The sequence below is a fragment of the Columba livia genome, chromosome 1 (genome assembly GCF_036013475.1).
Source record: "Columba livia isolate bColLiv1 breed racing homer chromosome 1, bColLiv1.pat.W.v2, whole genome shotgun sequence".
In the NCBI taxonomy this organism is placed as follows: Eukaryota; Metazoa; Chordata; class Aves; order Columbiformes; family Columbidae; genus Columba; species Columba livia.
In genome coordinates, this window is record NC_088602.1 from 129,232,658 (window position 1) to 129,303,538 (window position 70,881).

General features: G+C 46.6%; 3 protein-coding genes across 3 annotated transcripts; all 3 read right to left on the reverse strand.

Moving 5' to 3' along the window:
- Window positions 1–203: 203 nt before the first annotated feature.
- LOC135575356 (trypsin I-P1-like) lies at window positions 204–4,012 on the reverse strand. Its single transcript, XM_065028932.1, has 5 exons — window positions 3,855–4,012; window positions 2,977–3,145; window positions 2,120–2,373; window positions 1,204–1,340; window positions 204–462 (listed from the first exon to the last, which is right to left on the reverse strand). Exons 1-5 carry the CDS (start codon window positions 3,892–3,894, stop codon window positions 313–315), a joined length of 750 nt encoding a protein of 249 aa, XP_064885004.1. The 5' UTR covers window positions 3,895–4,012; the 3' UTR covers window positions 204–312.
- A 12,636-nt stretch (window positions 4,013–16,648) lies between these two features.
- LOC102091780 (trypsin I-P1-like) lies at window positions 16,649–20,457 on the reverse strand. Its single transcript, XM_065028948.1, has 5 exons — window positions 20,300–20,457; window positions 19,422–19,590; window positions 18,565–18,818; window positions 17,649–17,785; window positions 16,649–16,907 (listed from the first exon to the last, which is right to left on the reverse strand). The coding sequence occupies exons 1-5, from the start codon at window positions 20,337–20,339 to the stop codon at window positions 16,758–16,760; spliced, it is 750 nt and encodes a 249-aa protein (XP_064885020.1). The 5' UTR covers window positions 20,340–20,457; the 3' UTR covers window positions 16,649–16,757.
- Window positions 20,458–34,265: 13,808 nt separating this feature from the next.
- LOC135575359 (trypsin I-P1-like) lies at window positions 34,266–38,073 on the reverse strand. Its single transcript, XM_065028939.1, has 5 exons — window positions 37,916–38,073; window positions 37,038–37,206; window positions 36,181–36,434; window positions 35,265–35,401; window positions 34,266–34,523 (listed from the first exon to the last, which is right to left on the reverse strand). The coding sequence occupies exons 1-5, from the start codon at window positions 37,953–37,955 to the stop codon at window positions 34,374–34,376; spliced, it is 750 nt and encodes a 249-aa protein (XP_064885011.1). The 5' UTR covers window positions 37,956–38,073; the 3' UTR covers window positions 34,266–34,373.
- Window positions 38,074–70,881: the final 32,808 nt, after the last annotated feature.

Here is a 70,881-nt window from a genome sequence, read left to right on the forward strand (position 1 = left end):
ATAAACAGAAAAGATGTTTTGCTCCAGAGATGGCTCCCTGTAACTGACTGAAAGACTCCTGAAGATGAATCTGCAAAATCTTCCAAGATGGTGCTAGTTGAGAGGCACTATAAATAGTAAATATTTTCCCCAGCATGATATTCTCTGCCTCTTTTCTCCATATCATAGCCCATGGAAGTACCCAGATAAACGCTGCACAGAGAAGAGGTGCCTGAAAGTCTTTATTTTTTTTTTTTTAATCATTTTTGTCTCTCCAGTCCCAAAACAGAAGAAAATGATGAGAAAAACCAGGATGCATAGAACAAGAGAGTCTCAGTTTGCAGCCACAGTTGCTTCGATCCAGGAGACATAATTGCAAACCTTAGTGTAAACCCCAGGATAGCCTCTCTGTGCACATCCAGTACCCCAAGAAACAATGCCCTGGAGCTGCCCGTTGCAGACTACTGGACCTCCGGAATCCCCCTGTGGAGATAAAAGGTACGGTTATTCAGCAAATGGTATCAGCATGAGTGATGAGCCAGAGATCCCAGAAATCATGGACATTCGAGGAGCTCCATTGGGCTTTTTCCACACAGAAGTTCTAGAAAGGTCATTTCTGATTACGGCTCTACCCCTGGTACTATTGTGCCTTACTTTAGCTCCAAGGGCACCACAGCTAAGGATGAGTAAGCTGCCTGATTTTGATGGATGCAGTCTTTGGCAGATGCTTAGGATATGTGTGCCTTAAACATTATTCTGCCAAATATGTCCTTGGAGCTAGGCACATGTAAAGGCAGAGCAATTGTGAAGTGTGTTCATTTTCCAGACTGCCTGGATCTTGGCATACTGGCCATTTCATTTTTGGTGAGTCCAAAACTAAGGTTTGCGACCCAGGCTCTAAAGTCACTGTGATTACTACTGCCTCTCTAGTGCGGCACTCCCCGATGTTCAACAGCCTGAGGTGCAGGAGGCGGCATAGTCTGCCTGTGGAGATTTAGGGCAGACTATTGTCTCAAAAAAGGGACAATCACTAATTGAGTGGGGAAAAAATCCAGCCTCACTCAATAAGCAACTTGCACGCTAAGTGTCTGCTGTTGTTCAGAAAATCACAACATTCAGACATGCCAGTGCAGTGAGGATAACATATTCCCCTAATATGATGGCCTCTTCTACTAGCAAAAGGCAGGACAGAAACACATGGGAAAGGAGAGGCTGGAGTTTCACCTGGCAGGAGTCTTTTCCTCCCTCCAGGAATCCTACACATATCATGTTGTTGGTAATTTTCCCGGGGTAGGCTTGGCTGCACTGGCTTGAGGTGAGTACAGGAGCATCCAAGCACTGCAAGTCATCTGGATACAGACCTATGAGAAAACAGAGAAAACAGAGAGAGGCGGTTGATGACATCTCTGAGCCCATTTCAGAGCCCAGAGAAGGTCTTTCTTAGCAGAAAAGTAACCACTGAACATCCTATTTTAGCACTTGTCATTTTTCCTCTGAACAGTAACTGCAGCATGGATTTATTTTGTTTAGATGGAACAGATTCTATTTGTGGGTCCACCATTTTACACTGCAGCCACATTTATTTTTCTGATACCCGGAAAATCATCAGCTGGCAAGTGTGGGGCTAAAAGCTGTTCTTGTAGCATGTATGTTGGAGGGAACCTGAGCCTCAGGAAAACCATCCGCTCCTCTGGTACAGGTTTAGTTGTCACCAGTCACTGTCCACAACTCTGACCATTGGTGTAGGAGGAGAAGGGAGCTCTCTTGTAGGCATTTGAGATCGACAGTCACGGATTTTGATCTTGTTCTCAGAGAACTGACAACTCTATGGACATCTGTTAAATTGCTAATGCTTGGCACTGCACAGCTGGTGGCACCAGGCCACAAAATTGATGGCAGTGTGAACATCCTGGTGACTGAAGTGATTCCATGTCTGTAACACAGAACAACAGGAAGTACCTTATAAAGGCTTGCCTTTAAAGCACTTCAATGGTTACCATCCTACAGACACTGATCACTCAAAAAGGCCTGTCCCACAGCACTTCTCTGTGCTTTACCCTATACTACTTGGACTTAATGGTAACATCTTAGAGCATATCCCAGGCCCTCATGATGCTGTACGTTCCCACAGAGTACTCACTGCCATAGCTGAGCAGGTTGCCCCAGCCGGAGATCAGGCATGTGGTGCCTGCGGCCACACAGCTGGTTGGCAGAGGAACTGTTTGGACAGCTCGGTTGAGCCGGGCTGGTTCGGCAAGCTTGATGAGCATAATGTCGTTGTCCAGTGTTTTGGAGCTGTAATTAGGGTGGCGGATGATTTTAGCTGCATTAATCAACTGCTGTGTCGATTCTGTGAGTGCCAGGTTCTGTTTCCCAAGCTGCACTTGGATGCGGCTGGAAAAGAGCAGGAATGGCATACACTTTACCGCTTCTGACAGGCAACGAGAAACCTCCCTGTCACCATACGCACTCACTTCAACCTCACTATTGGCGTAGCTGTTTTAATTCAGGTCATCCTTCTTGTCCTGCAATAAGTCCTGGTGGTCAACACTGAAATCTTACCCACTCCCAGTAGAGGTGGTGAATTTCTGCAGGTCTATTTTGTTGAGCTGGGACAAGTTAAATATATAACAGTACTTTGTACAAATATTCTGGAAAAAGGCAAAATGCTATCACCCTCGCCTCATTCCTCTTCCTGTTCTCCAGTGGCTAAGTCTTACCAAGACTGATGCAATTATAAGAAATCACAGCCCATAACCTGCTGCTAGGTTATCGCATTGTCATTTCAGAAAGTGCTCTGCATTCAGAGAAACATCTGCAGAAGTGAAAAACCCCTTATAATGCCTTCTCCCAGCTTCCTGAATGAGCCACACGTGCCTTGGTTGCCTTCTCTCAGAAGGGAGTCACATATTTGGCTCTCACAGATCAGAATTCCTGCTAGAAGTGAACTGGAAGAAAGAAGTAAGTTATGGAAGAAAGTATTCTTTTTCCACTCACGTCTTGTAGCAGTGAGCAGCTGAAAGGACCCACTGGCTGCTGATGAGGGAACCTCCACAGAAGTGATAACCAGAATTCAGGGACACCTGATAGGGGACAGAGTTCGCTGCACAGGTGTAGCCTCCCACGATCTTGTCATCATCATCGTCAGTGTTGACGGGAAAGGCAACTGAGAGATAAGGAGTGATGTATGTCAACATCTGGCATAAGGAATCTTGTGTGCCTGTGACTGCCTGAGGCATCTCACCTGCAGGCTCTACTTCTGTAAAAACTCATGGGAGCAGTGGTGGGCAAGTGCAATGGACATTCATTTGCTGCTCCCTAAAATAAGGTGATAAGGCTTAGGTTGGCATCTCACGTATCTGCATCTAAAGCACTGGCTGCTAGTCCCAGAGTGAACATAAGGACATAGAAGAGGTGGTCTTGTTGGAACAGGTCAAAGATATGTCTGTCCCACCATCCTGTTTGCAGAAGTGGTCAATGGTGGACAGAGTGTAAGTACAAAAACAAGTTTGCAGTGATATTTCCTTGGACCACTTGCCCATAGTCCAAAAATTCACAGCAGCTTTAGGACTTCCTGAGCCAGAGGAATTACCTTTGTAGTTCATAGTCCTCAAGAGAGAGACAGTCTTTTTCTGAAGCTATAGACATGTTTCACTACTCCTGGGTCAAGAACTCCTATGAAGGCATTCATTCCACATTTTGTGACAGAAGCAAGTATGAACAGACAGCAGCCGAAAGAAGTTACAGTGCTATGCCTTAAAACTTTTGCAAACTGAAAATAGACTTCACTTTCCCACAACAGACTGGCTTGCAAATATGCTCAGAAAATGAGTTTCCTTATAAATTACAAGGACAGAAGTAAAGAATGTACTCACCAGCCACACCAACAAAGGCAACAAACAGTATGTACTTCATGATCTTGACACAGCCTCAGACCCAGACTGGTGGACTGGAAGTGTGAGCTGCTAGAAATACATTTTTAGAAGTGGCCTTATCTCTAGCCCAAGGTTTTCTCCAGACAAGAAGTACAGAGTGGAAAATTTAAAGATGCAAATGTGGGCGCTATAGGCACTGGTAGAAATAAAAATAACATATCCGTTAATCATAAACTTTTCCTAAGATAGAGAGGTATTTTGAATTATTTCAGAGGGCAGCCTTCAATTTAAAAATACATTTTGGCTTTGGAAGGTGTGTAGTTGTTTCCTTGTCTTGTTCTTACACGCAGCACCTGTTGAGAGCAACAAAAAAAAACAAGAACAAAGACACAAAAAAAAAAAAAAAAACCAACCCCACACAAAAATATCTCTCAATGATGAGTTTGTTAAGTCTGTTTTAACAAATTCATTTTCTTTAGTTAATACACTTGTTTGTAGGAAAAATGTGCTCAGATTCAAAGCCCAAAACAAGTACTATAGCTCCTTGGAGGAGTCCCTGACCAGGGCTCGCAAATAATTGGTCAAGAAATGGAGTAGTAAGTTTATTTAGATTAGGTGAGAGAAAGTAGAATTAGAAATTAGAATCGATGATACACTGAAATTCTTCTGTGGCAAAAATGAGAATTTAATTTTCTTGAGTCCTGGAGGACTGGTACACACAGAGGTACTGTCCAGATAGAAATTTACCTTCATGCTTAAGGACAAGTCCAAGGCCAGGACTTCTAGCTGGCTCTCTGATAAAGAGATGGCACAACCTTTCTGTTCCCAGTAAAACAGTGCTAAAAATACGTTTTCTTATGGTCAGATGGAATTCCATTTTACGTATTTTAATTTGTGCCAATTGCCTCTTGTTCTGTCAGTAGGCACCACAGAAAAGAGTCTGACTCCCTCATCTTTATTCTTACTTCCCTTTAGGTGTTTATACACATTGAAAAGATCACACCCGAGCCTTGTCTTCTCCAGGCTAAGGGATACCAGCTCTCTTTGCCTGTTGTCATATGAAAGATGATCCAGTCCTTTAATCAACTTTGTGGTCCTGTGTGAGACCCACTCCAGTAAGTCCATCTCTTTCTTGTAGTGGGGAGCCCAGAGCTTGGACTCGGCGCTCCAGACACGGCTTCAGACGTGCTGAGCAGAGAGGGTGGATCACCTCCCTTGACCTGCTTGACAACACACTTGCTAATGCAGCCCAGGACATCATTGGTCTTTTGTTTTTTTTTTTCTGCAAGGGTGTATCGCTGGCTCACGGTCAGCTCGTTGTCCACCAGGACCCCCAGATGCTTCTCGGCAAAGCTGTTTTCCAGCCAGTCAGCCTGCACTGTGTACTGGTGCCTGGGTTATTCCTCCCCAGATGCAGGACCCTGCCTTTCCCCTCATGGAACACTGAGAGACCCCTCTCAGCCCAGTTCCCCAGCCTGGTTGAGGTCTCTCTGCATGCTGGCAAAACCATCTGGTGTATCAGCCACGCCCCTCAGTTCTGTATCATCTGTGAACTTGCTGAAGGCGTATTCCTTCAATCCTATAGGCCATTAGTGAAGATGTTGGACAGTACTGAACCCAGTATCAAACCCTGGTGTAAACCACCACAGACTGACTTCCAGCTGGACCACCTGCCACCGCTCGCGAGCCTCTGGCACTGGATGTGAAGCCAGTTTTTAATCCACTGCACTGTCACTTATGTAACCAATAATTTGCCTGCTTCTCTATGAGGATGTGAGATGGATGCACTTGACCCCTGTCCGCTGAACCAAATCAGTCACAGTTTGCTACACGCACTGAAGGAAGTAAGGGTCTGAGCTGTAGCCAGCCCAAGAACTCCTTTTAGGAAACACACAAGGAAGCAGAACGGCACACTGAACAACAATAAGTTGTGAGTGCAGATGAGTCTCGTGCATACCTTTCTCACTGTATGCAATTTGACTACTAGCCAACCACTTTATTCCATACCCGTGGCAGCCTGGGTGAGCCTACTTTGAGCTCTCTTTGCCAAACAAAGGTGTCTGTATGGCAATGATCTTCTACTTCTCACAGATCACTGGATGAGCCTCATGAACTGGATTGGACTAGGAGGATGGGTAAAAGGGCTTTTGCAGAGTGCTCTGGCTCTCTTAATCATAGTAGTAGTTGCATTAATATGCTTGAGTTGTGCTATATCATGTATTAAGAAGATTTTAGAGCAGACACTTGGGCAGGCTCTGCTCATTAAAAAAAAGAAAAGGGGGGAGATATCGGGGATTGGCTCAAGGAGCACAGACATGAGTCCACCAAGCAACTGTACGAGCAGAGCCCATTTTAGTTGACATAAGTAGGCCTTAGTTAGCTTGTCTATTAGGCCGTGGGAAAGGGGGGAACGGAAAAGTACTAACTAAGGCAGGGTCAGGATATTTTTGAAGAGATAAGAGTCAGAAGAATGTGGGATGCGCATAGCTAGCTAAACCCAAGTAGGTGGAGTAAGTAAATGTGCTTAGCCTATTAGATAGAGACAAGTATGCATAATTATGGTATTTGGTATAAATGCACGCTATCTCGGGCAATAAAGTTGAAGTATGCTTTATCACTCATATTGGGTCGGCCGCATTTCTTCCTCCGTCCGCTCGGGTCTGGAACTCTGATGGGACTTTTCTCTGCACCACTCTGCAGTTGGTTGTATACTCAGTGGAAGGTGGCATGGCAGAGATTGAGAACCAATACAGAAACCACTTCAAGAGTCATGGGACTAAGGGGAGCCACTTATCTGTGGAGATAGATCATGCCTTTCTCAATGACTCAGGCACCTATTTCTGTGCTGAGGAAGACCCACAGTGACTCCAAAGCTGAAGCAGCATAGCACAAACCCTCCAATGTAAAAAGAGATCTGCCACCAGCACACACACAGGCCTATATTGGACAGTACATGATTTTCTCCTCTTGCATCTCCACCAGCTCCCTCAGTACCCTTGGCTGGATCCCATCTGGCCCCATATACTTGTGCATGTCTAAGTGGTGTAGCATACCGCTAACCATTTCCCCTTGGATTGCTGGGGCTTCATTCTGCTCCCTGTCCCTCTCTTCTGACTCTGGGGGCTGTGTACCTGGAGAACCACTGGTATAACTATTAAAGACTGAGGCAAAGAAAGCACTTTAAACCTCAGCCTTTCCCTCATCCTCTGTTGCTGTGGGTGGAGATTCTCCTTTGCCCTCCTTTTTTTGTTCCCTTTTACAGCAGTGGCCAGGATCAGCTTTAGTTGGGCTTTGGCCCTTCTCATTTTCTCCCTGCATAACTTCACGGCATCCTTGTAGTCTTCCTGAGTTGCTTACCTCTTCTTCCAAAGGTTATAAATTCTCCTTTTATTCCTGAGTTCTAGCCGAAGCTCTCTGTTCAGCCAGGCTGCCTTCTTCCCCGCCAGCTTGTCTTTCAGCACGTGGGGACAGCCTGCTTCTATGCCTCTAAGATCTCCTTCTTGAAGAGCGATCAGTCTTCCTAGACTCCCTTGCCCTTCAGGACTGCTTCCCAAGGGACTCTGCCAACCAGCCTCCAAAACGGGTCAAAGTCTGCCCTTTGGAAGTTCAAGGCAGCAGTTCTGCTGACTGCCCTCCTTACTTCTCCAAGAACAGAAAACTTGATCATTTCATGATTGGTGTGCTCCAGCTGTCACATTGCCCACAAGTCCTTCTCTGTTCGCAAACAGGTCCAGTGGGGCACCTTCCCTAGTCAGCTTACTGACCAGCTGTGTCAGGAAATTGTCTTCCATACAGTCCAGAAGCCTCCTAGACTGTTTCCTCTCTGCTGTGTTGTCTTTCTAGCAGACATATGGTAGGTTGAAGTCTCCACAAGAACAAGGGTTAGTGCCTCGTTGTTCTTCCCCCTGATTCCTACCCATAAACACTCAACCTTATTGTCACCCTCATGAAGCTCTAGACAACCAAAACACTCCCTAACTATGGGCCAGTCACCCTTACCTCAGTCCCTGGCAAGGTGATGGAGTCTATCCTCCTGAAAAGCCTTTTCAAACACATGAGGCACAAGATGGTGTTTTGGAGTAGTCAGCAAGTAGCTATGAAGGAGAAATCACACTTAACCAACTTTGCCTCCTACAATGATGTCATCAGCTTTGTGGGCAAAGGGAGAGCAGGGGATCTCGTTTACCTCTACTTTTATAGAGCCATTGATGCCGTCTCCCGTAACATCCTGTTGAGGATGAGCGATTTAGGCTCCTGCTTGCTGCAGAGCAGTGTTTAGATCACTTAAAGAAAAGTGTGGCTTAACAGAGTTGGATGGCACAGCTCACTCTATTACTTACTGCAAGGAGGAAATAAGCCAAGCAGAAGTGGGCGAGAGTTGTTTTAGAGTGATAAACATATGGGGACAGGAAATGTAAAAGGGAAGAGGGAGGCCCTCCCGTTGAGTCACGAGGTTCAGAATAGACTCCCTTGCTTTCTGAACTCCTTCTTAGAGAGAAGCCTAGGTGTGGTTGGATCGAAACTTAGTCCCAGACTTGGTCAATGCTACATGTCTAAGGGGCATAGAGGGTGTCACAGAGGCACCCCAAAAGTCAATTTAGACAGCTGATAAGCTCATTATTCTAGACACAGAAAATGGCCAATGCAGTTGAGAACGTCAGCAGAATTCTAATTTGCTGGGGGGAAGCCGGGGGTGAGCAAGGGAAGAAGAAAGCCTTGGTAGTGAAGAAATCAGGGAGAAGATGAAGGTTCTGTAGAGTTGGAGGCTGATGTTTAAAGCAGAATGTAAGAACCAACATGTAAGATATTCACTGAAACCACTAGAATAGCAGTCTCCAAACATTTCTGATCAGTAAAATATTTCAAGTGTGTGCATATTTAAGAATTGATAACTATATAAATATAACACTGAAGTTCTAATGTTTTCTTCCCACAACCCGGTGTACGCTCTTGCACACTTTGGAGACCACTGCACTGGTACACTGTTAAAGCAGGAGCCTGTTGATTACAGATGCCAAAGAGCAAAAGATGCAAAACCCATCCTCAGACACTCTCCTGGCCTCCTGCAACAGGGGGTTTATCGTTCTTATGTCAGATGGGGCGTGTTTCAACAAGCTCTTCCCAGGCAGGATGGACTTGGGGAGAGAAAATCAACAGTCCCTCCACCGCACAGCTCTGTGAGATGTACAAGGACTAGCGTGAGAAATTCCTTCACTTCATGCTCCTGGAAAACCTTCTCTCTGCCAGCCCATGCTCACGCCAGGTTTCCGTTTCCCAGGATCTTGCATCAGCCTGGACAAATGTATTTACTTTATCTCAGTCCAGTGGCCATAGAATCATAGAATCATTTTGGTTGGAAGAGACCCTCAGAATCATCAAGTCCAACAGATAACCTATCTCTGGCACTAAACCATGTCCCTAAGAAACTCACCTACGCGTCTTTTACACACCTCCTGGGATGGTGACTCAACCACTTCCCTGGGCAGCCTGTTCCAAGGCCTGAAAACTCTTTCTGTGAATAAATTTTACCTAATATCCAGTTTAAGCCTCCCCTGGTGCAACTTGAGGCCGTTTCCTCTCATCCTATCAGTTGTTACGTGGGAGAAGAGACCAACACCCTCCATGCTACAACATCCTTTCAGGTAGTTGTAGAGACAGATAAGGTCACCCCTCAGCCTCCTTTTCTCCAGGCTAAACAGCCCCATTTCCCTTAGCTGCTTCTCATAAGACTTGTTCTCCAGACCCTTCACCAGCTTGATTGCCCTTCTCTGAACTCTCTCCTCGTTGTCTTTCCTGTAGTGAGGGGCCCAAAACTGAACACAGTATTCTAGGTGCAGCCTCACTAGTGCTGAGTACAGGGGGAAGATCACTTCCCTACTCCTGCCGGCCACACTATTCTTGACGCACGTAAGGATGCTGTTGGCCTTTTCGGCCACCTGGGCACAGTGCTGTCTCATATTCAGCTGTCAGTCAACTGACACCCCCAGATCCTTTTCCACTAGGCAGCCTTCCAGCCACTCTTCCCCAAGCCTGTAGCGTTGCATGGCGTTGTTGTGACGCAAGTGCAGGGCCCGGCACTTGGCCTTGTTGCACCTCATAAAATTGGCCTCACCCCATTGGCATGCCACCCCTGGGTTTGTCTCTGCTCTGCCTGGTTTTCTCCCATTGCCCCTTCAAACCTAGTTTGAAGCTCTTTCAATGAGCCCTGCTAGCTCCTGTGTGAGGATCCTTTCCCGGCTTTGAGACAGGTGCCTCCCATTTGTTGCTAGCAGGCCAGGTGACACGCAAACTGAACCATGATCAAAAAACCAAAATTCTGCTGGTGACACCAGTTCCACAGCCAGGTATTTTTCTGCTTGGGTCTTCCTCTATCATCCCTCATCACACCCTGCAACTAGGGGAGCAGAGGAGAACATTACTTGTGCTCCTGATCCCTTAACCAGTCATCCCAAGGCTCTGAACTCCCGCCTGATTGCCTTCGGATTTCCTATTGCAGTCTCATTGCTGCCCACCTGAAAAATTAGTAGTGGAAAATAATCTGAGGGTCTTTCCAGGACAGGAAGTTTTCTCTTCATGTCTTTAACCCTGGCCCCAGGGAGGCACCAGACTTCTCTAAGAAGTGGGTCCGGTCTGCATACCGAGCCTTCTGTTCCCTTCCTATGACAACGACCCATCTTTTTTCCTTTATAGCAGCTGTTTTGATTGGGGGTGCAGATCAACTTGTCCTCTGCGGCACCTTCAACTTAGTTGAACCATCTTCCTCCATATTGTTGTTCAGTTGCACTTGCAGAGCCTCATGACTGTTGTGCAAGGGAATCTGGGAAGGTGGAGTAGTCACAGCAGGGACCCTCGTCCTTCTGTGTCGGGCAGGAACATGCTGCCATTGCCCCCTATCGCTTGAGTCACTAAGTTCCACCATGCGGAGAGTAGTGAGTCCTCTGTACAATGCACCCTGTCTACCCACTGGGCCTGCCCCAGGGAAGGTAGGGTGCAACTCCCAGTGCTCTTTCACTCTCCCTGATATTCCTCAACCTACTCACCTCTTCCTGGAGCTTTGTCACTAAGCGGAGGAGTCCCTCTACGTGGGCACACTGCCCACAGCTGTGTTCACTGATGCCATCCAGTATCGGCGTAGGAGCAGGGCACACCCTGTAACCTGACGCCTGGGTGGCAGCGTCTTCCCACCAGATCTTGGTCTGGACAGTTGCATCACTTGTGCTGGAGGACAGCTTTACGGAAGACATGGCTTTCTGCTAGATGGATGCAATTACTCCCTGGCTGAGCTTCTGCGCCCTTCCTGCACGCCCTTCCATGCAAACTGCCACACGAGCTGCTATGTCCCGCTCTGTTTGCCACACTCCAGTTGCTAGCACTCCCTAGGCTGTTTTTTATAGGTGTGGTCACCGTTGCCCTGGCAATGCCCAGGCCTTGTCAGTAACTATCAGGAAAGCTGGCGGTTCCTGGCACTTGCCTCGGCGTTCCGCTGCTTTGGGAAAAACCTCCTTGTGCTGAGATCTGCTGCTTTGCTGCAGACCACGTTGGCTCCAGAGCAGCTCCCCTCCGCAACTGAATGTGAATCATCCCTCCAGAGTTGTGGGATTTGATCTGCTGAGTTTGAGTTGGCTGTGTCTTAGTTGAACTCCTAAACCAAAAATTTGTTGATAGACTTATCCTATGGTAATTAATTGTACGAGACTTCTTAGTAAATTCACCATGCTAGTTTTTGAGGGCATGGGAGACAACGAAAGAAAGGCCGTTTTTTGAGACAAACAGAATGCCAGATTTGGAACAAAGTTTTAATACATGAATTCTTGTATTTGCCCAAAAGTCCTATACCTCTCTTGGGTCAGGATTTGTTAAGTAAATTGTAAGCTCAAATAACGTTTTCTGAGAATTCTGTTTAGTTGCATATCCTACAAGAAGGTGCTTGGATGGTGCAGATCTGCTTGTGCAAGTGAGAAATCTTCAAGGAACTTAGCAGCCAATGTTTTTGATAAAGCAAATACTACACTGAGAAATCTGAAACAGGACTTCGATCCGGAAAGGGAAAACAATATCCAGTAAATATGACAGCCAAAATGGAGTTAGAAACTTTGAGGGATGAATTTATGACAACTTTACAGGATGACTGCATTTGATTGGACTTACAGATTTGTCTATGAAACACTTTGTAACTATGACCCAAAACCATGCTAAATCAGAAAGAACCTGCATTAGTTATGGTCAAATCACTAGTTAACGTTCAATGGAAAAGGCCACACCAATTGATAACCTGGGGGAGAGGTTATGCTTATGTTTTTACAGATCAAGAGCTGCAATGGTTGCCAGCACAAAACGTGAAACCTGTGTTATCTTCCTGACAATGATTGTTGCAGCTGCTGTGTTTTGGATGCCTGCACAGACAAAGACTAACATGTGGATTACTTTAGCCAACATGACTGACCATCTATATGCCTAACTACGATGTCTCTGGAAAAAACGTTCCACACATGCTTGGTTGGTGTCTTCCTTGATGACTACAGCAGCATCACACGACTGTTTCAAATAGTGGTTGATGCAGAGGCATTGCAACGAACTGTAATAATACTAACACGGCACTTTGGATTAATTGCCACCTGGAAGCAGACATCGAACCACAGGAACTGGAATTGCTGGCATCTATGCCCATGGATGCTTGTATTCAGCCGGTTTGTGAAAAGTGTCAGAACAGTATACAAGAACATGAATGGACAAAACTACAAAATGTTAATGCTACCCTTGGTGACTACAGAAATGAAACTCGACGGTGTAATGCTTCACAGAAGAATGCAAGGGATGTCATTGACAGCGACCCTAAAACCTCCTGTATGTTGTATTCTTGATCTGTGAAGATAGAGCCTGACCAGGAATTCCTTCTAACGCTGTTGGAGGACTGTGTATTTTGGGACTATTAACTCTCTTAACTCCCAATGTATCTATGATAATAGATCACAAAAGAGCAAGACGAGAAAAACACTTTTATGGATTTACAGAATAAGTCGAGATCCATCCACGAGGAGATTAAACAACTTACGGACCATTCACAGAAGATCAGAGAGGATGTGGGCCTCTTTGGCTTAGAGGGCCTCATTCCTCTTCCTGTTCTCCAGTGGCTAAGTCTTACCAAGACTGATGCAAAATCACAGCCCATAACCTGCTGCTAGGTTATCGCATTGTCATTTCAGAAAGTGCTCTGCATTCAGAGAAACATCTGCAGAAGTGAAAAGCCCCTTATAATGCCTTCTCCCAGCTTCCTGAATGAGCCACACGTGCCTTGGCTGCCTTCTCTCAGAAGGAAGTCACATATTTGGCTCTCACAGATCAGAATTCCTGCTAGAAGTGAACTGGAAGAAAGAAGTAAGTTATGGAAGAAAATATTATTTTTCCACTCACGTCTTATAGCAGTGAGCAGCTGAAAGGACCCACTGGCTGCTGATGAGGGAACCTCCACAGAAGTGATCATCTTTCATATGACAACAGGCAAAGAGAGCCGGTATCCCTTAGCCTTAGCCAATTGGCACAAATTAAAATACGTAAAATGGAATTCCATCTGACCATAAGAAAACGCATTTTTAGCATTGTTTTACTGGGAACAGAGAGGTTGTGCCATCTCCATCCTCGATGATATTCCAAACCCAACTGGACACGTTCCTGGATAACGTAACCCTGGTTGAGCAGGAAGGGCTAGCCTCTAGGATCTCAAAAGGTCCCTTCTGGATGGACCTAATCCATTCACTGGACAAGCTTAGGGAGCAGCTCAAGAGAGAAGGACCCAGGGCTATGTGGGGCAACACATTACCTCCAGTTAGCAAGGTGCTCTGTGGTGATAATTCACCATACCTTTGGCTCTGCTAGCCAGAATGGAGCTGTCAGGTCCAGGAGGGGGATCATTCCACCACCCTGTTCCACACTGGGGAGGCCACAGCTGTGGACTGGAACCACCTTGTGTCCCCAGGACAAGGCAGATGTCTCTCAGAGGTCTTGGAGATGGTGAGCCACCGGAACACAGGGCAGGTGAGGAGAGGTTGAGGGTTCTGGGTTTGTCTGGCCAGGAGATGAGAAGGCAGGGAAACACTAGTTGCAGCCTCTCATTCCCCAGAGGGAGCTGAGGATGGGTTAGAGACCGACTCTCCTTGGGGGTGCCCAGGAAATGACTGAAAGGTGATGGCCACAAGCTGGGATGGGGAAACTCTGCTGAGGCAGAGGGATAAATCCTTTTCCAGAGTAGTGAGGCATCTCTGTCACTTTTGTATTGGTGCCCAAGGCACTGTTATAATTTTTGGACATGGACTGCCTCTACCACTTGGTTACTTTGTTGCCATGCCAGGTTGGTGCAAGGTTTGCATGGCTTTGTGAACTCAAATGCATCGCATTTGATCCCACTGGACTTCTTCCTGAGAAAAATAAAGTACAGGACACTTTCTCCTGTTGACCCTTAGGCTCCAACCACGGCTCACAGCTCTGTAATCCTCTCACTCCTGCTGTGCAGAGCTGTGTGATAAAAGCAGTGTGTGCACACGTCAGCAGAGAGAGTGAGAAAAACAATGTCCTCACATCTAGGGTGCTCTGCAGATGTCTGCCTCTCTTATTAGACAGTACAAAGGAGGGAACAACTTTGTCAGTGACCTCTTCATGGCACTGTCCACCACAGGCATTAGTGATGTCCCAGCCATGTGAGGATATTCCAGAAATTTGAAAATGAAGAATCTGGAAAGTGGAATTTCTTCTTTAGCCACTAGAGATCTTGACACATCCGGGGGATAGTGACAGAGGACTGGGACTGTTTCCAGACTACCCTTCTCAACGTCCCTGTCTGTCATATTTCAGAATCTGCTCTGTCTGATGATAGAAGTATTTCTCCCCCGCCTTTTCATTTTCTCTTTTTGTTGCATCCTCTTCTTCATCCTCCAACATTTTCTTCTCCTTTCCCCTAAGATACCAGGCAGAGACATCAACCAATGTCCACTCGCAGTGGTAAGGGAGGGCAAACCTGTGACTTTCAAGTGCTCCCAGATAAGAACTCTTTCTCCTGGTGAAAACAGACTGAAGGGAAAGATGCCAAGCTACAGTTCAGGGCTTTTTCTGGAAAAAGGCAGATGCCGAGAAGGAATTTAGCTGCTGCTTCCAGTGATATAGGGAACCAACTAACTAACACTTAAAGACACTTAAAGAGCCAACCTTTAACCCACATAGCAACTGCCTAGCTTAGAGCATTGTGTAACTTATTGTATGAGAAACAGGAGTTCGGTGATGACTTCACAGGCCTTGCAAAGATAAAAAACCTAGCTGCATCCTTGGGTGAACAAGATAATGAAAATCTTGGGCACAGGACAGGAGATAAGCCAGTTCTAAGCAGTTCATCAGTTTGAGCCCCAGGCAATGCAGCACACCAGGCCAGAGGTAAAAGTGTACAGCGAAGAGTACTGTGGGCCTTCATCCAGGAGACCCTAGCCCACGACCACCAGGTGGCACTGCACAGGCGCAACCAGGAGGGGCCGGGGAGGGGGACAGACTATGGAAACGATTTCCTGGAACATATTGTAATAAGAACCGACTTCTCGGGGTCAGGTTATGAATATGTATAGGTCTTCCTAGAATTTTCATTAATACGTAATTCTTTACAGCATTTAACCAAGTTTGCGGCTGCTGGATATTTGCACACATCTTGGGTGGAATTATCCCCCATGTGCCCAGCACTGAATAAACATACCTTCTTTATAACCTCACAGGTTGTAAAGTAATTTCCACGCCTCACCGGAACAATGGGACACAAACCCATGATCTGATCCTGTTTGTATATGGTGCCTATCTCAATGAGTCAGGCACCTGTCACTCTCCTAAGAGCTATCTCAGTGACAAAACATCTGAGAGAGTCAGGCACAAACCTCTCTGTCCGCAAACAGCTCTTGTTCCTTCATGCCTTGCTCTCCTCTCCTCTCCTCTCCTCTCCTCTCCTCTCCTCTCCTCTCCTCTCCTCTCCTCTCCTCTCCTCTCCTCTCCTCTCCTCTCCTCTCCTCTCCTCTCCTCTCCTCTCCTCTCCTCTCCTCTCCTCTCCTCTCCTCTCCTCTCCTCTCCTCTCCTCTTGTGTCAGATTTCTTTCAAAATTCTCCCCATTCCTCATTTCACCTATTCTCTGCTTTTTCTATCCTTTCTTTTACTCAAATTCTCTTTTTTCCTTTTCCTTTTCCTTTTCCTTTTCCTTTTCCTTTTCCTTTTCATTTTCCTTTTTTCCTTTTCCTTTCTTTTCTTTTCTTTTCTTTTCTTTTCTTTTCTTTTCTTTTCTTTTCTTTTCTTTTCTTTTCTTTTCTTTTCTTTTCTTTTCTTTTCTTTTCTTTTCTTTTCTTTTTATTTTTATTTTTATTTATTTATTTATTTATTTTTTTTAATTTTAACACAGCTCCACAGCCCATTGGCAACTTTGGCAGCAATTTCATGGACTTTTGAGTTCTTGTGTGAGCTGGGGTTAGGAGAACTTCATGCCAGGTACAGGCAGCAGCTCCAGTGGCACTGGCACATGAAGACAGCAAGCTCTAGCAAGAGATTGTTTCATTCGCCAAGTAGAGCTTTCACCTGATAAACAGAAAAGATGTTTTGCTCCAGAGATGGCTCCCTGTAACTGACTGAAAGACTCCTGAAGATGAATCTGCAAAATCTTCCAAGATGGTGCTAGTTGAGAGGCACTATAAATAGTAAATATTTTCCCCAGCATGATATTCTCTGCCTCTTTTCTCCATATCATAGCCCATGGAAGTACCCAGATAAACGCTGCACAGAGAAGAGGTGCCTGAAAGTCTTTATTTTTTTTTTTTTAATCATTTTTGTCTCTCCAGTCCCAAAACAGAAGAAAATGATGAGAAAAACCAGGATGCATAGAACAAGAGAGTCTCAGTTTGCAGCCACAGTTGCTTCGATCCAGGAGACATAATTGCAAACCTTAGTGTAAACCCCAGGATAGCCTCTCTGTGCACATCCAGTACCCCAAGAAACAATGCCCTGGAGCTGCCCGTTGCAGACTACTGGACCTCCGGAATCCCCCTGTGGAGATAAAAGGTACGGTTATTCAGCAAATGGTATCAGCATGAGTGATGAGCCAGAGATCCCAGAAATCATGGACATTCGAGGAGCTCCATTGGGCTTTTTCCACACAGAAGTTCTAGAAAGGTCATTTCTGATTACGGCTCTACCCCTGGTACTATTGTGCCTTACTTTAGCTCCAAGGGCACCACAGCTAAGGATGAGTAAGCTGCCTGATTTTGATGGATGCAGTCTTTGGCAGATGCTTAGGATATGTGTGCCTTAAACATTATTCTGCCAAATATGTCCTTGGAGCTAGGCACATGTAAAGGCAGAGCAATTGTGAAGTGTGTTCATTTTCCAGACTGCCTGGATCTTGGCATACTGGCCATTTCATTTTTGGTGAGTCCAAAACTAAGGTTTGCGACCCAGGCTCTAAAGTCACTGTGATTACTACTGCCTCTCTAGTGCGGCACTCCCCGATGTTCAACAGCCTGAGGTGCAGGAGGCGGCATAGTCTGCCTGTGGAGATTTAGGGCAGACTATTGTCTCAAAAAAGGGACAATCACTAATTGAGTGGGGAAAAAATCCAGCCTCACTCAATAAGCAACTTGCACGCTAAGTGTCTGCTGTTGTTCAGAAAATCACAACATTCAGACATGCCAGTGCAGTGAGGATAACATATTCCCCTAATATGATGGCCTCTTCTACTAGCAAAAGGCAGGACAGAAACACATGGGAAAGGAGAGGCTGGAGTTTCACCTGGCAGGAGTCTTTTCCTCCCTCCAGGAATCCTACACATATCATGTTTTTGGTAATTTCCCCGGGGTAGGCTTGGCTGCACTGGCTTGAGGTGAGTACAGGAGCATCCAAGCACTGCAAGTCATCTGGATACAGACCTATGAGAAAACAGAGAAAACAGAGAGAGGCGGTTGATGACATCTCTGAGCCCATTTCAGAGCCCAGAGAAGGTCTTTCTTAGCAGAAAAGTAACCACTGAACATCCTATTTTAGCACTTGTCATTTTTCCTCTGAACAGTAACTGCAGCATGGATTTATTTTGTTTAGATGGAACAGATTCTATTTGTGGGTCCACCATTTTACACTGCAGCCACATTTATTTTTCTGATACCCGGAAAATCATCAGCTGGCAAGTGTGGGGCTAAAAGCTGTTCTTGTAGCATGTATGTTGGAGGGAACCTGAGCCTCAGGAAAACCATCCGCTCCTCTGGTACAGGTTTAGTTGTCACCAGTCACTGTCCACAACTCTGACCATTGGTGTAGGAGGAGAAGGGAGCTCTCTTGTAGGCATTTGAGATCGACAGTCACGGATTTTGATCTTGTTCTCAGAGAACTGACAACTCTATGGACATCTGTTAAATTGCTAATGCTTGGCACTGCACAGCTGGTGGCACCAGGCCACAAAATTGATGGCAGTGTGAACATCCTGGTGACTGAAGTGATTCCATGTCTGTAACACAGAACAACAGGAAGTACCTTATAAAGGCTTGCCTTTAAAGCACTTCAATGGTTACCATCCTACAGACACTGATCACTCAAAAAGGCCTATCCCACAGCACTTCTCTGTGCTTTACCCTATACTACTTGGACTTAATGGTGACATCTTAGAGCATATCCCAGGCCCTCATGATGCTGTACGTTCCCACAGAGTACTCACTGCCATAGCTGAGCAGGTTGCCCCAGCCGGAGATCAGGCATGTGGTGCCTGCGGCCACACAGCTGGTTGGCAGAGGAACTGTTTGGACAGCTCGGTTGAGCCGGGCTGGTTCGGCAAGCTTGATGAGCATAATGTCGTTGTCCAGTGTTTTGGAGCTGTAATTAGGGTGGCGGATGATTTTAGCTGCATTAATCAACTGCTGTGTCGATTCTGTGAGTGCCAGGTTCTGTTTCCCAAGCTGCACTTGGATGCGGCTGGAAAAGAGCAGGAATGGCATACACTTTACCGCTTCTGACAGGCAACGAGAAACCTCCCTGTCACCATACGCACTCACTTCAACCTCACTATTGGCGTAGCTGTTTTAATTCAGGTCATCCTTCTTGTCCTGCAATAAGTCCTGGTGGTCAACACTGAAATCTTACCCACTCCCAGTAGAGGTGGTGAATTTCTGCAGGTCTATTTTGTTGAGCTGGGACAAGTTAAATATATAACAGTACTTTGTACAAATATTCTGGAAAAAGGCAAAATGCTATCACCCTCGCCTCATTCCTCTTCCTGTTCTCCAGTGGCTAAGTCTTACCAAGACTGATGCAATTATAAGAAATCACAGCCCATAACCTGCTGCTAGGTTATCGCATTGTCATTTCAGAAAGTGCTCTGCATTCAGAGAAACATCTGCAGAAGTGAAAAACCCCTTATAATGCCTTCTCCCAGCTTCCTGAATGAGCCACACGTGCCTTGGTTGCCTTCTCTCAGAAGGGAGTCACATATTTGGCTCTCACAGATCAGAATTCCTGCTAGAAGTGAACTGGAAGAAAGAAGTAAGTTATGGAAGAAAGTATTCTTTTTCCACTCACGTCTTGTAGCAGTGAGCAGCTGAAAGGACCCACTGGCTGCTGATGAGGGAACCTCCACAGAAGTGATAACCAGAATTCAGGGACACCTGATAGGGGACAGAGTTCGCTGCACAGGTGTAGCCTCCCACGATCTTGTCATCATCATCGTCAGTGTTGACGGGAAAGGCAACTGAGAGATAAGGAGTGATGTATGTCAACATCTGGCATAAGGAATCTTGTGTGCCTGTGACTGCCTGAGGCATCTCACCTGCAGGCTCTACTTCTGTAAAAACTCATGGGAGCAGTGGTGGGCAAGTGCAATGGACATTCATTTGCTGCTCCCTAAAATAAGGTGATAAGGCTTAGGTTGGCATCTCACGTATCTGCATCTAAAGCACTGGCTGCTAGTCCCAGAGTGAACATAAGGACATAGAAGAGGTGGTCTTGTTGGAACAGGTCAAAGATATGTCTGTCCCACCATCCTGTTTGCAGAAGTGGTCAATGGTGGACAGAGTGTAAGTACAAAAACAAGTTTGCAGTGATATTTCCTTGGACCACTTGCCCATAGTCCAAAAATTCACAGCAGCTTTAGGACTTCCTGAGCCAGAGGAATTACCTTTGTAGTTCATAGTCCTCAAGAGAGAGACAGTCTTTTTCTGAAGCTATAGACATGTTTCACTACTCCTGGGTCAAGAACTCCTATGAAGGCATTCATTCCACATTTTGTGACAGAAGCAAGTATGAACAGACAGCAGCCGAAAGAAGTTACAGTGCTATGCCTTAAAACTTTTGCAAACTGAAAATAGACTTCACTTTCCCACAACAGACTGGCTTGCAAATATGCTCAGAAAATGAGTTTCCTTATAAATTACAAGGACAGAAGTAAAGAATGTACTCACCAGCCACACCAACAAAGGCAACAAACAGTATGTACTTCATGATCTTGACACAGCCTCAGACCCAGACTGGTGGACTGGAAGTGTGAGCTGCTAGAAATACATTTTTAGAAGTGGCCTTATCTCTAGCCCAAGGTTTTCTCCAGACAAGAAGTACAGAGTGGAAAATTTAAAGATGCAAATGTGGGCGCTATAGGCACTGGTAGAAATAAAAATAACATATCCGTTAATCATAAACTTTTCCTAAGATAGAGAGGTATTTTGAATTATTTCAGAGGGCAGCCTTCAATTTAAAAATACATTTTGGCTTTGGAAGGTGTGTAGTTGTTTCCTTGTCTTGTTCTTACACGCAGCACCTGTTGAGAGCAACAAAAAAAAACAAGAACAAAGACACAAAAAAAAAAAAAAAAAACCAACCCCACACAAAAATATCTCTCAATGATGAGTTTGTTAAGTCTGTTTTAACAAATTCATTTTCTTGAGTTAATACACTTGTTTGTAGGAAAAATGTGCTCAGATTCAAAGCCCAAAACAAGTACTATAGCTCCTTGGAGGAGTCCCTGACCAGGGCTCGCAAATAATTGGTCAAGAAATGGAGTAGTAAGTTTATTTAGATTAGGTGAGAGAAAGTAGAATTAGAAATTAGAATCGATGATACACTGAAATTCTTCTGTGGCAAAAATGAGAATTTAATTTTCTTGACTCCTGGAGGACTGGTACACACAGAGGTACTGTCCAGATAGAAATTTACCTTCATGCTTAAGGACAAGTCCAAGGCCAGGACTTCTAGCTGGCTCTCTGATAAAGAGATGGCACAACCTTTCTGTTCCCAGTAAAACAGTGCTAAAAATACGTTTTCTTATGGTCAGATGGAATTCCATTTTACGTATTTTAATTTGTGCCAATTGCCTCTTGTTCTGTCAGTAGGCACCACAGAAAAGAGTCTGACTCCCCCATCTTTATTCTTACTTCCCTTTAGGTGTTTATACACATTGAAAAGATCACACCCGAGCCTTGTCTTCTCCAGGCTAAGGGATACCGGCTCTCTTTGCCTGTTGTCATATGAAAGATGATCCAGTCCTTTAATCAACTTTGTGGTCCTGTGTGAGACCCACTCCAGTAAGTCCATCTCTTTCTTGTAGTGGGGAGCCCAGAACTTGGACTCGGCGCTCCAGACACGGCTTCAGAAGTGCTGAGCAGAGAGGGTGGATCACCTCCCTTGACCTGCTTGACAACACACTTGCTAATGCAGCCCAGGACATCATTGGTCTTTTGTTTTTTTTTTTCTGCAAGGGTGTATCGCTGGCTCACGGTCAGCTCGTTGTCCACCAGGACCCCCAGATGCTTCTCGGCAAAGCTGTTTTCCAGCCAGTCAGCCTGCACTGTGTACTGGTGCCTGGGTTATTCCTCCCCAGATGCAGGACCCTGCCTTTCCCCTCATGGAACACTGAGAGACCCCTCTCAGCCCAGTTCCCCAGCCTGGTTGAGGTCTCTCTGCATGCTGGCAAAACCATCTGGTGTATCAGCCACGCCCCTCAGTTCTGTATCATCTGTGAACTTGCTGAAGGCGTATTCCTTCAATGCTATAGGCCATTAGTGAAGATGTTGGACAGTACTGAACCCAGTATCAACCCCTGGTGTAAACCACCACAGACTGACTTCCAGCTGGACCATCTGCCACCGCTCGCGAGCCTCTGGCACTGGATGTGAAGCCAGTTTTTAATCCACTGCACTGTCACTTATGTAACCAATAATTTGCCTGCTTCTCTATGAGGATGTGAGATGGATGCACTTGACCCCTGTCCGCTGAACCAAATCAGTCACAGTTTGCTACACGCACTGAAGGAAGTAAGGGTCTGAGCTGTAGCCAGCCCAAGAACACCTTTTAGGAAACACACAAGGAAGCAGAACGGCACACTGAACAACAATAAGTTGTGAGTGCAGATGAGTCTCGTGCATACCTTTCTCACTGTATGCAATTTGACTACTAGCCAACCACTTTATTCCATACCCGTGGCAGCCTGGGTGAGCCTACTTTGAGCTCTCTTTGCCAAACAGAGGTGTCTGTATGGCGATGATCTTCTACTTCTCACAGATCACTGGATGAGCCCAGTTTAAGTTTTATATTAGTCATTTAGCCTAAGTAAATGTGTTTTAAATAGAGTTAATCACTTAGAATTATAAGGTCACATAATTTTTAATATAGTGTCTGCTTAGTTCCTTAGTTAGCTGAACTTGGTGAAATCTTAAACTCTATGTCGTAAGGCTCCTCTCATGTTCACCAACCTTGTATCTACCTAATTGAAAACAAAACAGCTACGAACCATCAATACCACCCACAAGATAATGCCTGTTTTGCACTCTGCTGAGCAAAACAGGATTCTTTCAGACAAAATAACACCTTCAAGGCCAGCATGAATCAGCTATGGACCATCAACAATGTCTGCAGCTAAACAAAACAACGGCCTGTCTCAATGCAGTCAAAGAATCCAATGAAAGCAAGAGGACCCCAGACTCAAATATTACTATTGGACTGAATCATCGTGTGAGGGGTGGGAAATGGTCTGTAAGGGTATAATTTCCCAGGGACTTCTATGCTTAGCTCAGCACCTCTGTGAAGGCACAAATGCTCGAGCTGACACTGCTGCTGTACTATTCTAGTAAATAGTTTATTTCTACGAACTTTGATGCCTGAAGGATTACTTCAAGAGACCTAGGATCCAGACTTCGGAGCAACCTGGAGGGGGCTGACATGCAGAATGGTGAAATTTTGACATCCTAGCCAAATGACAAAAATAATCGGGTGTGCACATGTAATCCTTTGGCCATGGACACATATAATCCCTTACCTGTTTTTCCTTTACCCTCTGTCGCGGAGGTACCCCAAAAGTCAATTTAGACAGGCGATAAGCTCCAAAGAGACTTTATTTCTAACCAGAACACTTTATCAGAGAACCAAATAGAAATGGGGTTTGTCTAAAATTATTCAGCACTCCAACAACATTACAAAACAGAGGTTCATATACCGTTTAGGAGTTCAACCACGACACAGCCAACGCAAACTCAGCAGATCAAATCCCACAACTCTGGAGGGATGATTCACATTCAGTTGCGGAGGGGAGCTGCCCTGGAGCCAACTTGGTCTGCAGCAAAGCAGCAGATCTCAGCACAAGGAGGATTTTCCCAAAGCAGGGGAACGCCGAGGCAAGTGCCAGGAACCGCCAGCTCTCGTGATGGTTACTGACAAGGCCTGGGCATTGCCAGGGCAACGGTGACCACGCCTATAAAAAACAGCCTAGGGAGTGCTAGCAACTGGAGTGTGGCAAACAGAGCGGGACATAGCAGCTCGTATGGCAGTTTGCATGGAAAGGCGTGCAGGAAGGGAACAGGAGCTCAGCCAGGGATTAATTGTATCCACCTGGCAGAAAGCCATGTCTTCCGTAAAGCTGGCCTCCAACACAAGTGATGCAACTGTCCAGACCAAGATCTGGTGGGAAGACGCTGCCACCCAGGCATCAGGTTACAGGGTGTGCACTGCTCCTACGCCGATACTGGATGGCATCAGTGGACACAGCTGTGGGCAATGTGCCCACGTAGAGGGACTCCTCCGCTTAGTGACAAAGCTCCAGGAAGAGGTGAGTAGGTTGAGGAATATCAGGGAGAGTGAAAGAGCACTGGGAGTTGCACCCTACCTTCCCTGGGGCAGGCCCAGTGGGTAGACAGGGTGCATTGTACAGAGGACTCACTACTCTCTGCATGGTGGAACTTAGTGACTCAAGCGATAGGGGGCATTGGCAGCATGTTACTGCCCGACACAGGAGGAGGAGGGTCCCTGCTGTGACTACTCCACCTTCCCAGATTCCCTTGCACAACAGTCATGAGGCTCTGCAAGTGCAACCGAACAACAATATGGAGGAAGATGGTTCAACTAAGTTGAAGGTGCCGCAGAGGACAAGTCGATCTGCACCCTCGATCAAAACAGCTGCTATAAAGGAAAAAAGATGGGTCGTTATCATAGGAAGGGAACAGAAGGCTCGGTATGCAGACCGGACCCACTTCTTAGAGAAGTCTGGTGCCTCCCTGGGGCCAGGGTTAAAGACATGAAGAGAAAACTTCCTGTCCTGGAAAGACCCTCAGATTATTTTCCACTACTAATTTTTCAGGTGGGCAGCAATGAGACTGCAATAGGAAATCCGAAGGCAATCATTCGGGACTTCAGGGCCTTGGGAGGACTGGTTAAGGGATCAAGAGCACAAGTAGTGTTCTCTGCTCCCCTAGTTGCAGGGTATGATGAGAGATGATATAGGAAGACCCAAGCAGTTAAATGCCTGACTGTGGAACTGATGTCCCCAGCAGAATTTTGTTTTTTTGATCATGGGTCAGTTTGCGTGACACCTGTCCTGCTAGCAACAAATGGGAGGCACCTGTCTCGAAGCGGGGAAAGGATCCTCAGACAGGAGCTAGCAGGGCTCATTGAAAGAGCTTCAAACTAGGTTTGAAGGGGCAATGGAGAAAACCAGGCAGAGCAGAGACAAACCCAGGGGTGGTATGCAAATGGGGTGAGGCCAATTTTATGAGGTACAACAATGCCAAGTGCCGGGCCCTGCACTTGCGTCACAACAACGCCATGCAACGCTACAGGCTTGGGGAAGAGTGGCTGGAAGGCTGCCTAGTGGAAAAGCATCTGGGGGTGTCAGTTGACAGCCATCTGAATATGAGACAGCAGTGTGCTCAGGTCTTCCTTCTTCACCTTCTTAAAGATAGGAATGAAAACTTCTCTCTCCCAGTACTCAAGTAGCTTTCCTTTCCCCATGACTGCTCAATGACAATCAAGAGTGGCTTCTCAATGACACCAGCAAGCTCCCTCAGCTGTCATGGATGCAACCCATCAGGCTCCAGACCTGGAGAACTATGGGCCAGTCACCCTTACCTCAGTCCCTGGCAAGGTGATGGAGTCTATCCTCCTGGAAGGCATTTTCAAACACATGAGGCACTAGAAGGTGTTTTGGAGTAGTCAGCAAATAGTTATGAAGGAGAAATCACACTTAACCAACCTCTTTGCCTCCTACAATGATGTGATCAGCTTAGTGGGCAAAGGGAGAGCAGAGGATCTCATTTACCTCTACTTTTATAGAGCCATTGATGCCGTCTCCCGTAACATCCTGTTGAGGATGAGCGATTTAGACTCCTGCTTGCTGCAGAGCAGTGTTTAGATCACTTAAAGAAAAGTGTGGCTTAACAGAGTTGGATGGCACAGCTCACTCTATTACTTACTGCAAGGAGGAAATAAGCCAAGCAGAAGTGGGCGAGAGTTGTTTTAGAGTGATAAACATATGGGGACAGGAAATGTAAAAGGGAAGAGGGAGGCCCTCCCGTTGAGTCACGAGGTTCAGAATAGACTCCCTTGCTTTCTAAACTCCTTCTTAGAGAGAAGCCTAGGTGTGGCTGGATCGAAACTTAGTCCCAGACTTGGTCAATGCTACATGTCTAAGGGGCATAGAGGGTGTCAGAGAGGCACCCCAAAAGTCAATTTAGACAGCTGATAAGCTCATTATTCTAGACACAGAAAATGGCCAATGCAGTTGAGAACGTCAGCAGAATTCTAATTTGCTGGGGGGAAGCCGGGGGTGAGCAAGGGAAGAAGAAAGCCTTGGTACTGAAGAAATCGGGGAGAACATGAAGGTTCTGTAGAGTTGGAGGCTGATGTTTAAAGCAGAATGTAAGAACGAACATGGAAGATATTCACTGAAACCACTAGAATAGCAGTCTCCAAACATTACTGATCAGTAAAATATTTGAAGTGTGTGTATATTTAAGAATTGATAACTATATAAATATAACACTGAAGTTCTAATGTTTTCTTCCCACAACCCGGTGTACGCTCTTGCACACTTTGGAGACCACTGCACTGGTACACTGTTAAAGCAGGAGCCTGTTGATTACAGATGCCAAAGAGCAAAAGATGCAAAACCCATCCTCAGACACTCTCCTGGCCTCCCGCAACAGGGGATTTATCATTCTTATGTCAGATGGGGCGTGTTTCAACAAGCTCTTCCCAGGCAGGATGGACTTGGGGAGAGAAAATCAACAGTCCCTCCACTGCACAGCTCTGTGAGATGTACAAGGACTAGCGTGAGAAATTCGTTCACTTCATGCTCCTGGAAAACCTTCTCTCTGCCAGCCCATGCTCACGCCAGGTTTCCGTTTCCCAGGATCTTGCATCAGCCTGGACAAATGTATTTACTTTATCTCAGTCCAGTAGCCACAGAATCATAGAATCATTTTGGTTGGAAGAGACCCTCAGAATCATCAAGTCCAACAGTTAACCTATCTCTGGCCTTCCCTGGTGCAACCTGAGGCCGTTTCCTCTCATCCTATCACTTGTTACGTGGGAGAAGAGACCAACACCCTCCATGCTACAACATCCTTTCAGGTAGTTGTAGAGAGAGATAAGGTCACCCCTCAGCCTCCTTTTCTCCAGGCTAAACAGCCCCATTTCCCATAGCTGCTCCGCGTAAGACTTGTTCTCCAGACCCTTCACCAGCTTGATTGCCCTTCTCTGAACTCTCTCCTCATTGCCTTTCCTGTAGTGAGGGGCCCAAAACTGAACACAGTATTCTAGGTGCAGCCTCACTAGAGCTGAGTAGAGGGGGAAGATCACTTTCCTACTCCTGCCGGCCACACTATTCTTGATGCACGTAAGGATGCTGTTGGCCTTTTTGGCCACCTGGGCACAGTGCTGTCTCATATTCAGCTGTCTGTCAACTGACACACCCAGATCCTTTGCCACTAGGCAGCCTTCCAGCCACTCTTCCCCAAGCCTGTAGCGTTGCATGGCGTTGTTGTGACGCAAGTGCAGGGCCTGGCACTTGGCCTTGTTGTACCTCATAAAATTGGCCTCACCCCATTTGCATACCACCCCTGGGTTTGTCTCTGCTCTGCCTGGTTTTCTCCCATTGCCCCTTCAAACCTAGTTTGAAGCTCTTTCAATGAGCCCTGCTAGCTCCTGTCTGAGGATCCTTTCCCCGCTTCGAGACAGGTGCCTCCCATTTGTTGCTAGCAGGACAGGTGTCACGCAAACTGACCCATGATCAAAAAAACAAAATTCTGCTGGGGACATCAGTTCCACAGTCAGGCATTTAACTGCTTGGGTCTTCCTATATCATCTCTCATCATACCCTGCAACTAGGGGAGCAGAGAACACTACTTGTGCTCTTGATCCCTTAACCAGTCCTCCCAAGGCCCTGAAGTCCCGAATGATTGCCTTCGGATTTCCTATTGCAGTCTCATTGCTGCCCACCTGAAAAATTAGTAGTGGAAAATAATCTGAGGGTCTTTCCAGGACAGGAAGTTTTCTCTTCATGTCTTTAACCCTGGCCCCAGGGAGGCACCAGACTTCTCTAAGAAGTGGGTCCGGTCTGCATACCGAGCCTTCTGTTCCCTTCCTATGACAACGACCCATCTTTTTTTTCTTTATAGCAGCTGTTTTGATTGAGGGTGCAGATCGACTTGTCCTCTGTGGCACCTTCAACTTAGTTGAACCATCTTCCTCCATATTGTTGTTCGGTTGCACTTGCAGAGCCTCATGACTGTTGTGCAAGGGAATCTGGGAAGGTGGAGTAGTCACAGCAGGGACCCTCCTCCTTCGGTGTCGGGCAGGAACATGCTGCCATTGCCCCCTATCGCTTGAGTCACTAAGTTCCACCATGCGGAGAGTAGTGAGTCCTCTGTACAATGCACCCTGTCTACCCACTGGGCCTGCCCCAGGGAAGGTAGGGTGCAACTCCCAGTGCTCTTTCACTCTCCCTGATATTCCTCAACCTACTCACCTCTTCCTGGAGCTTTGTCACTAAGCAGAGAAGTCCCTCTACGTGGGCACTTCGCCCACAGCTGTGTTCACTGATGCCATCCAGTATCGGCATAGGAGCAGGGCACACCCTGTAACCTGACGCCTGGGTGGCAGCGTCTGCCCACCAGATCTTGGTCTGGACAGTTGCATCACTTGTGTTGGAGGCCAGCTTTACGGAAGACATGGCTTTCTGCCAGGTGGATACAATTACTCCCTGGCTGAGCTTCTGCGCCCTTCCTGCACGCCCTTCCTTGCAAACTGCCACACGAGCTGCTATGTCCCGCTCTGTTTGCCACACTCCAGTTGCTAGCACTCCCTAGGCTGTTTTTTATAGGCGTGGTCACCGTTGCCCTGGCAATGCCCAGGCTTTGTCAGTAACTATCAGGAAAGCTGGCGGTTCCTGGCCCTTGCCTTGGCGTTCCCCTGCTTTGGGAAAATCCTCCTTGTGCTGAGATCTGCTGCTTTGCTGCAGACCAAGTTGGCTCCAGGGCAGCTCCCCTCCGCAACTGAATGTGAATCATCCCTCCAGAGTTGTGGGATTTGATCTGCTGAGTTTGCGTTGGCTGTGTCGTGGTTGAACTCCTAAACGGTATATGAACCTCTGCTTTGTAATGTTGTTGGAGTGCTGAATAATTTTAGACAAACCCCATTTCTAGTTGGTCCTCTGATAAAGAGTTTTGGTTAGAAATAAAGTCTCTTTGGAGCTTATCGCCTGTCTAAATTGACTTTTGGGGTACCTCCGCGACAGAGGGTAAAGGAAAAACAGGTAAGGGATTATATGTGTCCATGGCCAAAGGATTACATGTGCACACCCGATTATTTTTGTCATTTGGCTAGGATGTCAAAATTTCACCATTCTGCATGTCAGCCCCCTCCAGGTTGCTCCGAAGTCCGGATCCTAGGTCTCTTGAAGTAATCCTTCAGGCATCAAAGTTCGTAGAAATAAACAATTTACTAGAATAGTACAGCAGCAGTGTCAGCTCGAGCATTTGTGCCTTCACAGAGGTGCTGAGCTGAGCATAGAAGTCCCTGGGAAATTATACCCTTACAGACCATTTCCCACCCCTCACACGGTGATTCAGTCCAATAGTAATATTTGAGTCTGGGGTCCTCTTGCTTTCATTGGATTCTTTGACTGCATTGAGACAGGCCGTTGTTTTGTTTAGCTGCAGACATTGTTGATGGTCCATAGCTGATTCATGCTGGCCTTGAAGGTGTCATTTTGTCTGAAAGAATCCTGTTTTGCTCAGCAGAGTGCAAAACAGGCATTATCTTGTGGGTGGTGTTGATGGTTTGTAGCTGCTTTGTTTTCAATTAGGTAGATACAAGGTTGGTGAACATGAGAGGAGCCTTACGACATAGAGTTTAAGATTTCACCAAGTTCAGCTAACTAAGGAACTAAGCAGACACTATATTAAAAATGATGTGGCCTTATAATTCTAAGTGATTAACTCTATTTAAAACACATTTACTTAGGCTAAATGACTAATATAAAACTTAAACTGGGCTCATCCAGTGATCTGTGAGAAGTAGAAGATCATCGCCATACAGACACCTTTGTTTGGCAAAGAGAGCTCAAAGTAGGCTCACCCAGGCTGCCACGGGTATGGAATAAAGTGGTTGGCTAGTAGTCAAATTGCATACAGTGAGAAAGGTATGCACGAGACTCATCTGCACTCACAACTTATTGTTGTTCAGTGTGCCGTTCTGCTTCCTTGTGTGTTTCCTAAAAGGAGTTCTTGGGCTGGCTACAGCTCAGACCCTTACTTCCTTCAGTGCGTGTAGCAAACTGTGACTGATTTGGTTCAGCGGACAGGGGTCAAGTGCATCCATCTCACATCCTCATAGAGAAGCAGGCAAATTATTGGTTACATAAGTGACAGTGCAGTGGATTAAAAACTGGCTTCACATCCAGTGCCAGAGGCTCGCGAGCGGTGGCAGGTGGTCCAGCTGGAAGTCAGTCTGTGGTGGTTTACACCAGGGGTTGATACTGGGTTCAGTACTGTCCAACATCTTCACTAATGGCCTATAGGATTGAAGGAATATGCCTTCAGCAAGTTCACAGATGATACAGAACTGAGGGGCGTGGCTGATACACCAGATGGTTTTGCCAGCATGCAGAGAGACCTCAACCAGGCTGGGGAACTGGGCTGAGAGGGGTCTCTCAGTGTTCCATGAGGGGAAAGGCAGGGTCCTGCATCTGGGGAGGAATAACCCAGGCACCAGTACACAGTGCAGGCTGACTGGCTGGAAAACAGCTTTGCCGAGAAGCATCTGGGGGTCCTGGTGGACAACGAGCTGACCGTGAGCCAGCGATACACCCTTGCAGAAAAAAAAAAACAAAAGACCAATGATGTCCTGGGCTGCATTAGCAAGTGTGTTGTCAAGCAGGTCAAGGGAGGTGATCCACCCTCTCTGCTCAGCACTTCTGAAGCCGTGTCTGGAGCGCCGAGTCCAAGCTCTGGGCTCCCCACTACAAGAAAGAGATGGACTTACTGGAGCGGTTCTAACACAGGACCACAAAGTTGATTAAAGGACTGGATCATCTTTCATATGACAACAGGCAAAGAGAGCCGGTATCCCTTAGCCTTAGCCAATTGGCACAAATTAAAATACGTAAAATGGAATTCCATCTGACCATAAGAAAACGCATTTTTAGCATTGTTTTACTGGGAACAGAGAGGTTGTGCCATCTCCATCCTCGATGATATTCCAAACCCAACTGGACACGTTCCTGGATAACGTAACCCTGGTTGAGCAGGAAGGGCTAGCCTCTAGGATCTCAAAAGGTCCCTTCTGGATGGACCTAATCCATTCACTGGACAAGCTTAGGGAGCAGCTCAAGAGAGAAGGACCCAGGGCTATGTGGGGCAACACATTACCTCCAGTTAGCAAGGTGCTCTGTGGTGATAATTCACCATACCTTTGGCTCTGCTAGCCAGAATGGAGCTGTCAGGTCCAGGAGGGGGATCATTCCACCACCCTGTTCCACACTGGGGAGGCCACAGCTGTGGACTGGAACCACCTTGTGTCCCCAGGACAAGGCAGATGTCTCTCAGAGGTCTTGGAGATGGTGAGCCACCGGAACACAGGGCAGGTGAGGAGAGGTTGAGGGTTCTGGGTTTGTCTGGCCAGGAGATGAGAAGGCAGGGAAACACTAGTTGCAGCCTCTCATTCCCCAGAGGGAGCTGAGGATGGGTTAGAGACCGACTCTCCTTGGGGGTGCCCAGGAAATGACTGAAAGGTGATGGCCACAAGCTGGGATGGGGAAATTCTGCTGAGGCAGAGGGATAAATCCTTTTCCAGAGTAGTGAGGCATCTCTGTCACTTTTGTATTGGTGCCCAAGGCACTGTTATAATTTTTGGACATGGACTGCCTCTACCACTTGGTTACTTTGTTGCCATGCCAGGTTGGTGCAAGGTTTGCATGGCTTTGTGAACTCAAATGCATCGCATTTGATCCCACTGGACTTCTTCCTGAGAAAAATAAAGTACAGGACACTTTCTCCTGTTGACCCTTAGGCTCCAACCACGGCTCACAGCTCTGTAATCCTCTCACTCCTGCTGTGCAGAGCTGTGTGATAAAAGCAGTGTGTGCACACGTCAGCAGAGAGAGTGAGAAAAACAATGTCCTCACATCTAGGGTGCTCTGCAGATGTCTGCCTCTCTTATTAGACAGTACAAAGGAGGGAACAACTTTGTCAGTGACCTCTTCATGGCACTGTCCACCACAGGCATTAGTGATGTCCCAGCCATGTGAGGATATTCCAGAAATTTGAAAATGAAGAATCTGGAAAGTGGAATTTCTTCTTTAGCCACTAGAGATCTTGACACATCCGGGGGATAGTGACAGAGGACTGGGACTGTTTCCAGACTACCCTTCTCAACGTCCCTGTCTGTCATATTTCAGAATCTGCTCTGTCTGATGATAGAAGTATTTCTCCCCCGCCTTTTCATTTTCTCTTTTTGTTGCATCCTCTTCTTCATCCTCCAACATTTTCTTCTCCTTTCCCCTAAGATACCAGGCAGAGACATCAACCAATGTCCACCCGCAGTGGTAAGGGAGGGCAAACCTGTGACTTTCAAGTGCTCCCAGATAAGAACTCTTTCTCCTGGTGAAAACAGACTGAAGGGAAAGATGCCAAGCTACAGTTCAGGGCTTTTTCTGGAAAAAGGCAGATGCCGAGAAGGAATTTAGCTGCTGCTTCCAGTGATATAGGGAACCAACTAACTAACACTTAAAGACACTTAAAGAGCCAACCTTTAACCCACATAGCAACTGCCTAGCTTAGAGCATTGTGTAACTTATTGTATGAGAAACAGGAGTTCGGTGATGACTTCACAGGCCTTGCAAAGATAAAAAACCTAGCTGCATCCTTGGGTGAACAAGATAATGAAAATCTTGGGCACAGGACAGGAGATAAGCCAGTTCTAAGCAGTTCATCAGTTTGAGCCCCAGGCAATGCAGCACACCAGGCCAGAGGTAAAAGTGTACAGCGAAGAGTACTGTGGGCCTTCATCCAGGAGACCCTAGCCCACGACCACCAGGTGGCACTGCACAGGCGCAACCAGGAGGGGCCGGGGAGGGGGACAGACTATGGAAACGATTTCCTGGAACATATTGTAATAAGAACCGACTTCTCGGGGTCAGGTTATGAATATGTATAGGTCTTCCTAGAATTTTCATTAATATGTAATACTTTACAGCATTTAACCAAGTTTGCGGCTGCTGGAAATTTGCACACATCTTGGGTGGAATTATCCCCCATGTGCCCAGCACTGAATAAACATACCTTCTTTATAACCTCACAGGTTGTAAAGTAATTTCCACGCCTCACCGGAACAATGGGACACAAACCCATGATCTGATCCTGTTCGTATATGGTGCCTATCTCAATGAGTCAGGCACCTGTCAATCTCCTAAGAGCTATCTCAGTGACAAAACATCTGAGAGAGTCAGGCACAAACCTCTCTGTCCGCAAACAGCACTTGTTCCTTCATGCCTTCCTCTCCTCTCCTCTCCTCTCCTCTCCTCTCCTCTCCTCTCCTCTCCTCTCCTCTCCTCTCCTCTCCTCTCCTCTCCTCTCCTCTCCTCTCCTCTCCTCTCCTCTCCTCTCCTCTCCTCTCCTCTCCTCTCCTCTCCTCTCCTCTCCTCTCCTCTCCTCTCCTCTCCTCTTGTGTCAGATTTCTTTCAAAATTCTCCCCATTCCTCATTTCACCTATTCTCTGCTTTTTCTATCCTTTCTTTTACTCAAATTCTCTTTTTTCCTTTTCCTTTTCCTTTTCCTTTTCCTTTTCCTTTTCCTTTTCCTTTTCCTTTTCCTTTTCCTTTTCCTTTTCCTTTTCCTTTTCCTTTTCCTTTTCCTTTTCCTTTTCCTTTTCCCCTTTTTCTTTCTTTTTCTTTTCTTTTCTTTTCTTTTCTTTTCTTTTCTTTTCTTTTCTTTTCTTTTCTTTTCTTTTCTTTTCTTTTCTTTTCTTTTCTTTTCTTTTCTTTTCTTTCCTTTCCTTTCCTTTCCTTTCCTTTCCTTTCCTTTCCTTTCCTTTCCTTTCCTTTCCTTTCCTTTCCTTTCCTTTCCTTTCCTTTCCTTTCCTTTCCTTTCCTTTCCTTTCCTTTCCTTTCCTTTCCTTTCCTTTCCTTTCCTTTCCTTTCCTTTCCTTTCCTTTCCTTTCCTTTCCTTTCCTTTCCTTTCCTTTCCTTTTCTTTTCTTTTCTTTATTTTTTTTTTTTTTAATTTTAACACAGCTCCACAGCCCATTGGCAACTTTGGCAGCAATTTCATGGACTTTCAGTTCTTGTGTGAGCTGGGGTTAGGAGAACTTCATGCCAGGTACAGGCAGCAGCTCCAGTGGCACTGGCACATGAAGACAGCAAGCTCTAGCAAGAGATGGTTTCATTCGCCAAGTAGAGCTTTCACCTGATAAACAGAAAAGATGTTTTGCTCCAGAGATGGCTCCCTGTAACTGACTGAAAGACTCCTGAAGATGAATCTGCAAAATCTTCCAAGATGGTGCTAGTTGAGAGGCACTATAAATAGTAAATATTTTCCCCAGCATGATATTCTCTGCCTCTTTTCTCTGTATCATAGCCTATGGAAGTACCCAGAGAAACGTTGCACAGAGAAGAGGTGCCTGAAAGTCTTTATTTTTTTTTTTTAATCATTTTTGTCTCTCTAGTCCCAAAACAGAAGAAAATGATGAGAAAAACCAGGATGCATAGAACAAGAGAGTCTCAGTTTGCAGCCACAGTTGCTTCGATCCAGGAGACATAATTGCAAACCTTAGTGTAAACCCCAGGATAGCCTCTCTGCGCACATCCAGTACCCCAAGAAACAATGCCCTGGAGCTGCCCGTTGCAGACTACTGGACCTCCGGAATCCCCCTGTGGAGATAAAAGGTACGGTTATTCAGCAAATGGTATCAGCATGAGTGATGAGCCAGAGATCCCAGAAATCATGGACATTCGAGGAGCTCCATTGGGCTTTTTCCACACAGAAGTTCTAGAAAGGTCATTTCTGATTACGGCTCTACCCCTGATACTGTTGTGCCTTACTTTAGCTCCAAGGGCACCACAGCTAAGGATGAGTAAGCTGCCTGATTTTGATGGATGCAGTCTTTGGCAGATGCTTAGGATATGTGTGCCTTAAACATTATTCTGCCAAATATGTCCTTGGAGCTAGGCACATGTAAAGGCAGAGCAATTGTGAAGTGTGTTCATTTTCCAGACTGCCTGGATCTTGGCATACTGGCCATTTCATTTTTGGTGAGTCCAAAACTAAGGTTTGCGACCCAGGCTCTAAAGTCACTGTGATTACTACTGCCTCTCTAGTGCAGCACTCCCCGATGTTCAACAGCCTGAGGTGCAGGAGGCGGCATAGTCTGCCTGTGGAGATTTAGGGCAGACTATTGTCTCAAAAAAGGGACAATCACTAATTGAGTGGGGAAAAAATCCAGCCTCACTCAATAAGCAACTTGCACGCTAAGTGTCTGCTGTTGTTCAGAAAATCACAACATTCAGACATGCCAGTGCAGTGAGGATAACATATTCCCCTAATATGATGGCCTCTTCTACTAGCAAAAGGCAGGACAGAAACACATGGGAAAGGAGAGGCTGGAGTTTCACCTGGCAGGAGTCTTTTCCTCCCTCCAGGAATCCTACACATATCATGTTGTTGGTAATTTCCCCGGGGTAGGCTTGGCTGCACTGGCTTGAGGTGAGTACAGGAGCATCCAAGCACTGCAAGTCATCTGGATACAGACCTATGAGAAAACAGAGAAAACAGAGAGAGGCGGTTGATGACATCTCTGAGCCCATTTCAGAGCCCAGAGAAGGTCTTTCTTAGCAGAAAAGTAACCACTGAACATCCTATTTTAGCACTTGTCATTTTTCCTCTGAACAGTAACTGCAGCATGGATTTATTTTGTTTAGATGGAACAGATTCTATTTGTGGGTCCACCATTTTACACTGCAGCCACATTTATTTTTCTGATACCCGGAAAATCATCAGCTGGCAAGTGTGGGGCTAAAAGCTGTTCTTGTAGCATGTATGTTGGAGGGAACCTGAGCCTCAGGAAAACCATCCGCTCCTCTGGTACAGGTTTAGTTGTCACCAGTCACTGTCCACAACTCTGACCATTGGTGTAGGAGGAGAAGGGAGCTCTCTTGTAGGCATTTGAGATCGACTGTCACGGATTTTGATCTTGTTCTCAGAGAACTGACAACTCTATGGACATCTGTTAAATTGCTAATGCTTGGCACTGCACAGCTGGTGGCACCAGGCCACAAAATTGATGGCAGTGTGAACATCCTGGTGACTGAAGTGATTCCATGTCTGTAACACAGAACAACAGGAAGTACCTTATAAAGGCTTGCCTTTAAAGCACTTCAATGGTTACCATCCTACAGACACTGATCACTCAAAAAGGCCTGTCCCACAGCACTTCTCTGTGCTTTACCCTATACTACTTGGACTTAATGGTAACATCTTAGAGCATATCCCAGGCCCTCATGATGCTGTACGTTCCCACAGAGTACTCACTGCCATAGCTGAGCAGGTTGCCCCAGCCGGAGATCAGGCATGTGGTGCCTGCGGCCACACAGCTGGTTGGCAGAGGAACTGTTTGGACAGCTCGGTTGAGCCGGGCTGGTTCGGCAAGCTTGATGAGCATAATGTCGTTGTCCAGTGTTTTGGAGCTGTAATTAGGGTGGCGGATGATTTTAGCTGCATTAATCAACTGCTGTGTCGATTCTGTGAGTGCCAGGTTCTGTTTCCCAAGCTGCACTTGGATGCGGCTGGAAAAGAGCAGGAATGGCATACACTTTACCGCTTCTGACAGGCAACGAGAAACCTCCCTGTCACCATACGCACTCACTTCAACCTCACTATTGGCGTAGCTGTTTTAATTCAGGTTATCCTTCTTGTCCTGCAATAAGTCCTGGTGGTCAACACTGAAATCTTACCCACTCCCAGTAGAGGTGGTGAATTTCTGCAGGTCTATTTTGTTGAGCTGGGACAAGTTAAATATATAACAGTACTTTGTACAAATATTCTGGAAAAAGGCAAAATGCTATCACCCTCGCCTCATTCCTCTTCCTGTTCTCCAGTGGCTAAGTCTTACCAAGACTGATGCAATTATAAGAAATCACAGCCCATAACCTGCTGCTAGGTTATCGCATTGTCATTTCAGAAAGTGCTCTGCATTCAGAGAAACATCTGCAGAAGTGAAAAACCCCTTATAATGCCTTCTCCCAGCTTCCTGAATGAGCCACACGTGCCTTGGTTGCCTTCTCTCAGAAGGGAGTCACATATTTGGCTCTCACAGATCAGAATTCCTGCTAGAAGTGAACTGGAAGAAAGAAGTAAGTTATGGAAGAAAGTATTCTTTTTCCACTCACGTCTTGTAGCAGTGAGCAGCTGAAAGGACCCACTGGCTGCTGATGAGGGAACCTCCACAGAAGTGATAACCAGAATTCAGGGACACCTGATAGGGGACAGAGTTCGCTGCACAGGTGTAGCCTCCCACGATCTTGTCATCATCATCGTCAGTGTTGACGGGAAAGGCAACTGAGAGATAAGGAGTGATGTATGTCAACATCTGGCATAAGGAATCTTGTGTGCCTGTGACTGCCTGAGGCATCTCACCTGCAGGCTCTACTTCTGTAAAAACTCATGGGAGCAGTGGTGGGCAAGTGCAATGGACATTCATTTGCTGCTCCCTAAAATAAGGTGATAAGGCTTAGGTTGGCATCTCACGTATCTGCATCTAAAGCACTGGCTGCTAGTCCCAGAGTGAACATAAGGACATAGAAGAGGTGGTCTTGTTGGAACAGGTCAAAGATATGTCTGTCCCACCATCCTGTTTGCAGAAGTGGTCAATGGTGGACAGAGTGTAAGTACAAAAACAAGTTTGCAGTGATATTTCCTTGGACCACTTGCCCATAGTCCAAAAATTCACAGCAGCTTTAGGACTTCCTGAGCCAGAGGAATTACCTTTGTAGTTCATAGTCCTCAAGAGAGAGACAGTCTTTTTCTGAAGCTATAGACATGTTTCACTACTCCTGGGTCAAGAACTCCTATGAAGGCATTCATTCCACATTTTGTGACAGAAGCAAGTATGAACAGACAGCAGCCGAAAGAAGTTACAGTGCTATGCCTTAAAACTTTTGCAAACTGAAAATAGACTTCACTTTCCCACAACAGACTGGCTTGCAAATATGCTCAGAAAATGAGTTTCCTTATAAATTACAAGGACAGAAGTAAAGAATGTACTCACCAGCCACACCAACAAAGGCAACAAACAGTATGTACTTCATGATCTTGACACAGCCTCAGACCCAGACTGGTGGACTGGAAGTGTGAGCTGCTAGAAATACATTTTTAGAAGTGGCCTTATCTCTAGCCCAAGGTTTTCTCCAGACAAGAAGTACAGAGTGGAAAATTTAAAGATGCAAATGTGGGCGCTATAGGCACTGGTAGAAATAAAAATAACATATCCGTTAATCATAAACTTTTCCTAAGATAGAGAGGTATTTTGAATTATTTCAGAGGGCAGCCTTCAATTTAAAAATACATTTTGGCTTTGGAAGGTGTGTAGTTGTTTCCTTGTCTTGTTCTTACACGCAGCACCTGTTGAGAGCAACAAAAAAAACCCAAGAAGAACAAAGAAACAAAAAAAAAAAAAACCAACCCCACACAAAAATATCTCTCAATGATGAGTTTGTTAAGTCTGTTTTAACAAATTCATTTTCTTGAGTTAATACACTTGTTTGTAGGAAAAATGTGCTCAGATTCAAAGCCCAAAACAAGTACTATAGCTCCTTGGAGGAGTCCCTGACCAGGGCTCGCAAATAATTGGTCAAGAAATGGAGTAGAAAGTTTATTTAGATTAGGTGAGAGAAAGTAGAATTAGAAATTAGAATCGATGATACACTGAAATTCTTCTGTGGCAAAAATGAGAATTTAATTTTCTTGACTCCTGGAGGACTGGTACACACAGAGGTACTGTCCAGATAGAAATTTACCTTCATGCTTAAGGACAAGTCCAAGGCCAGGACTTCTAGCTGGCTCTCTGATAAAGAGATGGCACAACCTTTCTGTTCCCAGTAAAACAGTGCTAAAAATACGTTTTCTTATGGTCAGATGGAATTCCATTTTACGTATTTTAATTTGTGCCAATTGCCTCTTGTTCTGTCAGTAGGCGCCACAGAAAAGAGTCTGACTCCCTCATCTTTATTCTTACTTCCCTTTAGGTGTTTATACACATTGAAAAGATCACACCCGAGCCTTGTCTTCTCCAGGCTAAGGGATACCGGCTCTCTTTGCCTGTTGTCATATGAAAGATGATCCAGTCCTTTAATCAACTTTGTGGTCCTGTGTGAGACCCACTCCAGTAAGTCCATCTCTTTCTTGTAGTGGGGAGCCCAGAGCTTGGACTCGGCGCTCCAGACACGGCTTCAGACGTGCTGAGCAGAGAGGGTGGATCACCTCCCTTGACCTGCTTGACGACACACTTGCTAATGCAGCCCAGGACATCATTGGTCTTTTGTTTTTTTTTTTCTGCAAGGGTGTATCGCTGGCTCACGGTCAGCTCGTTGTCCACCAGGACCCCCAGATGCTTCTCGGCAAAGCTGTTTTCCAGCCAGTCAGCCTGCACTGTGTACTGGTGCCTGGGTTATTCCTCCCCAGATGCAGGACCCTGCCTTTCCCCTCATGGAACACTGAGAGACCCCTCTCAGCCCAGTTCCCCAGCCTGGTTGAGGTCTCTCTGCATGCTGGCAAAACCATCTGGTGTATCAGCCACGCCCCTCAGTTCTGTATCATCTGTGAACTTGCTGAAGGCGTATTCCTTCAATGCTATAGGCCATTAATGAAGATGTTGGACAGTACTGAACCCAGTATCAACCCCTGGTGTAAACCACCACAGACTGACTTCCAGCTGGACCATCTGCCACCGCTCGCGAGCCTCTGGCACTGGATGTGAAGCCAGTTTTTAATCCACTGCACTGTCACTTATGTAACCAATAATTTGCCTGCTTCTCTATGAGGATGTGAGATGGATGCACTTGACCCCTGTCCGCTGAACCAAATCAGTCACAGTTTGCTACACGCACTGAAGGAAGTAAGGGTCTGAGCTGTAGCCAGCCCAAGAACTCCTTTTAGGAAACACACAAGGAAGCAGAACGGCACACTGAACAACAATAAGTTGTGAGTGCAGATGAGTCTCGTGCATACCTTTCTCACTGTATGCAATTTGACTACTAGCCAACCACTTTATTCCATACCCGTGGCAGCCTGGGTGAGCCTACTTTGAGCTCTCTTTGCCAAACAAAGGTGTCTGTATGGCGATGATCTTCTACTTCTCACAGATCACTGGATGAGCCCAGTTTAAGTTTTATATTAGTCATTTAGCCTAAGTAAATGTGTTTTAAATAGAGTTAATCACTTAGAATTATAAGGCCACATCATTTTTAATATAGTGTCTGCTTAGTTCCTTAGTTAGCTGAACTTGGTGAAATCTTAAACTCTATGTCGTAAGGCTCCTCTCATGTTCACCAACCTTGTATCTACCTAATTGAAAACAAAGCAGCTACAAACCATCAACACCACCCACAAGATAATGCCTGTTTTGCACTCTGCTGAGCAAAACAGGATTCTTTCAGACAAAATGACACCTTCAAGGCCAGCATGAATCAGCTATGGACCATCAACAATGTCTGCAGCTAAACAAAACAACGGCCTGTCTCAATGCAGTCAAAGAATCCAATGAAAGCAAGAGGACCCCAGACTCAAATATTACTATTGGACTGAATCACCGTGTGAGGGGTGGGAAATGGTCTGTAAGGGTATAATTTCCCAGGGACTTCTATGCTCAGCTCAGCACCTCTGTGAAGGCACAAATGCTCGAGCTGACACTGCTGCTGTACTATTCTAGTAAATAGTTTATTTCTACGAACTTTGATGCCTGAAGGATTACTTCAAGAGACCTAGGATCCGGACTTCGGAGCAACCTGGAGGGGGCTGACATGCAGAATGGTGAAATTTTGACATCCTAGCCAAATGACAAAAATAATCGGGTGTGCACATGTAATCCTTTGGCCATGGACACATATAATCCCTTACCTGTTTTTCCTTTACCCTCTGTCACGGAGGTACCCCAAAAGTCAATTTAGACAGGCGATAAGCTCCAAAGAGACTTTATTTCTAACCAAAACTCTTTATCAGAGGGGTTTGTCTAAAATATTCAGCACTCCAGCAAACAGAGCGGGACACAGCAGCTCGTGTAGCAGTGTGCAAGGAAGGGCGTGCAGGAAGGGCGTAGAAGCTCAGCCAGGGAGTAATTGTATCCACCTGGCAGAAAGCCATGTCTTCCGTAAAGCTGGCCTCCAACACTAGTGATGCAACTGTCCAGACCAAGATCTGGTGGGAAGACGCTGCCACCCAGGCATCAGGTTACAGGGTGTGCACTGCTCCTACGCCGATACTGGATGGCATCAGTGGACACAGCTGTGGGCAAAGTGCCCACGTAGAGGGACTCCTCCGCTTAGTGACAAAGCTCCAGGAAGAGGTGAGTAGGTTGAGGAATATCAGGGAGAGTGAAAGAGCACTGGGAGTTGCACCCTACCTTCCCTGGGGCGGGCCCAGTGAGTAGACAGGGTGCATTGTACAGAGGACTCACTACTCTCCGCATGGTGGAACTTAGTGACTCAAGCGATAGGGGGCATTGGCAGCATGTTACTGCCCGACACAGGAGGAGGAGGGTCCCTGCTGTGACTACTCCACCTTTCCAGATTCCCTTGCACAACAGTCATGAGGCTCTGCAAGTGCAACCGAACAACAATATGGAGGAAGATGGTTCAACTAAGTTGAAGGTGCCACAGAGGACAAGTCGATCTGCACCCTCAATCAAAACAGCTGCTATAAAGAAAAAAAAGATGGGTCGTTGTCATAGGAAGGGAACAGAAGGTTCCAGTATGCAGACCGGACCCACTTCTTAGAGAAGTCTGGTGCCTCCCTGGGGCCAGGGTTAAAGACAGGAAGAGAAAACTTCCTGTCCTGGAAAGACCCTCAGATTATTTTCCACTACTAATTTTTCAGGTGGGCAGCAATGAGACTGCAATAGGAAATCCGAAGGCAATCATTCGGGACTTCAGGGCCTTGGGAGGACTGGTTAAGGGATCAGGAGCACAAGTAGTGTTCTCCTCTGCTCCCCTAGTTGCAGGGTATGAAGAGAGATGATAGAGAAAGGCCCAAGGAGATCAACACCTGGCTGTGGAACTGGTGTCCCCAGCAGAATTTTGGTTTTTTGATCTTGGGTCAGTTTGTGTGACACCTGTCCTGCTAGCAACAAATGGGAGGCACCTGTCTCAAAGCGGGGAAAGGATCCTCAGACAGGAGCTAGCAGGGCTCATTGAAAGAGCTTCAAACTAGGTTTGAAGGAGCAATGGAGAAAACCAGGCAGAGCAGAGACAAACCCAGGGGTGGTATGCAAATGGGGTGAGGCCAATTTTATGAGGTGCAACAAGGCCAAGTGCTGGGCCCTGCACTTGCGTCACAACAACGCCATGCAGCGCTACAGGCTTGGGGAAGAGTGGCTTGAAGGCTGCCTAGTGGAAAAGCATCTGGGGGTGTCAGTTGACAGCAAGCTGAATATGAGACAGCAGTGTGCCCAGGTGGCCGAAAAGGCCAACAGCATCCTTACGTGCGTCAAGAATAGTGTGGCCAGCAGGAGTAGGGAAGTGATCTCAGCACTAGTGATGCTGCACCTAGAATACTGTGTTCAGTTTTGCCCCCTCACTACAGGAACGACAACGAGGTGAGAGTTCAGAGAAGGACAATCAAGCTGGTGAAGGGTCTGGAGAACAAGTCTTACGAGGAGCAGCTAAGGGAAATGGGGCTGTTTAGCCTGGAGAAAAGGAGGCTGAGGGGTGACATTATCTCTCTCTACAACTACCTGAAAGGAGGTTGTAGCATGGAGGGTGTTGGTCTCAACGGGAGACGGCATCAATGGCTCTATAAAAGTAGAGGTAAACGAGATCCTCTGCTCTCCCTTTGCCCACTAAGCTGATCACATCATTGTAGGAGGCAAAGAGGTTGGTTAAGTGTGATTTCTCCTTCATAACTACTTGCTGACTACTCCAAAACACCTTCTTGTGCCTCATGTGTTTGAAGAGGCTTTTCAGGAGGATAGACTCCATCACCTTGCCAGGGACTGAGGTAAGGGTGACTGGTCCATAGTTCTCCAGGTCTGGAGCCTGATGGGTTGCATCCATGACAGCTGAGGGAGCTTGCTGGTGTGACTGAGAAGCCACTCTTGATTGTCATTGAGCGGTCATGGGGAAAGGAAAGCTACTTGAGTACTTGGAGAGAGAAAGTGTCACTCCTATCTTTAAGAAGGTGAAGAAGGAAGACCTGGAGAGCTATGGGCCAGTCACCCTTACCTCAGTCCCTGGCAAGGTGATGGAGTCTATCCTCCTGGAAAGCCCTTCAGTCTACCATGCCTATTGAGGAAGGGGACAGAGAACCATGCGGTAGCAAAGACAAAAGGGTTATTGATGTGTTAGAAACCACAGAACGTGGGCAGCATGGGCAACAAACAGGAGGAGCTGGAAGCCATTGCGCAGCAGAAAAACTACAATGTATTTGCCATCACAGAAACATGGTGGGATGACTCGCACAGCTTGAGTGTTGCATTGGATGGCTATAAACTCTTCAGAAGGGATAAGCAAGGGAGGAGGTGAGATAGACCTGTATATTAGGGAGTGTTTTGGTTGTCTAGAGCTTCATGAGTGTGACAATGAGGTTGAGTGTTTATGGGTAGGAATCAGGGGGAAGAACAACGAGGCAGATATCCTAGTGGGAGTCTGTTACAGACCACCCAACCGGGATTAAAAGGCAGACTAAATATTCTGCAGGCAGATGGAAGAAGTCTCGCGGTCACTAACCCTTGTTCTTGTGGAGACTTCAACCTACCATATGTCTGCTAGAAAGACAACACAGCAGAGAGGAAACAGTCTAGGAGGCTTCTGGACTGTATGGAAGACAACTTCCTGACACAGCTGGTCAGTAAGCCGACTAGGGAAGGTGCCCCACTGGACCTGTTTGCGAACAGAGAAGGACTTGTGGGCAATGTGACAGTTGGAGGTCACCTTGGGCGTACCAATCATGAAATGATCAAGTTTTCTGTTCTTGGAGAAGTAAGGAGGGCAGTCAGCAGAACTGCTGCCTTGAACTTCCAAAGGGCAGACTTTGACCTGTTTTGGAGGCTGGTTGGCAGAGAAAATCATGTACTGTCCAATATAGGCCTGTGTGTGTGTGCTGGGGGCAGATCCCTTTTTACATTGGAGGGTTTGTTCTATGCTGCTTCAGCTTTGGAATCACTGTGGGTCTTCCTCAGCACAGAAATAGGTGCCTGAGTCATTGAGAAAGGCATGATCTATCTCCACAGATAAGTGGTTCCCCTTAGTCCCATGACTCTTGAAGTGGTTTCTGTATTGGTTCTCAATCTCTGCCATGCCACCTTCCACTGAGTATACAACCAACTGCAGAGTGGCATCCTTCCCCAGGGGCAGCTTGTACCAGTACATGGCTGAGAATGCATTAACCTTTTTGGAACAGTTCAGTGTCACAGAGTCTCCCTCTCGGACAACTGTGTCTGGTGATTGCTGAAGGGCCTGGCCTAGAAGGAGAATGGAAGAGATGTGAGCAGTGAAACATGTTGTAGTGGACAAGAAAACACCTCCTTGAATTGTGACATGGGGTAGGGTGACATAAGGATGTCAGCAAGCTACGGGACAATGCCCTCTTTCTCTGAGGGAGACACATAGGTGAGAAAAAAAAACACCAAAACATCCTTAATGAAATATTTAAAAAAAAAAAAAAAAAGAAAAGTTAATTAAATAGTCTCAACTGAAGTATTAAACTATGACAGAAAAAGCAATTCATAGATTTGTAGAGTTTTCCAAGTTAAGAGGTTCAGAATAAGCTCACCTTGTTCATTGCACATCCTCCCCCTGGAAGTCTTGGGGAATGAGGCAGTGCCAACAACCGTGCACACAGCTGTGGCAGCAGCATTGGCTCCAGTGCACCTGTTCAAGCAGAAGGGAAGCTCACTTACCTGCATGGACCAGGATTGCCCCAAGGAACCAGTGGAAAACCATGGAAAAAGGCCACCTCCTGACAGTGGCAGCGCAGGTAGAGAGTTGTGTGAAAAGGGGGAGTCTCTTTGCAAGTGGGCAAAGCACTGAGAGAGAGCTTGAACTGTGAGAAGGCCTTTGGCTGTCTGGGAACAGCAGGGAAGGACACCTGCATGAAAGCATGAGGTGCACTTACTCTGCTCTACTGACTTCCTCCTGTGCGTGAGCGCGTGTCTGTGTAAGTGGGAGAGAAGAGTTACCACAGGAGCATGCTGGGGCTGTGTCGCAGCCCAAGTGTGTGCACAGCAGAGAGATCCACAGGTATCACTCCTATCTTTAAGAAGATGAAGAAGGAAGACCTGGAGAACTATGGGCCAGTCACCCTTACCTCAGTCCCTGGCAAGGTGATGGAGTCCGTCCTCCTGGAAACTACCTTTCAGGTAGTTGTAGAGACAGATAAGGTCACCCCTCAGCCTCCTTTTCTCCAGGCTAAACAGCCCCATTTCCCTTAGCTGCTTCTCATAAGACTTGTTCTCCAGACCCTTCACCAGCTTGATTGTCCTTCTCTGAACTCTCTCCTCGTTGTCTTTCCTATAGTGAGGGGCCCAAAACTGAACACAGTATTCTAGGTGCAGCCTCACTAGTGCTGAGTACAGGGGGAATATCATTTCCCTACTCCTGCTGGCCACACTATTCTTGATGCACGTAAGGATGCTGTTGGCCTTTTTGGCCACCTGGGCACACTGCTGTCTCATATTCAGCTTGCTGTCAACTGACACCCCCAGATCCTTTTCCACTAGGCAGCCTTCCAGCCACTCTTCCCCAAGCCTGTAGCGTTGCATGGCATTGTTGTGAGCATGCTGGGGCTGTGTGGCAGCCCAAGTGTTTGCACAGCAGAGAGATCCACAGATAGGCACCAAAAGAAGGAAGAAGAGCAAGCTCAGGAACATCTGTGCGTGTCTACACCCCTCAGCTCAGCCTACTGCCTAGACATCCTCACACTCACAGACTCCCAACCCTGCAAGCTGCGATGTGGTATTTTCTATACTTATCACAGTGCTGCTCATCATGTTGGCCAGCTACAGGAAAGGCTGCTGACCTGTTATTCTGATGTCTGTTGCATGATGACAGAGAGAAGAGAAAAGGCTTCCTTTGGCTCTGCACTGGGGCTTCCTTTTAGGAAACTGCACCACAGAGCGATTGCTGATGACAAGGGTATTCACCGTGCGATAGACTGGTACAGACTTATTTTCTCTGTGCCAGAGAAGAGCTTATACTCTGCTTTTTACAGCATTGTGCTGTGGAGCAGCAGGTTGAGGATGCATATCTTCCTCTCTACATGGGACTCAGCCTTGTTCACCAACCAAACGCTGTGGGAAATGGCCACAGTCAAGAAGTGAGGCTGGTGGTTTTTTTTACACTGACACACTCTCTTTGTGTCACAGGTCTGACAGAGCCTCTGCACATCTGTGCCATGCTGTAGGTCCAGCAAAGTAGGGCAGTGGAAGGCTGACTCATGCAAGAGAGCAAGTGATCAGGCTGCTCAAGTCTGTCATGGGCTTTGCAGTGAAGATGTTCCCATGTGTCCTTTTAGCAGAAGGGTACAGCAATTTCTCTAGCTCCTAGAGCCTCTGTTGCAAGTCCAAGTATGTCCCATTGCATTCGTTCCCATGAACTGCCTACAGGAGATTCAGGAATGACAACAGATTTCTTAAAAGAAAAGGGAGAAAATAAGAAAGAGTGTAGGCTGAATTGTGCAGGAAACAGGAAGAAGCCCCATGCATACACAAGAATCCCAGCACTCCAGCTGAGAGAAAGCTGTGCTTGAAGTGTCCGTGTGAGGGATCTCCATTTTCCATGGGTTTCTCTGGTCTGTGCAGGTGGCAGACCAGTGCATTAGGGGCCTTGCAGAATACATAGTATGAGATATGTAGAGTGATCTGGAACAGGCCATGTCTGCTCTATCGGGTGTTGTGCTTAGGGCTTGAGAAGCCCGTATGTTAGGACATGAAACTGCAGTGTGGAAACCAACTGCAGTGCCCAATGCAAGCCTGTGCCACACAGGCACACTGATGTGTGTTTTGACATATGCAATTCAGCTTTCAGGCCTGTGCTGTGCTGCACATATCCCTTGGCCAAAGGAAAACCTCAGACAGGATGTTGTAAAAGAGGAGCATGTGAGGAGCTCCTACTTGTTACTGGCTTCTATGCCACCTGCCTGGCCTTGCCTTTATCTGAAGGTACATCAAGAACATCCCACGTGAACCTCCTTTGTGTTTGACAGTGCAAATGATGAGTGCTGTAAAATGAGAGGATGAGTGTACTCATGCAGATTAAAGAAAGACAGAAGGAGGAAGGTCAGGAGGGGAAGAGGGGCAGAAAAGGAAGAGCGTTTGACAGAATTGAATATAATGTAAATGAGAGTTAAATTAGAGGCAAAGAGGAGTTGGGTGGCAAGGAGAGAAAGCAGGACAAATAAACTCAAAGAATCTGAGAAGAGAAGGGAAGACTAGAGGAGGTAATGAGTGGAAAGGGATCATCGTGCTTTATGCAGCGCCAAATAGGAGGAAAGCAGGTCCCTTTTGTGCAGGGGGTGGAGGATTTTGTTCAGCTTCCTCAGTAGCTTAGCCACTGTGTTTCACTCTCAGCGCAGTAATACGTGCCAGAGTCATCGACAAAGGCATGCTCTATCAAGAGGGTCATCCCATCTCCTTGTATCTCACTGTTCTTGAAACGGTCTTTGAAATCCTTCTCGACATCTGCTTTACTACCTTGATATACAGAAGCCACTAGGATCAGCCTGGAGTCCTTCCCCAAAGGCAGCTTGTACCAGCACATAAATGTGCTGGAGGATTGCTTCTTGGAACAGCTCAGATTCACAGACTGGTCTTGTTGTATCACTGTGTCCGGGGACTGTTCAAGAGCCAACGCTGGAAGGCAAAAGAAAAAGCATTGAGAAGGAAGAAAAAATGTGAAGTAGGCAGTGTGAGTTGGTAGAGAAGAGGATGAGAAAGAACAGAGGACAGTCTAAGGAGCAGAGGAAGGGGTTAGACAGCTCTTCAGATCAGCAGATGATTTTCCAATCTGTCTCCCATAGGCTAGAAAAATTCCTGGGCAGTTTGTGTCCAAAAAAGAACCATTTTAGGGGCTGTGCACAGACAGCTAATGCAGGAGATTCAGGAATTCCTGCCCACTTCATTCATTGCCCATCCTCAGCACTGAAATCTTTGGGTAATGAAGCAGTGCCAGCAACCAGGTACATAGCTGGGACAGCAGCAGTGGAATCCATGGAGAATCATGGGGAGTTCAGTTCACTTACCCATAGGGGCCAGCATGGCCACAAAGAACCAACAGGGAGCCATGGGGAAAAAGCTCCTGTCCTTTCAGGGAGCTGCCTTTTGTAGCTCCCCAGAGATATGTGAAGACAAAGCACTGAGTGAGGAAGAGACAAATAGGGGCTGGGCAAGGACATGATATGTGAGAAAGGATTGGCTGGGGACACTGGGGAACAATACATACTGTCACTGGGAAGTATAAACCCTGCAGAGATGGAAGGGGGCTGGGAGAAGGGGGTGGTATCAACAGAACTATGCTGAGCTTGCATGGGAGGAATACTGAAAGTTCCCCTTCTTCTGAAGCCCTTGAGATATGGAAGAATAAGGTTTGAAGGATAGACCTAGATCCCTTGCATTTTCCCTCTCTCCCCCATCCACAGCTTTTTCGTTTTCTTGGGAGGTGTTGGATTTTTTTGTTGTTGTTGTCTTTTTTTTGGGGTTTTGGGTTTTTTTGGGTGTGTGATTTTGTTTCTTTGTTTGTTGTGGCAGGGGGTGGGGGGTCGTGTTGCTGAAGGGTTTTTTTGTCATTTTTGGTCGTGGGCTGAAGGGTTTTTTTGTCATTTTTTTAAAATTCCTGACTGTGCAGGGGCTTTCTTTCTCTTTTTACTGTGAGCACAGTAATTAATGTCAGCGAGAAGCAGGACCAGGAGGGACATCACAAGAGCCCAAGCATTCTGCCTGTAGCTTCCAGCCCTCCTGCAGGGAGCTGTTATTCAGTTTCTCTGATTCTCTGAGTTGGGAAAGTTCCTGAACTTTACCAAGAAAAGATTGTGATGGAGGTCTCAGCTTCACCATGTTATCCCTACCCATAGCACCTCTCATTCTGGGATCAAGAGAGTCAAGGGAAAACAAACAAACAAACAAACACACACACACAAAAACAAGCAAACAAACAAAAAAAAAACCACCAAGCCAGAACCCCTTTTTCTGGCTGCCTGAGAATAGAGTGTGCCCAAAGTGGGAGGCATGAGCAAGAAGAGATGCTGAGGATTTGGGCCACAGTGGCCTTTCTCCAACTTCCTTGCCGAGGGGCAGTAGCCCAAGATTTTCTGGAGATGGTTTCTCCCTGTGACACTGAATCTAGCTGTTGAGCGTTGGGTGCCTCAACCTGGTGCTGTCTCTGGGGCGAGGACTTCTGGCAGCTCTGCTCCAGGAGCACACTTTGTCTGGCAAATTCAAAGAGTGTCCAGGGACTGAAACCATCTGTGCCATTGCCTCCTCTTCACTGTGAAACAGCCCGCCCAAGGCGATTTCCCTTGTTGGCAGGATGGAGCTTGTCCTCCAGAGGGGTGTGAGTGGTTCCACTGGGATGTAGCCAGTGAGACTTCTAGGGTTTTGAAAGCAGCTGTACAAGGCAATTTCATTCACACATGTTCTACCATGGACACCTCTCTGCTGTTCTGCTCACAGGCTTAGGAGATTCAGGTCATTGGCATCCTTTCCAGAGCATCTTCAGGTGTTTCTGCTCAAAAAATATCCATAAGGTTTGTTCTAAATGGGGCAAACATAGCACATGCTGGCTTGGGGACCCCAGTGAGCACAGGCATGAATAGCTTGGAGAATGGCAAGCGTGAAGCCAAGCAATAAATGACACAGGTCTTTGCCGTGCTGAGGCCTAATGGCAGTGCCTTTTCTTCCCCTAAGGGCTGTCAGACACTGTCTGGAGCTCTGCATGGGGACAGGGAAGAAAAGGCAAGTGCATGTCAGCTAGGATCCATGGTGCTACCCCTACCTCATGATGATGAGAAGGAGAAGGCTAGTGGAGTCTCCCAACTCAGTGTTTCTCTGGAGAAGAAAGTTCAGTGGAAGACGTGAGGAAATGGTATGCAGGTGCTAAGCAGGAGATGCTGGATCTGGTGGAGATTGTGGAGTTGCACAGTTCACTTGCATGCCAGACCGCATCTCCCTTTCCCCACAGCCACATCATGAGCTGGAGAACCTCTGATTAGGCCTATGCCTCAATGTCCATGAAGGATCTTTGCTTCTGTCCTTGGTGGACTGCCAAAATATACCTTAGCATTAGCTTCCCCTGGGGATTTGCACTCTCTTTTGCTATTCAGCAACACTAGAGATAAAGAAGAGTAGGCAAGTCAGGGCAACAAACAGCAGGTGATGCAGTGGGTTGGCCAGACCAGATACTAGGAAACAACCCAAATACAGGCCAGGTGTTTGGCTTCAGGTGATTCTGGGGTTGCCTTCTCCTGGAGGTTTGTGACCTTGATAAGACCATGTCTGCAATACCTGGGTTTGTGGTTTGCAAGCTTGTTACTCCCACAGCGTTCCTAATGAATTCAAATATTCTATAAGCACACTTGTTACTTTTTCTTACTTGACATACACTGCTTTAGAGTGATTGCTTGGTTTGCCTCAGAATCCTAAAGAAACCCCATATGCTCCTCTGTTGGTGTGTCACACTTATAGTGGGTTGGAAAAGAATATGGTTTAAGAGATCAGTGATAGCTTGCAATACTTCTGCTTGTTGCATTATAAAATATAATGGTGCATGATAAGCAGGAAGCAATGTTCAGTTTATGTGAATTGTACTTCTCTGTTGTTGTAATAAGCAATGCTACCTTTGAAATCCACAAGAGGACAGAAACATTCTAACTGTATGCTGTGAGGTCATTAAGGATGTAAGCCACTGCCCACCACCTGAGTTACAGCCTGCCCATTCGTCATTCTCAGCTTCAGTCAGCTGCTTGGCAGTATACAGCCAAACAAGTCATGTGCTGTCCTTTTAGTTTAGAAGGGATAAAGTTGATTTTCCTTACTACATCACTGCAGACTATAGTCAATTGGTATGGCCCACATTCAGAGAGATTAGACTTCTTCTTTGCTCCATTTCAAATTTAAACAGTGATATTACGCTCATTCCCTGCTTTAAAACCCAGCAACATTCAAAGGGAAGTGAATCTGACCTGTTATATAGTAGGCACACAAATTAGACAACACCTCCAGCGATGGATTGGAAAATGTTCTCTGTCTACAGTCCCGGGAGATTTCTGGGCTACTCTGCTCCTTGTTCACCCACAGATATCAGCGCTTCTGCGCCAACCTAATAGAAATTGCATAGCAGCCCTCCTCACTCCCTCCAAGTTTCTCTGTTTCCTATAGTAACCATTTGTAGCCTTGGTTTCCCATCTGTAGTTCTCCACAAAGTCAGAGTCTCATGCTGAAGGGAGTGGAGAGTTACACATGGAGGAAGCGGAGGCCTGACTTAATCTTTTGGGAATGCAACATCGAGAGGAAATGACACCATGTTTGAACCGTAAGAATCCTCAGATATGTTACATCCACCCCTCCTCTCGATTTACCCTGGGAAAACTGTCCTCAGTGCCCCTCCAAGTTTATTTATTTCATGCAACAGTGAAGTGGTTTTTTTCTTCTTTTCTTTGAGGACTGTGTGGCTCTGGGAGTGGGAAGGACTGCCTCTATGCTGGCTTTCTCAGCCTACTTCTGGGAGGCCAGGCATGTCTGTGGATTAGGGGTATTGGCCCAGACACCTGGTTTTGCTTGGAGGGCAGTGGGTTTGGAGAATTAGAGCAGAGCATGCTGAGAAAGAGGAGGGGGTTTACAGACAGATGGAGGAAAACCCTTCCACAGTCACTTATGGGGAAAGGATCTGGGGGGCAGTTTTTGATTAACCAATAGTATATAGCTGTCAGGTGAGCAAACATCCCCCTCTTGGCTGGGGGAGCTTATGTTGGGCAAGGGGGCAGAGGGTTTCACAACCTCAGGGGTTAGTGTATAACCAAGCACAACTGCTGGGGAAGTTGCTAGGAGGGAGTGGGGGAAGGGCACTGCGTCTAGGACTCAGCTTTTGGAGCATCTCAGTGGAGTGCTGAATCTCCATGAGGTGGCAGATGCTTGCTGAGCCAGGGCTTGAAGCCCCTCTGCATGCCGTGGAAGGACTGGGTGCAGATGGGCCATGTGAAGGGATTAGTGACACAGAGAGAGAGGCAGTCCTGCGCTTTCTAGTTCCATTTAGCTGTCAGAGGTGCCACCTTGTGGTCAAAAATATTAACTGCACCGGTCCAACTACACGGTCTCTTTCCAGGGACTGATTTTTACAGGCCAAATAAACCTCCCGGCACGATACACGGGAAAGTTGCCTGCACTCTATCTCAAACAGAGTGCATTGCTTCTCCATTGGGAAAGAAGTATTGCGGCTGGGCATAAAAGGAACAGCAGTTCCAACCTCGGGGTCCCTTCTGGCTCTGGGCATGAAGCAGATAACCACAGTGACACACAGAAAGGAAAGCGAATACTGAGAAGCCAGATGCCTTGGTCTTGTCTTCAGCTTTTGTGTGGAGAGTTTTCGTTCCTGGATGTTAATTACTTGTCCTTGTCAAGACAGGACCAAGGCTATGTCCAGAACAGGGGACTCTGTCCCAGTCAAGAGAAGCTGCTAAATTAATGTATACTTTGATTAAGTTACAAAGGACTTATCCATCATTAACCAATGACATGATAAATGCTTTCTAACCACTTGCAAAACGAGGGCATATTTTTCAAGTTTTAGATCGTCCTACATGACAAGCTGGAGACAGAAGATTAAGTTGTCTAGAAGCAGGGTGCTTAGCTTATATTTGACTAGAAATTAATAGTAAGAAAGAAACTAATAAACTACTTACGTAAGTGTGTACTTGCTGTGCTTCTGAGAAGAGTTGCCAACATGGAGAGGTTGATCAGTGGACACATGAAAAGACCCTCAGAAGACCTGCTGACACAGACTGAATGCCCTGCAAAAAAGAAGCTAGATGACAGCAAAGCCCATGAAATAACGAACTTCAGTCTAACTCCAGGTTTATGCAATTATTTCTTAGTATAGATGTATTGTATGTCAAAAATTCCCCCAAGTTGTAATGAATATTCAAGAATTGTGTGAATATAAGCAATGCAAGAGCGTTCGGTCTTTGGAGCACTTGTGGAGGAAAATAGACAGTGCTGTTAAAAAAAAAAGAATGCCTGCTTAACAGTAAGTTCATACCTTTGTTTTCACCAGGCACGTCTTTGGATATCAGCAAAACACCCTCCGTACCTGTAAGATGGGCACAATTATCACAAAAGCAAGAATTTTAATTCCTCACACATGGGGATTTAATCCATCTAGTACAGCCTGGTTACCCGCATTGCTCCCTCCTCTATTCCCTCACTTCTATTTCACTAAGTCCTAATATCTCCCTACAGATGGGAAGAGGACCCCCAGCATTCAGGCACTCAGTTCCCTCCACATGTAGAGTGTTCCTAGTGGCCCAAACAGTGCCAGAAATGAGAAACTTGTTTCCCTGGGCATTTTGTGTGGCCATCCATATATAGGCAGGTTCTTCTCCACCCTGACCCTATTAAGGCATTGACAGTGACTCTCTCCTCCTATCCTTCTGTAGTCATTACCACTTAAAGAATGAATCTTGTGGGCAATTGCTAACCTAAACATATGTGAATCCCATCAGCAATTGACCAGTTTCAGGTTAGTCTGCTCTTTTCACCTTAGACATCCTGAAGCCTGAGTGATTTTTTAATATATATCTCAACATTGTCAGATAGTGTCCTTTAGATGAAGTTTGGTCATTATAGACTGATTATAATACTAAAAAGCACTCCCACAGGACAGAAGATGGCAACCCAGCATGAGACCTCTCCCTCGTGATTATGCATAGTACTACAATTATTGTGTAACCAATAGGCGAATGTGTAACCAATTGGCTCTTTAGGACTGCCCTGAGGGTGTCAATGTAGCGATAAGATTTTGTATAAAATGACTGTGACTTTTGTTGCTGGCATGCTGGCTTTCTAGCATCTAGACTGTGCAACTCTGAAATGAAGAATATCTCTGTTTTTAAGATTGGCTCATTGCATGCCAGGAATGGACTCGCACTTCAGCAACAACATCTCCATTACCTGTTTTCCTGACAACTCCAGGATTCTTGAACTCCAGATAAATGAATCTCAACCCTAGGCCCTGAACCTGTTACAAAACACTCCCTGCAGCAGGTCTGCGAGAGGAAAGGAGTAGCTGGGAAACCATGTTTGGGGATGAGGGGGGAAATGAACAGATTGGAAACAAACAAAAACTTGTGCGTGGATGTGTATGTACTTATTTCACTGCACATGCACACTGTTGGTTAGACATCATGGCACACACACATACATACTCTTATATACTCACAAGGCTTCATACACACTTATTCCATATTTACACTCACAAACAAAGCTGAACACACTTCCTGTACACACATGCACAGCTGTGATCACACACCATTATACACATTATTTCCTACACATATAGACACAAAACCCAAGGTCACACAAACCTGCCTAGTTCACACACGCACACGCAGAGAATAAACCAATCCCTATTCAATCCCTATCCACAGCAACTCCTATCCCGAGATCAAGAAGCACAGGAAATAAAGCAGGACAAGACCCTTTTCCCTGGCTGTCTTCCACAGCCCTCTTTAGTCCAAGGAGAGACTGCATGGGCAAGAGATTCTCAACATCTTGAACCTTTCCCCACTCCAATCAGGCTGATCACATGTATGTGTGAGTATTGGAACTGCTCTTCACTGGTGCAGTATTTTCTGTGATGGAATGCATATGAGGGCTGTGTGTGGGTGCAAACACATACTGTGGGTGTGCAGGGCTCCTTCCAGCCCTATCCCAGAAGTGCTGATGAGATGGGTTGGAAGGGAGGGGAAGCATAGGCACATTCCAGGCAACTGTAAGGGAAAGTGGCCTTTCCCTCCACCTTCCTTGCTGGCAGGAAGTAGCCAAAGTTCCTTCAGACATGACTTTTCCCTGATACCTTGAGTTAGAATCAACTGTGTAGTAATTAAACTCTTGGCCGGCTGTTTTGTAATTCTACTGGAGTGTTGAATAATTTTGGATAAACCTGGTTTCTTGTTGGTTCTCTGCTAAAGAGTTCTGGTTAGAATAAAGTCTGTTTGGAGCTTATCACCTGTCAAAATTGACTTTTGGGGTGCCTCCGTGACACCATCTATGACAGTCATGTGTAAACATGCACCCATCTGCAGACACAAAGCCACACATACAAATGACGCACCCCTATTTAGATGTCCACATAAACATGACACATTGTGTACATTCCTGCACGTGTCTACACACACATAAGCAGGCAACATCTTCTCACACAGATGCCCTCTTGTTTCAATGAACACGGGCACAGCCATCTGCCCTCCTCAAGTTGTATGAAAGGCATTTGTGCCTACACAGCCCTTTATACATTCACAAGCATATCAACCCACAGGCACTCGTGCATGCAGAAGAACCATCTCAGAGGGAAATGTGTGTGCTCTGACACTCAGTTTTTATTTATCTGCAAACCAGGAATCCTCAAAATAACAGGAAAGGAGCACTAGCAGTGTTGTCATTGAAGTCTGAGTCCATTCCCTGTGTGCAATGAGCCCATCTTAGAAACAGAGACAAGATGTTGTTCTTTACAAGTCTGGATGCTAGAAGGAAGTCAGTATGCCAGCAACAAAAGTCATAGTCATTCTACATGATAATTAAGAATTAATAATTAACAATGAATAATTAACAATATATAATAAATAATTAATAGTAATTCATAGTCATTCTAATAACTACTCGGACATACTCAGAGCAGTCAGGAGGAGGCAGGCACAAAATTGCATATTGTTGAACGCAAACATGTTTGTGCTTCTGTGACACTAAGCACATCTGTGTAAGTTTGTGGTTGCGCACACTGGTGCAAGGGGTTGTACGTATATGCAGTCTTTGGGTGCACGACTTTCAGAAGTGTGCCTATAAGCACATGTGATTATATACCACTTGTCTGAACACGAATATTCAATCATTTACCCACACATATACAGAAGAGCTTTCACACATACTTTTGCAGGCACACTAATGCTTATGCACACACCGACAGAAATGTACCGCTTTGTCTCTGTGTGAACATACAAGCTTACACACAGTCATCTGTACACACACGGACACACGAAGGTGTACAGGTGCAGCCATATAACCACAAGCTTTTTAACACAGGGTCTGCTGTTCTTTTGCTAAATGATCTGTTTGGCAACATTTCTCTTGTATATCTACTGCTAAGCTTTCTTCTTGGTTTAACTGTGAAAAGTCAGCGAAGGGAAACACTGTGTGGAACAAATTTCATTTCTGCCTTGTTTTTGCTTCGTTGCCTCTACCTAAATGATTTCCCTTGTATCTGTTCACATTGAGCAGTCATGGCAGTCATGTTACAGACAGGCACACCAAACACACAGTTTCAACAGATGCGCGCAGTTACACTCACACACCAGTGCAGATGTACATATGGCAACATTAACACTCATGTTTGTTGAGAGAAAGACGTGTGTGTGGAGAGATGGATAGATATGGTAGATGCTTACACCACCACAAAACATTTAGGCACAGTGTGTCCACACTAATGGGGTCAAGTTATGTCCTATATCTAAGAATGATTTGATACAAAGAGAATTTGTCCAGCTGCAGAATATTAGAAATGCAAATGGGGAAGACGTTACCACACCTACAGTATATCAGTGGTTGTGTGCAGCAGTTTTAGCAACACATACAGACCCTAGGGAGTTAACGTCTTCCCTCGGAAGCTGGTCTACAATATCAGATGGTACCACTTTGCTACGGGAAATGGGAATGGCTCATGCATTGTTGACGGGGACTAGTTCAGATGATATACCGATCACAAGAAGTATCAGAATGGAGTTTTTGAAGGGAGCACCTGTCTCGGTGAAACCCTGCCTTATATCAACAATACAAGCTGCCACGGGTAATGCAGGTGCTCTGGTGACTGCCATGAAAGATCTTGAGACTATGCTCTCAGGACCCTCTATCCGAATGGTGAACAAGGGAAAGTCAGCAAAATCAAAAGGGTCTACAGCACAGGTGACAAGGAGACAGATGTGGCATGATCTTTTACAGGCTAGTGTCCCACGATCGGAACCAAGTGGGCTGTCAACAGCAGGACTGTTTTGCCGCTGTCGACAGTTAATATCTACGGCAAAAAGCCAGCCATCTCCAGCTGCATCAGCCCCCCCGCACCCTCCCTCCACCCCACCCGCTGCTTCAAAGCAAGGCACTGCTTGGCAGTTGCCTAAACAGCGGGACTGAAGGTTTGGCGGATCCCCTGAGGTTGCTGCCACTGTAGCTTCCTATCCTGAGGGAGACCAACGCCCTTATGTTCCTTTAACAACAGAGTGGCGGTCTGGGGGGATTTTGAATGTGTTAGCTCTGATGGATACGGGGGCTGAGGTCACAGTGTTGCATAGTGATATTAAGAACAAAGATGCTACATCACAGATTTGTGGTTTGGGGGGACATCCAACCCCTGCTCTCCAAGCTACTGTTACCCTCACAATCGCAAATGCCAAGGCATTTACTGCAACAGTGTTGATTGCCCCAATTAAAGAATATATTCTGGGTATTGATGTCCTAGCAGGGCGGACAGTTGAAACCTTAAATGGTCATTTTTCTTTCGGCTCTCCACACACTGGATTTGCTATCCAGTCTGTAACTGTCTTGCGTGGATTCCCAAAATGGGATCCTGTTGTGCTGCCTGCACCTGCCAAGGTGGTGACTATAAAACGATATCGCATCCGGGGGGGGGGAGGAAGAAATTAGCGAGACTATTCGGGCACTCCAGCAAGTGGGGATCATTAGAGAAACCATGACGGTTTTCAATAATCCTATCTGGCCTGTTTGAAAAATAGATGGCACTTGGAGAATGACTGTAGACTATAGAGAATTTAATAAAGTCACCCCTCCCCTTGCAGTTATGGTGCCAGATATGGTTACACTCATAGAAAAAATTGGCAAGAACTTATTGCCATGGAAAAAGGTACTAGATCTTGCTAATGCTTTCTTTTCAATTGCCATTGCCCCAGAGAGTCAAGACCAGTTTGCTTTTACCTGGCAGCAAAAGCAATATACCTTTCAGGTACTGCCCCAAGGATACAAGCACAGCTCTTCTGTAGGCCATCAAATGGTAGCAGCTGATGTAGCATCGTGGTCAGGTACTCTTACTGCATACCATTATATTGATGATCTCTTGCTTATGGCAGTGTCACAGCAAGAAATTGAAGCGGCTGCTGAGTCATTGCAGTCACATTTGCAGGACCGGGGCTGGACAATCAATCCAAAGAAAATACAAGGTCCTAGTACCACTGTACAGTTCTTGGGGGTCGCCTGGCATGAGCAGATTAAGGAAATACCAAATAAAGTGCAGCAGACAGTTCAGCAATTTCCTGTACCAACCACGGTAAAGCAGTTACAGACCTTTTTGGTACTTCTGGGGTATTGGAGGACTTTTATCCCGCATTTGGCAATTTTAATGAGGCCTCTGCAGAAACTAACTAGAAAGAAAGCTATCTGGCAGTGGACCAAACAACAACAAGAAGCTTTTGATGCCTGTAAAAGTGCCTTGATGGAAAATGCACGATTATATACTCCCAGGCAAGGATATCCTTTTGAACTAGAAGTAACAATTTTGGATGATGTAGTCTCTTGGGGATTGTGGCAGATGACTGGACCAAAAAATCAGAAGGAACCCGTAGGGTTTTGGTCTAAAGCACTGCAAGGGTGTGCTACTCATTATACCCCAATGGAAAAACAGATTCTGGCTGTTGTTTGGGCACTGCAGGAAACTGAACATATCATGGGTCAAGATAGTGTAACTGTACACACCCCCATACCTATTCATGGCTGGGTTGCAGATGACTCTGTTAGGGCCCATGCAGGAGTAGCTCAGGCAGCTGCGCACTGGAAGTGGAAACACTATCTGCAGCAATGATTTTTACCAGGAAACTCACATGTGACTAGCCCACATGCCACCCTTCTTGGTACAATATCATTCAATCATGTGCCTTCACTTGGCGAAACTCTTCCTCTAGGAGACATCCTGACCTCTCCTGTGGAGGAGGCTCCCCCTTACGATGAGTTAACAGAAGAGCACAAGAAGGATGCCTGGTTTACTAATGGCAGTGCAACATATACTGCAACTGGACAAAGGCAATGGAGGGCAGTTGCATTTGCTCCTTTACCAGGCATAATATTATGGCAAACGGGTGTGCAGGCTTCTAGTCAGTGGGCTGAACTGCTTGCAGCATCTCTTGCTATCCTGGAAGGGAAGCCACATTATTTATATACTGATAGTTGGGTAGTATATAAAAGTCTCAAAATGTGGTTGCCCCGCTGGGCCCAGGACGATTGGCATGTACAAAGATATCCAATATGGGGGGCAAATATATGGCAACAAATTTGGCAGCACGTACAGACATCTCCTTTGAAAATGAGACATGTTTCAGCTCATCAAAAAGATGACTCACTTGAGTCACAGAACAACAGAGAGGTAGATGAGGTGACCTCTGCCGACATACATGCTCAGGCTTTACATGCACATATTGCTTGTGGTCATCGCTCAGCTTCTACTGCACATGCATGGGACATTGCTCATAACCAAACCCCTTTGCCACTACATGCTTATATGTCATGTGCACATAATTGCATACTTGTACACGGTTACACCTGAGAGCACTATGTAGGCCATGGGGACAGATAAAGCGTGGTCAGTGAGCTTTGAATACCTGGCAAGTTGATTATGTGGGCCCCTTACCCCCATCTAGGGGGTGGCAATATGTATTCACTGCTGTGGATATGGTGTCAGGGCTATTATTTGCCAAGCCCACTAAACATGCTAATCAGCATAATATGATTGAGGCACTAGAACAACTCATCCATCACTATGGACCTCCCCATCAAATACAGAGTGACCAAGGGACACACTTTAGTGGACATAATGTACAAGACTGGGCTCGAGGGTTAGGTATAGACTGGTTGTTTCACATTGCATATCATCCCCAGGCCAATGGCTTAATTGAAAAGATGAATGGGATGTTGAAGGAACAACTGAAAAAATTAACCAGTACTAAAACTTTGCAACATTGGAGCCCACATCTGACTAAAGCAGATTTTTGCTTAACAGTTGGATTATCCATAATCAAACACCCTATGATCACATCACAACACCCCCAGTGCAAAACATGGTGCGGATTGAAATCCTTCCAGATGGTGTTTCTCCCAAAATACTAACTACAGGGGAAATGGAATTATTCACCCCAATGGATTGTGAAGTGGGACCGCAACCTATTAATCTGGATATGAAGGTCCACATAATAACTCCTGAGAATGCTGTGTGGTTGTGTACTCTGACTTCTCTTCTTATGTTGCATCCTTTGCTAATATCAGACTCTCGAGTTCTTGTATTTCAGATATCTTCAATGACTATTTGTGGTTTGTCTAGAGGAGACAGTATTGGAACGGTTTTATTGGTGTCACGGACCCAACATCATTTTGAAGTTCAATCTGAGAAAGCACAGGCCATGGCTTTCCAGTCTGTGTGGGTAATTACCCCACAACAGTTTGTGAAACCTGGAATAATACTAGCTGAAGAAGCTAGAGCAACAGCGTATGTATTATTGGAAGGAGAAGATGCCCCTGTTTTCCTCCCCTATCACAGATTGGCTCGTCATGCCTTGTAACCCTATGTTACAAGTATAATACGCAGGACACACCTCCACAAGACTAATAGCTGCAGATCTCTTGCAGTCATTTATTACCGCAATAGTCCTGTTACAGATATGCATTATGCCAAGGGTTTTTTGGTTGTTTTTTTTTAACATTAATGTTTCTCATGGTTCTTTTTCCCTTGGGTAGGTAGTGGCTGAAGATGCTGCTCTGACTTTTTTAACACAAGTGTGGCTTCAAGACAGCTAATGAACTAGCCAGGATAGAAGATAACATCTTGTGTGACTGACATATCAAATGAAGCAATCCACTGACAGTGCCTGGCTGAAGGACTCATCTCATTTCTTGAGAAGATAGACGGGACACCAGATGCAACCTATTATTGCACACATATATTTGTTCCTTTTCTCTCTTTATAGACATATATGTGTTTGTTGAGTATCTCTGTAAATTGCTCTGTTCTGAACTTTACATGCCCACGTGAACACCTATGGCTATTCTGGCCCCAGCAAAGCCGGTCCCTTGGGCGAGGGGGTGGAATGAATGGGAATTGCAGAAGGCTGGGCGAGGAGGAGAAAGGTAAACATGCTCAAGTGACCCACAGCTGAAGTATAAAGAAAGCACATACATCACACTAATTGTTTTACTGACCTTGTGTGCTTGACAAGTAGAACCTCTGTGTGAGATAACACAGGCCTGAGAGAAACCCTACAGTACCTTATCATGTCTGAGATTCCTGCTTTGTTTTGAGAAAGAGCAGAGCACAGCAAGAAGCTGCATCTGCTCTAAGCTTTTAAATATAGGCGAGCGTAGCCAGCCTAACGATCTTCCAGCAGGGCTAATCTTATCAGCACCTGCATCCCCGCTTACGCCACCTCTGCCTGGGAGCTTAGGTGTGGCTATGGAGATCCCCCAGTAGAGAGGTAACTAAAATAAAACTTGCTCTTTGCAATTACATTTTTGGCCTCTGGCTCTTCTCATGACGTGCCTGTGCTTGTGCACACAGTGCTGGAGGTTCTGGTTATCTCAGCCACCAAGCATGCAGGCTTGTCTTATCTCTGTTAGTTAAGTTGCTCACTATGTATAAATTCTTAACTGTTATTGAGTTACATAATACATTGCCGTCTACACAGTAAATTTCTAGTAAACTGTATATCAAGAGCACGACAGGGCCCAACAAAGCCCAGCAGAGACTGACAGGGCCTGACAGTGCCTGAATGATCCTGACAAAATCCGATAGAGCGTGACAGAGCCCAAAAAAAGCCCAACAGGGCCCAACTGAGCCCAACAGAGCCAGAGAGACCCTGAGAAAGCCTATCAAAGCCTGACAGATCTGGACAGCACCTCACAAAGCCTGACAGAGCTTAAGAGGTCCTATCTGAACCCTAGAGAACCCAACAGGGTCTGACAGAGACTGACAGAGTCTGACAGATCCCACCAGGACCTGGCAGAGCCTGACAAAGCCCGACAGGGCCTGACAGAGCTTGACAGAGCTTGACAGAGAATTACAAGGCTCAACAGAGCCTGACAGGCTTACAAGGGCTGACAGAACCTGACAAGACCCAACGTAAGTTGACAGAGGCCAACAGAGTCAAACAAAGCCCAATATAGCCCAAGAGAGAATGGCAAAGCCTGACAGGGATCGACAGAGCCTGACAGGTCCTGACAAAGCCCAAAAGGATCCAAAAGAGCCTGACAAAGACGGGCAGAGCCCAACAAAATGTAACAGGGCCCGACAAAGACCGAAAGAGGCCAACAAAACCTGACAAAGACTGACAAGGCCCAAAAGAGCACGACAAAGCCTGACAGAGCCTGACAAAACCTGACAGAGCCTGACAAAACCTGACAGAGCCTGACAAAGCCTGACAAAGCCTAACAGAGCCCAAAAGCCCAACAAGGCTTGACAGGGCCTGACACATCCCGTCAGGACCCATCAGAGGATGACAGGGACTGAAAGGGCTTGAAAGAGCCCTACAGAGCCCAATAAAGCCCAACAGAGTACAAGAAAGCCTGACAGACCTTGAGAGAGCTCAACAGGGCCCAAAAGAGTTTGACAGAGCCTGACAGAACCTGACAAAGCCTGACAGAGCTCAAGAGAGAGCCCGCCAGAACCCAACAGAGTGTGACAGAACCTCACAGGGCCTGACAGATCCCACCAGGACCTGGCAGAGCCTGACAAATCCCAACACAGCCTGACAGAGCTTGACAGAGCACAACAAAGCCTGACAAAGCCCGAGACAGAATGACAGAGCCTGACAGGGTCTGACAGAGTCCAACATAGCCTGACAGAGCTGGAAAAAGCCTGACTGAGCCTAGATAAGTGCAAAAGGGTCTGTCAGGGCCCGACAGGGCCTGACAGAGCCTGATAGAACTTGACAAGGCCTGACAGAGCATGATAGAGCTTGACAGAGCCTGACAGAGCCCAAAAGAGCTCAACAAAGCTTGACAGAGCCCTGCATGGTCCAAAAGAGCCCAAGAGAGCCTGACAAAGCCCGACAGAGCCCAAGAGAGAATGACAGAGCCAGACAGGGTCTGACAGAGCCTGATAGAGCTGGACAAAGCCCAACAGAGACCGAATAAGTGTGACAGAGCGTGACAAAGCCAAACAGAACCCAAAAAAGGCTGACATAGCCCGACAGGGTCTTACAGAGCCTGACTGAGCCCAAATAAGTGCAACAGGGCCTGACAGAGTCCAACAAAGCCCAACAGAGCCCAAAAGTGCTTGGCATAGCCCTGCAGGGCCCAAATGATACCGACAGGTCTTGACAGAACCTGACAGAGGCTGATAAAGCCCAACAGAGCCCAATAGAGAATGGCAGAGTCTAAGAAGGCCTGACCAAGCCTGAAAGAGCCAGATAAAGACTGACACAGCCTGACAGAGACTGGCAGAGCTGGACAAAGCCCAAAAGAGCCTGCATGAGTATGAAAGGGCCTGACAGAGCCTGACAAAATGTAACAGGTCCTGACAAAGCCCAAAAGTGTCCAAAAGAGCTTGATAAAGACTGATAGGGCCCAACAAAGCCTGAAAACATGTAAACAGGGCCCGACAAATCCTGAAAGAAACCAACAGGGCCTGACAAAGACCGACAAAGCCTGACAGAGCACAACAAAGCCTGACAGAACCCTAATGCCCAAGAGAGCTTGACAGGGCTTGACAGATCCCTCCAGGACCCATCAGAGCCTGACAAAGCCCGACAGAGCCCAACTGAGCCCTAAAGCCCAACAGAGCCTGCCAGGGCTAGTCAGAGCCAGACAAAGCCCGATAGAGCCTGAAAGGGCCCGACAGATCTTGACACAGCCCATGGCTCAAAAAAAGATTAACAGAGCCTGACAGAACCTGACAAAGCCCGACAGAGCCCAAGAAAGCCTGGTAGAGCCCGACAGAGTGTGACAGAGCCTGACAGGGTCTGACAGAACCTCACAGGGCCTGACAGATCACGCCAAGACCTGGCAGAGCCTGGCAAATCCCAACAAAGCCTGACAGAGCTTGACAGAGCCCAACAAAGCCCAACAGAGCACGAGAGAGAATAGCAGACCCTGACAGGGTCTGACAGAGTCCAACAGAGCTCAACAGAGCTGGACAAAGACTGACCGAGCCCAGATAAGTGCAAAAGGGCCTGACAGGGCCTGACAGAGCCTGACAGAACTTGACAAGGCCTGACAGAGCATGGTAGAGCTCAACAGAGCCTGACAAAGCCTGACAGAGACCAACAAAGCCCAAAAGACCTCGACAAGGATTGACAGAGCCCTGCATGGCCCTCTTTGGAAACATTTCTCTGGTAGATCTACAGCTCAGCTTTTTCCTCATGTAACTGTGAAATGTCAGTGCAGGTTATCTGTCTATATCAAACACGCAGCAATCCTGCCTTGGTTTTGCTTTGCTGCCTCAACTAAGATGATTAACTATTGCTTTATTCCCTTGAGGAGTCATGACTGTGCTGGTATACACAGGCAGAGCCAAAACACACAAAGTGTGAAGAGACACACTCATTTGAGCTCAACGCTAGCACAGATGCACATATGTGATGAAATAAGCACTCATGCCTGTTGAGGAAAAGACAAGTACTCACAGGCATGTGGTGAGACAGATAGATTCAGCAGGCATTAAAGAACACAGACTTTAGGGCACACTCTCTCCACACACACTGGGTCAGGTCTGCAAGTATCCTAGACGTTGAGAGTCAAGCCCACCACATGTAACACTGCAAAACTGCCAAACACTTACAGGAAAGACACTCAGTCTCACACAAGCACACAAGTGTTTGCCCTCAGTTATATATCAGGACAAGCTTGTGCAGAGATTCTCTGCTGTACTTTCGCTTTATGGTCTGGTTCGTTTCTCTCGTAGACCGACTGCTAAGTGCCTTTCCTCGGGTGACCGTGAAGCTTTTGTCATGGTAGAGAATTACCATGGAACAGCAATCAGTACTGCGTACGACTGTCTTTGTTCCTTTACTAGCAGAGCTCCCTTGCATCTGTCCCCATGAGAAATGCAGGACTGCGCAAATAGATACATGCAGAACCATTCCAATGACCAGCACAGCTGTGCACTCTCTCAAGCTTAAGCATGACTACAGCCCACACCGAGGCACGCGCATGTGAACAGACAAGCATTTATAGACACAAATGCTTTAACGCACCGGGTCGTCCAAGAACAGGCACCTGTCTGCAAGTACTCTCCAAAAGTGTATTCTCATGCAGCCATGTATACGTGGGTGCAGTATGCCAAACACCAACAGCCGTGTATACCCTCAAGCACGTCAGTACGGTTGACGGACATCTTTCTCTTAATAGATGTGAGTGCGAGTGCTTGCGGAAGTGTGCATGTTGGTGGCCACGCGTTTGCTTCTGTAGCAGTGTGTGAAAAGGTATGTGCTTTTCTGTAGCTGCGTGTGCATGCACGTGGTGGTGGGTGCACATACCTGGATGCTTGTGGAAAGGTTTCCTCATGTTTTTCGATGAGGAATCCTTTGTGTGCACATGGACAAACAGAAGGTGTAGCAACTAGGTTCCAACAATGAAAAAGGCAGAAGGCAAGATTTCCTATGCTCTTTCTTTCTCTCCTTATACCTAGTCATACAAAGAAAAGCACTAAGCCTGCTATAAGAAAGAGAGATATAACAAAATATGCCAAACAGAGAAAAAAACAGCAGATAATTTGTTCACAACATTGTTTCACATGCTTCACAGTCACCCGAGGAAAGGTGCTTAGCAACCCACTATAAGAGACACGAAACAGACCATACCTTAACGCGAAAGAACAGCAGAGCACCTCTGCACAAACTTGTCCCTGATATATAAGTGAGGGCAAGTGCTTGTGTGCTTGTGTGAGAGCGAGTGTCTTTCCTGTAAGTGTTCGGTAGTTGTGCAAAACTACATGTGATGGCATGACTATCATGACTACCTGAAGACTTGACCCAGTGTGTGTGGAGATGGTGTCCAAGAAAGTCCGTGTGTGTAAGCACCTGCTGAATGTATCCGTCTCCCCACATGATTGTGAGTACCTGTCTTTCTCTCAATAAGCATGTGTGTTAATTTCAGTGGATATGTGCATTTGTACTGGTTTTCAGCTCAACTGAGTGTGTCTGTTGACACTTTGTGGGTTTTGTTTGTGCCTGTGTGCAACAGCACAATTATGACTCCTCAAGTGAACAGAGAAAAGGGAAATCATCTAGGTAGAGGCAACAAAGCAAAACCAAGACAGGACTGAAGTGGTTTTGATGTAGACGCTTTATCTGTGCTATTTTTTCAGTTATATGAGGAAAAAACTGAATGGTAGATCTACCCGAGAAACATTTCCAATGAGGTCATATAGCAAAAGAACAGCAGAGCCTCTGTGTTATGGCTCTATGTGTACCTATTCGTGTATTGAACATTAGCACAGAAGTTTGTCAGTCTGCACAGACATACACGTGGTTGTATGCTTATACACGTTAGTGGTGCAAATTTTGGCTGTTGTCCTGTGTTTCTACACATGCATGAGAACGTCCATGGCAGTGTACATGCACGTGCATTTGTATGGAATCTTATTTATACAAGAGCTGTAGCATGTGCACATCTGTGAGTGTTTGGGAAGATTTTCTGCATATCTGTAGCTCACCTCTCACCTGCTTGCATGTTGACACAAAAGCGATATGAAGAGAAGCTGCTAAGGTAATGTAGACTCTGGTTAAGGTACGAAGGACTTACCCATCGTTAACCAACGACATGAGAAATGTGTTGTAACCAGCTGTAACACGAAGGGATATTTTTCAAATTTCAGATCCTCCTGCATGACGGGCTGGAGACAGAAGATTAAGTTGTATAGACACAGTGTGCTTAGCTTATGTTTGACTGGAAATTTACAGATGTCTTTTAAGTAAGAAACCAATCTTTGTCTTAGGTAAGTGTTTACTTGTTGCCCTGCTGAAACAGCCTGCATGCCCTGTGAGAGACGTGAGATGGCAGCAAAGACTGTGAAATAACTAACATCATTCTAACCCTAGGTTTATGCACTTCTTTCTTACTATAGATGCATTGTACGATAAAAATTCCCCCAAATTGTAATGAATATGCAATAATTGTGTGAATACAACATCACAAGAGTGTCCAGTTTTTGGAGCACTTTTAGAGAATGACAAAGCCAGACAGAGTCTGACAAAGCCTGACAGAGCCTGACAGAGACCAACAGGGCCTGAAAGACCTGACAGAACTTGACAAGGCCTGGCAAATCCTGACAGTGATCAATAGAGTTTGACAGGGCCTGACAGAGCTCCACAAAGCATGACAGAGCTCAACAAAGCATTACAGACAGCCACAACAGAGCCTGACACAGCTTGACAGAGCCTTAGATCCCAGGAGAACCTGACAGAGCATGACAAAGCCTGACAAAGCTTGAAAGAGCCCAACAGCACAAACTAAAAGACCTGGACAGAGCTTGACAAGGCCTGACAGAGCCTGACAGGGCATGACACAGATTGACAGTGCCCTACATGCCCCCAAAAAGCCTGACAAAGCCTGATATAGCACGACAGATCATGAAAGAGCCCGACAAAGCCTGAGAAAGCCCAAAAGATCTTCACAGCTCCTGACAGAGCACGACAGAGCCCAATAGACCATGCAGGGCCCAACAAAGCCCGACAACGCCCTACAAAGCCCAACAGAGCCTGACAGATCCTGACAGCTGTCAACAGAGCCTGCCAGAAACTGACATGGCACACAAGAGCCTGGCAGTGCCTGAAAAAAACCAACAGAGATTGACAAAGCTTGACAGAGCCCTCCAGGACCTGCCAGAGCCCAAAAGAGCTCAAAAAGGTTTGGCGAATCCTGACAGCACCTGACGATGAACAATAGAGCCCAGCAGGACCTGACAGAGGCTGACAAAGCATGACAGAGCTCAACAAAGCATTACAGAGTACAACAGGGCCAGACACAGCTTGAATGAGCCTTACCGGTCCTGAGAGAACCTGACAGAGCCCGACAAGGCCTAACAAAGCTAGAAAGAACCCAACAGCACCCAGTGGAGCCAGACAGACCTCAACAATACCAAACAGAGCCCGACAAAACCCGACAGAATCCTACAATTCCTGACATGGCCTGACAGGGCCTGATATACCTAGAGAAAGCCTGACAGAGTCTGACAAAGCCTGAATACTGGCAAGAAAGCCTGACAAAGCCCAACAGGGATCAAAAGAGCCCGACAAAGCACAAAAGAGCCCAAAAAAGCCCACAAGAGCTTAACATGACCTGGCAGAGCCAGCCAGGTCCTGACAGAGCCTGAGAAATCCTGACTGAGCCCTACAGAGCTCAACAAAGATTGACAGAACCCAACAGGGCTTGCCAGAGCACAACAGGGCCTGCTGAAGCCCAACGGAGCGCGACAGTGTCTGACAAGGCTCAACCAAGCCCGTAGAGCCTGACAGGGACAGAATGAGCCTGACAAAGCCAGACAGAGCCCAATAAAGCTGAACAGAGTCCCACATTGCCAAACAAAGCCTGACAGAGTCTGACAGAGACCAACAAAGCCTGACAGAGCCCAGCAAACCCGACAGGGATCGACAAAGCCTGACAAAGACCTACAAAGCCCGAAAGGTCATGACAAGCCTGAAAGGGCCTGAATGAGCCAACAAATCACAACAGAGCTCAACACAGCCTGACAAAGAGTGACAGAGCCCGACACAGATAGACAGAGCATGACACAGATTGACAGAGCCTGACAGAGCCCAACAAAGCCCAACAGAGCTTGACAAAGCCAGACAGGGCCCAACAAAGCCTGGTAAAGGCCCCCAGAACCCGTCAGGTGTTGACAGAGCCCGACTACACCTGGCAGTGCCTGAGAAAGCTTGAAAAGGCCTGACAGAGACAGACAAATCCTGACAGAGTGTGAGAGGGCCTGACAGGGCCCAACAGAGCCCAGCAAAGCCAGACAGAGTCCCACATTGCCAAACAGGGCCTGACAGAGCATGACAGGTCCTGGCAGAGCCCTACAGAAACTTACAGAGCCTGACAGAGTTTGACAGAGTCTGACAGAGACTGTGAAAGCCTGAGTGAGCCAGATGAAGCCTGAAAAAGTCTGACAGAGCCCAGCAATCCTGACAGGGATTGACAAAGCCTGACAGTTTTCGACAAACCTGGCAAAGTCCTACAGTGTCTGACACCAATAGGCAGATCCCAACATGGCTCATAAAAGCCTGACAGTACTTGATAGGACCCAACAAGGACTGACAGGGCTGGACAGAGCCTGAAAAAGCCCAACAGTGCTCAACAAAGGTGAACAGGGCCCAACAGAGCCTGAAAAAACCTGACAGTGCTTGACAAAGCTCAACAGGTTCCAACAGAGCCTGACAAATTCTGACAGAGAGCTACAAAGCCCGGAAGAGCTTGAATGAGCATGAACAAGCTTACAAAGCACAACAGAGCTCAACAAAGCCTGACAAACACCGACAGAGCTCATCACCGATAGATAGGGCCCGACAAAGCCCAACAGACCTTGACAGAGCCTGACAGAGCCCAACAGAGCCTGACAAAGCCTGACAAGGCCTGACAGGACATGGCAGGGCTTTACAGAGCCTGAAAAAGCCTGGTAGGGCAGAAAGAGCCCAAAAGAGATTGACAGAGCCTGACAGAGCCCGAGAGAGACCAACAGGGCCTGACAAAGGCTGTATAAGGGCAAGAAAGCTCGACAGAGCCAGACAAAGCCTGAAGGAGCCCAACAGTAATTGAAAGAGCCTGGCAAAGCCCAAAAGAGCCTGACAGGACCTGACAGAGCCAACCAGGTCATGACAGAGCCCAAGAAATCCCGACTGAGCCCTACAGAGCTTGACAAAGGTTGACAGATTCCAAGAGGGCTTGACAGAGCATGACAGGGCCTGCCACAGCCTGACGGAGTGCGACAGTGTATGACAAGGCTTGACAAAGCTCACAGAGCCTGACAGGATCAGAATCAGCCTTACAAAGGCTGACAGAGCTTGAATAAGCCCGACAAAGCCCACCGCAGCCCGACAGGTATGGACAGGGCCCGACTAAGCCTGACAGTGACTGACAAAGCTTGAAAGGGCCCGACAGAGCCAGAGAAATCCCGACAGAGCACAACAGAGACCAACAGATCTCTGCAAAGCCACACAAATCCAGACAAAATCTGACAGAGTGTTACAGGGCCTGACAAAGCACGACAGAGCCTTAAAGAGATGGACAGAGTCCCACATTGCCAAACAGAGCCTGACAGAGCATGACAGGTTCTGTCAGAGCCATACAGAGTTGGACAGAGCCTAACAGGGCCTGACAAAGCCAGAGAGAGCCTGACAAAGCCTGGCAGAACCCAACAGAGCCTCACAAGGCCTGACAGAGCATTGCAGGGCTTTACAGAGCCTGAAAAAATCCTCCTAGGGCAGAAAGAGCCCAAAAGAGCTTGACAGAGCCTGACACAACCCAACAGGGCTTGACAGAGCCCAAATAAGCCCGACAAGGCCTGCTAGAGCCCAACAGATCTCCACAAAGCCATACAGAGCCAGACAAAACCTGACAGAGCGTGACAGGGCCCAACAGAGTACGACAGAGCCCAACAAAGGCAGACAGAATTCCACATTGCCAAAGAGAGCCTGACAGAGCATGACAGATTCTGAAAGAGCCTTACAGAGTTAGACAAAGAGCCTGAAAAAGCCTGGTACAGCAGAAAGAGCCCAAAGAAGGTTAAGAGAGCCTGACAAAGTCTGACAGAGACTGACAGGGCCTGAAAGAGTCTGACAAAACCTGAT

Excerpts from the sequence above, each read along its gene's own strand:
- LOC135575356 (XM_065028932.1), bottom strand. The coding sequence starts at position 3,894 with ATGAAGTACATACTGTTTGTTGCCTTTGTTGGTGTGGCTG. Across the intron at positions 3,146-3,854 it reads TGCCTTTGTTGGTGTGGCTG|TTGCCTTTCCCGTCAACACT; the intron begins GTGAGTACATTC and ends CTTATCTCTCAG. Across the intron at positions 463-1,203 it reads GAGGAAAAGACTCCTGCCAG|GGGGATTCCGGAGGTCCAGT; the intron begins GTGAAACTCCAG and ends TTATCTCCACAG.
- LOC102091780 (XM_065028948.1), bottom strand. The coding sequence starts at position 20,339 with ATGAAGTACATACTGTTTGTTGCCTTTGTTGGTGTGGCTG. Across the intron at positions 18,819-19,421 it reads GCTGCTCACTGCTACAAGAC|CCGCATCCAAGTGCAGCTTG; the intron begins GTGAGTGGAAAA and ends GCTCTTTTCCAG. Across the intron at positions 17,786-18,564 it reads CAACCTGCTCAGCTATGGCA|GTCTGTATCCAGATGACTTG; the intron begins GTGAGTACTCTG and ends GTTTTCTCATAG.
- LOC135575359 (XM_065028939.1), bottom strand. The coding sequence starts at position 37,955 with ATGAAGTACATACTGTTTGTTGCCTTTGTTGGTGTGGCTG. Across the intron at positions 36,435-37,037 it reads GCTGCTCACTGCTACAAGAC|CCGCATCCAAGTGCAGCTTG; the intron begins GTGAGTGGAAAA and ends GCTCTTTTCCAG. Across the intron at positions 35,402-36,180 it reads CAACCTGCTCAGCTATGGCA|GTCTGTATCCAGATGACTTG; the intron begins GTGAGTACTCTG and ends GTTTTCTCATAG.